We start from the raw sequence: 72,089 nt of genomic DNA, 5'->3' as shown, positions 1-72,089 counted from the left end.
TATTACTTGCATCTGACCAACAGTTGCTATTACAAGAAACAGCTGGAAGTCAGCCCATTTTTGCCTTTCCCTGCTGATCATCTTTCTATTCATCTTCTATTGTTCCACGGCAGACTGAAAAATACTTTGAAAAAATTATCAACTGATAACTACACATATACTTACACCCATGTCTCTGTCTGAAAAACACCATAGTCTTTCCCTGCATCTAGAATTGAAAATAATTGTCCTATGTGTAACATTACCATTTATTTTAGCAACATTTCTGCTAATTTGTTTTTATTTTACACAGTACCCTAAATGAAATTCTTGTGCTGGGAGTGTTATGAAAATCACATTTTTTTTACCTTTCACCTATACCTGTTGAGAATTCATCCTTCTGGATAAATGACCAAAAAAAGCCCACATCTTATCTTCCAAGATAGGAACAAACATGAATTTATGGGGCAAATAAGACCTTTTATCAGTGCCCAACAGTGTTGGGGACAGGTTTCTAGTCAGAAATCAGGAGGAGACACTGAAAGGATATTCATAGAGCTGGTCTTAGCCACAGCAGCAGCCAGTATCGTCTTAGTCCAGGGGCTGGCTGGACACATACCTGAGGTCATTACTTCCATTTCCTAACGTTTGTTAATGATGACATTAAATTAAATTACAACCAAATATGAAGTAGGGAGACTTGAAAATATTCCTCCCCAAATTGTTCTGCTTTAATGGAGCACTGGCTCATGGTTTTTTAGCCAGTTACACTTTCTGACAGCATTTTAAGGGCAGTGACTTTGATTCACTCCCATTCCCATGTCAACAGGAAGACTTTTAATATATTATTTTCATCAGATATTTTTGTAGCTTCCCTTCCTGTGTCAGCATCTGGAAGTGACACAAAGAAAGAAGATTTCCAGTACCCAGTTGTGCATCACAGAGCATGTCCACCTGGTTTAAGGTCTGGAAGTCAACAGTAAATAAAATTAAATAGTGTCTGTTCCTAAATGCAACTAAAATATGAACACAGAAACTTCTAGAGCACCTTGAAACAAATTTAAGGAACTGAAGGCTCTGTGATACAAAGTGTGACCATCAAAAGCTTTCATTGCACTCTAATTGGGGCATGTTCATTTCTGTTAATACCTTCTGATGTGCTCAACATATAAAGGACTGGACTTACCTGACTCGTGCAAGTGACTGGATGAATTAAATATGTTATTTGCTAGAAAAATGTGTTTCAAAGTCTTTGTGCAATAAAGATTAAAAATTCTTTTCTTTTTTTTTTTTAAATTTGAGAGCTTGAGAGCTGTGTAGGGTGAGGGTATTTTTTCTTTTTTTTTAATTTTATTAATCTTTCCTTAGAAGTGTGAAGAGACATGCTTATGTTCAAAAGATTTGCCATACTGAGAAGAAATGAACTGAATTATTACTGAGATAACACTGTTACAGTTTCATTGAACTCTTTAAAAACTTTTCCATGAGAATGATACCTGAAATTGCTTCTTTTAACACGGCCTTTATTTAAACTGTTTAGGCATTCGTTTGTTTTCTGGTTTATGAGTGTGTTTTCCTTTTGTTTTCTTCCTTAGGATCAGATTCATAGCTGGTTACAACATACGCCATTAGAATTGGGGAACTGAAAAGGTCAGTGTTAGATATAGCAAAACCTCATGGATGAGAACCATTTTTCAAAATAATCTGGAATATCGTCCCTCTCCCTGAGCTCTTTCACGTGAGGAGCTTTCCAGATCTATTAAAACAGATGTGCATACCAGGTTATTGCCTGTCATAGATCATCATTCACCATAGGTCACAGTGCAATCCCTTCTGCTTAGCCAGACTTGACCTAGAAACACCAAGCAGCTGAAAAACCTGACACGTAGCTGGACCAAGACACTGTCAATGTCTCAGGTACCACTGTGGGGCGCAGAGGTTTGGAGACAGTCTAGTATCTGGGTTGTTTCACCTCTTTAAAATGGTCATTTTACTTCCCATTTCCAACTAGGGACATAGCACCATGCCTGCTGTGAAGCAAAAGCAGCAGCTGGGCAGAAGAGGAAAGGGGGGAAGAAAAAAGTTTGTCTGCAAATCTTTTAAACATGAGCTTATTGAAATGTTGACATCTATGTGGAAACAGCCAAGAACAAACCAATCTTCTTCTTGAAGAAGCCAGCTGTGACCTTCCTGGTAAGCTGGAGCACGTCTTTGTGGGGACAAAAATGTTCATGAAAGATTGTATAAAATGTACACATAAATATACACACACACACACACACACACACACACACACATATATATATACACACACGTATATATTTCTATGTTAGCTTTCATTTGAATTTATAAGAGTAATTTTATTTCTATTTGCAACATTCCAGAGGGGGAGAGCAAAACCAAAGCCACAACATCTAAGTCACGGCCTAAGCCAAGGCTTAGAGTCGCAATCAGATCACAGTCATAGTCTGTCCCACATTACCTGGGTATGATAGCATCCCCAGCATCTGCCCTGCTTAGGATGTTTGGGTTGTTACAAAATACTCCTGCTAACCAAAATATGTGCCCCAGAACAGCCATCAGTTTTATCCTCATAGCTGGTGGATCATATATAACTTATGCTAATAATTTTCCATTTCTAAATCACAATACAGAGATCACTGTAAAAGATAAAATCAGACAGGAATCTTGAAGGTGAATAATTCTGTTTCTTTAAGCATCTTTTGTAGCATTTTCTAAGCATTAATTTAATTGGTTTAAGGTAATCCCAAGCAGTGAATGTGTTCTTTCGGTTCTACAGCAAATCTGATTAGAAAGCCAGTTAAAATTAAGAGGATGATATTTTGACATGTTAGTTTTTTTTTCAATCTCCCCTCCTGCAGTCTCAATCCCCTTGAACAGCTTAATCAGTTCAGGTTGGGTCTGCTCCTCCTTTCCACTCCACAGCTGCTATGGCCTAGTGGACATGCCATTGTTGAACAGCAAGGATACAACCTCTGCTGCCTCTCTCCCTCCTTTTCCTTAGGTAGGCTTCACACAGGTCCCTGCTGAACCCCAGAAAGGCAACACCTCTTCTCCTGAGGCTGCAACATCAAAGGCAGGTGAGTCCTGACTGAGCTTTCCTGCTTCCATACTGGCCTCTTTCCTGCTGCTGCCGCTCACCCTTATCCAGGCAGTCATCCTGCTGAGATCAGGCACTTGCCCTGGCCAAAGACCTGCCCTGCAGCAGGAGGGCAAGCAGGCTCAGCATCTGCTTTTGGCTGCAGCACAAACTAACCACCCCACTTCTCCAGACCTCACTTCTGCCTTTCATAAATAGTTGTGGTCTTTTCCCTGTGTTTTTGAGATTTGGGAAGGAATTTGAAGGAGTTATTGATGCCAACTATGGCACTGGCAAAACAGGTTATTGTGTATGCACAGACTTAATTCAGCTTTCAGATGATATGAAGGCAACCTGTAAACAGACCCAGCCACATCCTTATAGGCCTCTGCCAGGTTTGTTACTTTAGCTTCTGTAATGATACGTCTGCAGGAATGCAAGATGAAGCAGAGCTTATGACAGAGACATCCTATGAAAACATGGGCATGCCACATATAAAATTATTCGCCTGTTTGTATTTTGTAAGACTACCCATAGTACCATTGCACTATGTATATTTAAAAAACCCAAGGATGACCCATGATTAATGAACAGAGTTAACATCTGGAAACTCAAGGTCTGAATGATGGCTCTCTCAGGTTTTCCATGCAACGTATACCAAGCTCCTGCAGAAAAATATTTCAAAAACCAGTGGCCTGACTTTAGATACTCTAATGAAGTTGGTCTGTTTGCCAGAGCCACTGAGCTTAGTTGCTGCATATAAGCTATGCAAAATCTGTGGGTACTCAATAATTCTGATAATCAGGCTACCGTTTTTCTTTTAGGTTACTAAATTGAGATACATCTCAGCACAATTAGAAATTCATCTCTGTAAACCTTGTTCTCTGTTTGGATGAAATGTGCCCTTGAGAAATCTTATATAAGCATCTAAAGCCCAGATGAGTATCAAGTTTAGGACCAGGAATAGGATGTTTCTTGTCTGCAATAAATTGTAAAATGGAGCTATGGGTATTAACCTGATTTACCAAAGGCATTAATAAGCACATCCATTAAATTTGGATATTGCTAATCTTCTGTTTGTGGTTCTCCAAGATCAAGGACTTTTTGATCAATTGAAACTGTCCCCTGAGCCTATCCTTCACACCAATGATATATTCTCTTTTTCATGTTCCAAAGATTATCTTTCAGTCTTTGAAGTCAACCTGAACATTTTCTGTTGTGTTCTGAGTGTTATAATTCATGATTCTCAAAGGTAAACCAGACAGAAGACAGAGTTAAACAAGTTTGGAAGACTAAAGAGGCAGCAAAAAGAAAGACACTGATAACTGAATAAATATGAATGAGCAAAAATGCAAAAGGTTAATTTCAAATTTCATAAGAGCAACAAAATACCAAAGAAGAAAAGTTCAGAAATGAAAAATATCCAGAAAATCAAGGACAAATGTCCAGAACTAGTTTTGTTGTTTTGCTTTGATTTTTAATAGAAAATGTCACATAGCTGATTAAAATATTTAGGATTTAAATGGGAAAAAAAAATTGAGGTCATGAAATAGAAATATTAGTAAAGAAAGACAAAATAAAACAGAGAGAAGGGAAAAAGAGAATATTTGTGGTGACTTATATTGCTTTTTTAATGATAGAAATACAAAGACTGAGAAAGTTACAAAGAAAGACATCAGCCCTTATTTAAAAAGTCATGATTACTACACAATTTACCTGTAATGGCTTTGGGACTCCTCAGCTCTTTGTCAATAAAATCCTCACTGTTCAGTACCTATGAATGTTACAATATTATAAAGCAATTGCAGCAGATTCTGTGATTGCTGTGCAATGATAATCGAATAACTTTTAAACAAGTTCTTAAAAATACAGAAACTTGACATTAATAATTATTAATGCAATAATATTACTATATAGTTTTAATGTTAATATTTAATATAATATTAATTCAGAAACAGTATTTTTCTGAGATAATATTATCATTTTTCATCTTCTTCTGTTTCAAACAAATTTCTTCCCTGGGCATATTTATTTCTCTGGGCATTTCATTTCCCTGGGCATGTCCAGATGTCACTGTTTTCTTGTCTGACTTTGCTAGACCCAGCATGAGAGGCAGAGTTCATAACCAAGTGAAGAAGGCTTAAAATTGCCCATGAAAACAAAAAAATGGGGGTGGCTTCACAGCCAACAATATCTGTCCTGTTCTGGTGAGGAATCGCCCTTCCTATTCCTGGCTTTGATGCCATTTCACAGAGCTAGAACAGGGTAGCAGAATAGCAGGGCTCGAGCATCCCCATTGTTGGGCAAGGTCAGTGGAATTTACATTATTTTAACACCATGAACATAAGGCGCCTGTGTCTCCTATACTGCACCTACACTCAACTTTCACTGGTACTTGTTTCCTTAAAACTCAGCAATCACTGGCTAGAACAGAGGTTAGAAAACTTGCCCAGTTCATTGACAGCTATAGAATGGAGAACAACCTCAATTCACAAAGTAGCTGAGTCCTTGCTGAAATATATTCCTGCATCTAGTCATCTCTGCACAGGTTGTGGTGTTTAGGTTCACAAATATTTGCTTTCGATCAACATTTAAACATGGAGGTAGTGAACAGTTCCTGGTGCTTATGAGGTACTGAAAGGCCTGTGATGTTAAATACCAGCTCCCTGCCTATCTCTGTCCAGCTGGGAGCATGTTGTGATTCAGGCAAAGGGACAGTTCTGTATTACTTCAACATATCCCATTCTCTGTGCTGCCTCCATCTACCAGTACATCACTTGCCAATGGTTGTAATACATTTTTCCTCTGACTCACCATATTTTTTTCAAATGCTTTCAGTACTGAAGGTTTCTCATTTTTTTTTTCCCAGAGCAAATTCTGTAGAGCTAGTAAAGAAAGAAACAAGAGGAAGGGAATCAGTTCCTGCAGGCTTTTGAAAAGGAATTTATTTATTTCAACTTGCAAATCACAATTCAGGTAGTATTTTTAACACCATGCCCATGCCTAACTTCTCTGTTAATGCATGAGGGGCTTGGAACCTATGTGTTTTGGGAAATCTCCCTGTATACTTGCCTTCATCTTTAGATGTGAAAAACAGGATCCTAGAATTTCAGTGTCTCTTGCAGTTTCTTACAAAAATAGTACCTCTCTACAACATGGATGTACTTTGAAGAGAATTGCACAAAATTATCACTGAAAGATTCTTAGATTCTCTCTTGTCAGGATCTTATAAATTAAACAGCAATGTTAACATGCTTTTTTAGTTGCTGTGGTGTTCCTGCTGTTGGTTTATTCTGGTATGTTAATGGCTTCAATCAGACCAGCTGATTGCTTTCTGTTAGGCAATATTTCTGTAAATACTTTTGGTATTTTATCTGTATACTGCAGAAATTCAGACTGCACCTGCAACTAGCACTGTGTATTCAACTCCTTCACTGATCAGTTTTTCTCTGGCTCACACCCCTAAGAGAAATCAAGTCTTTTCAATCCATCATGAGCTGCTATAAAAACTTGCTTCATAGAATTTTGCACTTTCCACTAGCAATACTCAAAGCTGAAAAGGCACAACAGCTATATGGAGCACACTGCAACCAAGGACTATAGTCATGAAGTCATGGATGAATAATCTTGCTAAGTTTCTGTGCTTTTTTATAAAGCATCACATTTTCACTTGGAGCCATAATTGTTAGGCACCTTTATAAAGCTCGTTCAGTGCTGAATACCAACAGCAGGCATAGAAACTTAGATTTCCTCAGCACCTCTAAAAGTCAATCTATATGCAGTTTGGCTGCACAAATATGAGGCAATATACCTAACCCAGCTCTGAAGAGTTGCTCTATGCAACACAATATACTTCCAGCTTAAAAGTGGGACATTTCAAAACCCTCTGGCTATACTCAAATAGAAACTATGCCTGTAAAGATACTATTATTGAAAGGTTCCTTTCCTCCTCCTCCCCCTCAACCAATCCACTATCTTTGGAAGCACAGGCACCATCTATTCTGAGCACCACTGAGTTCCAATAGAGCAACACTGGTCCATTAATGACCTCTTTGATGAAAATATCCTAATAACCAGCACATGTGAGTAACAGAGAGGGTGGGAGCCCTGTTTCTTCACCATGTGCCCCCACACATATGCAGATTACTCACTGCCTAATGGCACACAGGGACTGTGCTTTGTGCTGGAGCCAGAGCTCAGCAGCTACCCATCTCTTGTATTTGCAGGGTTCCCAGACAAAGGAAGGAATGATGAATCTGACTCCATGTTCTCAGAAGGCTAATTTATTATTTTATGATACTATATTATATTAAAGAATACTAAACTAAACTATACTAAAGAATACAGAAAGAATACTTACACAAGGCTAAAAGATAATAATGAAAACTCGTGACTCCTTCTGGAGTCCCAAAACAGCTTGACTGTGATTGGTCACTAAGTCAAAACAATTCACATGAAACCAATGCAACAATCACCTGTTGGATAAACAATCTCCAAACACATTCCAAAGCAGCAAAACACAAGAGAAGCAAATGAGATAATATTGTTAAATATTAAAATGAGAAAATATCTCTTAAATGAGTTAATATTGTTTTCTCTTAGGCTTCTCAGCTTCCCAGGAGCAAAATGCTGGGCAAGGGGATTTTTCAGAAAATATGACAGTGACACCCATCATCTCCTCCCATTGCTGCATTTACAGCTTTTATTTCGCAAGAATTTAATGAGACTGATTGCTGATGCCTGGAATTTTGGACGGTAGAAATGTCAGGGACAGCAAACAAAAACAACAGCCACCATATGTCCTTGAAGAAGATCACACAAGCCTTCTGATCAGCCTCAGCAATGTGAAGCAGCCAGGACTCGAGCATCTCTAAGTAATTTGTAACGCTTTGTAAAAATGGCTACCCAAACTTAATAGGGTAGATCTGTAGAAGTCTGTAGCTCCTACCTTCAAGTAAATTCTCAAAGTCTTAACAAGAAGGAATGAGGCTGATATAAGACAGTTACAGTAATAATACTTTCATAGCGCTCCTTAAATCCATAAAAAATTGAGGGGTCATTACAAAATAGGAAACACTTGACTTTATATGATTTTTATAAGGAAGTTCGGTATTGGTTTTTAAAAAATACCCGATATATGAATCACTTTATTAGGTTAGGATAATTGTACTGTTTGTTTAATCAGAAGTAAAGTGAGAACAGATCACAGTTCTGAAGTAATGGAGGCTTTAATGATAGGGATTCAGTCACTTACTGAGGAAATAAAAATTTTTGGCTCACTAGAGATCAGTTTAACAAATACTAACTAACAGTTCTGCTAAGTGGTAGTTTCTGAATATTTTGAAAACCAGATCAATAACTAACTATACTTCAGTAAAATAAGGTGCAAGAACATAGATTCACACTTAAAAATCTCTGTGTGTACTTCCTTCATTTGGACAGTAATAGCTTTTCTGTAGATTTCTGTAATAAGGTGTAGTCTATTGGCAATGGTAGTCTTCTGCTACTGAAATAAATCTTGGTTTTCCAATATTAAGCTTTTCCAATATTAAGCTTTTCCAAAATTAAGCAATTGGTATTCAGGATGTTTCAAATTAAATGGAAAGTCGTTCACGTATATGTCAAAGAGGAGTGATATTTAACATCTCAAACATGTTTACACCAGCTGCCCTGCTTGAGTACATAGAAGCTTTGAGGTGGAGCTTGGCTGCAGTGATGCATCAGCTACTACCAGACATTGACCAACGACACTGATGTTAAATATTTGGCAAAACCAAAATTATTCACATGGAAAACTAAGTCACATTTAACATTTTATTCACTTATGTGTTCTAAAGCATGGTAAACAGAAAATGCATTGGACACATTTCTTGAACACAGAAACACAAAAAAAACCCCAAAACCCTGAGCAACACGCCCAGCACATATTGTCTACAGCATCTTGGTAATTATTAGTCCCAGCTTATCAAGTCAACATACACAGAATGGAAACAAAAGGAACAATCAGTATCGTATTTACTGGTAAGAACAGAAGAAAAATGTCTGCAGTCCAGCAGCTGGTCTGTGTTCGGCCTATAACTCTACAGCTGGTGAATTGTGTGTACTGTGAGGGTGCACAAAGCACCTGCATGATTTACTGACTTTGATGTCACTAGAATTATTTCCAAATGTTTTCATATGTTGTCCCCCAGGGATTAGTTGCCTTGGGAATCACTGGTATTATTTACCATTATTTTCCTTACAGACATAGCATGATCTTGACTGATAGCCTTAACTGGTGCAGAGGTGGGGGTGGTGTACTTTTTGACCACCAGCCTCACACTCTGATGTAACAAAATTGCCATGATTTTAAAGATAAGTAATCCTTCCCAAGTATATTGCCAAGCTTGTGTTAAAAGGTCAACATTTATGCTATCTTATTGCTATTATGCAGAAAAAATAAAGCTAACAGGAGTTCAAAACTGATCGGCATAGTGCCGAGAGGTTTGTGCAGTGGCATACTGCAACACTTACCCTGGATATGGCATCTGGGCCCAAACACTACATGTAGCTATTGAAAAAACATTTTGTTTTGTTGTCTTGCTATATTGTATAACTGAAGTCCATGAGACTCATAGAAACAGGTGCAGTCATAATAATAATAATCAGTAGTAGTATTATGTGAGAATACCTTGTTTTCAGAAACCAAAATACAAAAACAGAGGAAAATGAGCACATTTTCAGCTTTTGGGGCTATTTTTGTGTGTTTATTTCTAATGGAGGTAGATGTGTTTTGGTAATGTCTCTAAGTAGATGGTATTCTAAACTGCCCCAGATTTTAATACAGTTTAGTGCCATCACAATTTTTATGATAAATTACAAGGAGTGGAGGCATTGTTGCCTGTAATTATTGCTCAAGTGTACTTACAATGGCTTCTTGGAGCACTAGGTTTTCCCCATATTAATACTACTATTATTGATTTTATGTAGTCTTTTGTTTAGCAAAAAGATAAGAGCATTTATTATCCAGCAAAGTGGGCTAGTTTTGCAATGATATGCACAAAATCCTCTGTATATTGTTGAATTAAGAAAGCAAACATAATGACAAATAACTAAGAGCATCAGTCATAAACAACACAGGGTACTTGGTTTATTTTACAACAGCAATTTTAATTCCTTCATAATTGACTTGTAGTTTACCATTTTAAGAAAAAAATGTACATCATCTGTTACTGTCTGGGTTTTGTGTACTTCACTCTGAAAAAACACAAGAGAATTAGGGTAAAACTTATTACTTGCTGTACTGAGTTTAAGTCTACCACTTTTTTCTTGCAATGTTGTGAAGGTAGTTACTATGGGTCTCCAAGTTATAAAGATTCATCAGGTTTTTCTCAGACTTCTAAGATAGGCACATTTAAGGCATTTTGGCAGCTCTCATAAGGCAAATCACGAAAATCTGTCTGATCTAGACAAGAATCACAAACTATTTTTGGACATTTAGTGATTATACTACCTCAATAAAGCAAATTAATTCAAGGTTTTGACTTTACTGAACCTTTAAAGTCTAGAGACCAAGTCCCTGGGGTCAGGAGGCCATCCCTGTCCTTGGAGGCCACGCATTGTGTACAGCTGCAAGGCACCCCTGTAAATTCATCTAGACATTCAGACTATGTAAAGAAAGGAATTTATACCATGGGTATAAATGAGTTCTCACCAGGGCTTTACACAATCCATATCTTTCCTATGGAAAGGCTTAGAGCACTTCAGAAATCTCTTCTGCTTTGTTACAGAAGGGGTTTAGAATTCTTCTGGTGCTCATTAACATGAGTATATGTCTAGTTTGGGAGTTTAGCTGTTGTATTACTACAGCTGATCTCAAATGCAACACCTCACTGATTGCTGCTTAATTTCATGTTGTTGACAGATCACTAAAGCACTCAGACCCCAATTTGCCTTAAACCATGTGGACTGAACAGGTTTTCCCTGCAACACTCAAGGAAAACAACTAACCAACTCAGCTGTGTAGATCAGTTTAAAACACCTCCAATAAATATCACTGAAGGAAAGGGTCCTGTATAGAGGATAGAGATTGTGACTTTGAGAACATATCACCCCAGCAAGTTTGTTCACACCCTTGAAATGCATAAAGACTGTTGGTCTCTCCCCCATAAGGTTTATTTCTTGAGTGGTCTATGGGGAAAAAGGGAAAGCCACCCAGTGTGTCATTGGAGATGTTAGTGTAGGCTACCGAAGACGGATGGATTCCTATCTGAAATGAGGAAACACTTGTGTCTGTCTGAACAAACTGTTCTTTCAGGCAAAACACCATTATTCACATTGAAAACAGCAGCAGAAAATGCTACTGCCTCTACCCACTCCAGGTACAAAACAAGCATAATGATCTCTTAGAAGCAACCAGCAAGAAAAGAGGCAGGCACACAAGCACACATCTATACCTATGCCTGTATCTATCCCTCCAATGAGCTCCTGAGTTAGTGCAAACAAACCTCACACTCCAGCAGTACTGGTAAGGAGGGCCTGTGCTGAGGATCACTTAGAGACAACAGAGCTAAATCCAGGCAAAGCTGGAATAAGCTGAAGCAGCAGTGCTCTTGCAAGAGCTATACATAAGCAAAGGCAGGAAACAGAAGCCATGAAGGAGTAGCTGGTTTCCAATTCCTGAGAGGTCCTGAATTGGTACTGAAAGGAAAGGGTCAACCCTAGAAGTAAAGGCTCAGGAAATAACCTCCCTAGCTGGAAGAAGAGCCAGGCCATGGGGGAAAAGGGGCAAAGGACTGAAATCCCTGTGTTAGAGAAACACATTGCATGTTCAGTAAAGGGCAGCACTGCTAAGTTTTGCAGTGCCAGGTAAAGGACCGGTGTCCTCTGGCACTGGCTGACATGTCTGCTCATGAGCCTGACTGTCAGTCCCACAGCAAGGGTCTTTTCATGGAAAGAGCAATCTTCAAAGCCTGTACAACCCCAGGAGGTGCTGGAGCTCCTGTCACTGTCACAAGTACCCACAGACCCACAACACAAATATCAAAAGCAGGGACTTGCAGAGATTTCTGTGGCAAAGGCTACGTTTAAGACAGCTTTTCAGGTATCATCTGATTTCCCGACCACACAAACCACCTGTCTTCTTACCATTCCTGCCAACGTTCATCTTACATTGATGCCATGCACTGACATGGACAGATAACACATTAACTTACTACAAATCATTCTCTTAGGGATTGTTTCAGAATCACAATGTTAAGGGGTTGGAAAGAACCTTAAAGACATCTACTCCCAACCCCACTGCCATAGGCAGGGACACTTCCTACCAGATCAGGTTGACCCGGCCTTATCCAACCTGGCCTTGAACACTGCCAGGGTTGGGACATGCACAACCTCCCTAGACAACCCGCTCCTGTACCCCACCACCCTCACAGTAAAGAACTTTTTCCTAACACCTCACTCAAATTTCCCCTCTTGCAATTTGTACCCACATATTTAATATATTACAATTCATTAGGTTTACCTGTCAAGCTAGTGAGAAGTTAGCATACAAATATCTCCTCCACCTACTTTCTTACTAAAAACCTTTGCAAGACCTAAACCATAAGGTTTAAGCACATAAACCCTGAAGTATCACAGCACTGAAGGAAAAATCAGAAGCTTGTCAGTATTTAAATACACTACAAAAAATATCCTGCCATGCTCCTTACTAGACCTTCCTGCTTTTAGGAATTCTGTACACAGAGGTTAGACCCAGTGCTGATCAGAGAGAATCTAAATACCCTACAAGAAAATGTGTCCTGTGAAGCATCTCAGTGAGCTCAAACCAAGGATAGTGAGCCTTGGAAGGTCTGAAGCTTCAGCCTGAGGAAGAATGCAATAAGGATAAACTCTTGCTTTGAATATATGCTGAGTGTGAAAAGCCAAGTTGTGACTTGCTCCTGTGACACTGCTCTTCCTTGTTCTCCCTCTCTCAGGTAAAAATACAGTGAGAAACAAATTAAGCCCAAAGAGCAGTGTTCCTCTATGAAAAATGTTCATACAGAACATCAATTTCCTTCGTTACACATGCTGTGTCTGCGAACAGCTGCCTGCTCATCATCACAAAATATCAAATAACTACAGAAAACAAACAAAAGGAATATTAGCTTTACTAAAGATCAATGAAACACAGTTCTGCTACATTAGCAGCAGATTAGCTGCTACTCAAAATTTAAAAGAGAAAAAAAGAGAAGTGCAACCAAAGTTGTCTTTCAGTCTGTAAAAACTCCTACAAAGAAAGAGCTTTAACGAGTTAAACCAATGCCAAGTCTTGGATCTCAAGCCCAAGAGAAACCTTCAGCCCAATGAAGGACAAGATGGAAAAAGAAAAGGCAGTGGATCAGTGCATTATAGATAGCAGAGGCATTAATAGAAGGAGACCATTTTTGATTGAAAGCTTGTAGTCTAGAAATTATTGCAAAAAAAAAACCAAAACTAAACAGCAACAACAAAAACCTAACCAACCAACCAAAAAAACTACCACCATCCTTCTATTATGAATTCCCAGAGCACATGTGTGCCTTTAGATGTATGAACAAATACTCTCCATTTTGGAATTTAAATATCCTAAAGCTGAGAACAAGGTGAATATTTGCTCATCTTCTACCCAAAGAGACATTAATATTCTATGCTCTGGATGCGCAATGATGCTTCACTTCTTGTGATCCTATTCTGTACAATACCTCCACATCCCAATTTGGGGTCAGAATTGTTTGAAGTGATTAGGCCAAAGTGCTCATGGGAGCAAACTATGGTTGCAGCTCCCTTCTAACTCAACTTTTCTCTGTTCCTCTTCTCTGCTCTAATGCTGGAATTCAGACCTCTGCAAACCTCTAAAAAATTCAATCATCCAGGTGACAGACAACATGTCAGAGAAGAGAAAAAACCAGAAGGCTTGAGGAGAGCTGGTTGTGTACCCTCTATACACGCATCTGTATACATGGTGTATTGTTCCTGCTGGTGATACAGCCAGAGTGCTTGACAATAAAAACATTGACCTGTGCTTATAAAAGGAGCAGATTAACCAAAGGTTACTATGTTTGTGAATGCTCCTTGGCTGCCTTTTTATCCAATATAGGAGCCTGGCATTACCTGTCTGACACATGCAGGGACTGGCCTTTGTGAAGAATAATTTGATCTCTGCAAAATATTTTCCACCTTCCTGCAAAGGTTTACAGCACAAGAAGCAGCAGAGCAGTGGAATATTGTCTGTCATTCACAGATTCTTCTGGGCACCTTTGGATTTGGAAGCACAGAAGATATCTCTTCTCAGTTACTTTATACAAATGTGCATGACAGACTGAGCCCAAGACTGATTTACAAGCAATCATGGAAAATCCTGAAACTCAAATTTTCTACTCGACAAAAAAGCTGAAGAAATTGGTAGTATGCTCACATACTGAACAGAACTATATATCCCTTTCCCAAATATGTTGGGTTTTATTTCCTATATCTTAGCTTGCAACCCTCCCAAGAAGAAACAGTAAGAGGAAAAACATGCCTGCAGCCTCTCACTAGCTCAAAAACAGAGGCTCTCAGAGCTAGGGAGCACACTGGGCTCAACTCAAAAACCAGGAATAAAGCATTTAAATGGGGAACCACCACTTAGGAGCTTAGCCAAACATTCTTTACCAAAACACCAAGGAAAACAAATCTGCCAGAAAAAGCAAGATATGTTCAATACAGTCATGCAACCTTTACCAAATATGGTTGTCATCTACCCTCCCTCTACCAAGCCTGTCCTCCTGGCTGTATGGAAGGGGTGATGTAATTAATTACTGTTTTCAGACCATCACTGCACACGACAGCAGGGAAAGTATCCCTCCAAATTAGCCCAGACTCCTGACAGTAGTAATAAACTAGCAGTTGCTGCAACTCTGTGTCTTTGAATGACTCAGGCTTTTCTTCTTTGCTGAGGGAGCTACCTACTTAAACTGACAGCAAACATTGTCATGATAATTTTCTTGCTTAGTGTATGCTGATTCACTGCTGATGCAACAAGTGTGAGACCTGCAAATTATTTTGAAAACAGGCCCCTCTCAGCAGCACCACAAACTCTTTTCAGTAAAAAAAAAAAAGGAAGGATTTCTCTCATGAATCTGTCTTTGAAATTCTGGCTGCCTCAGTCTCTAGGGGAAGCTTCTCTCCTTTCATGCAAAGTACATAAACTCCATTGGACAATTTAAAATGCATGAGCCATCCTGCTATGAGTAATTTCCTAATAGGTATTTTGGCATTCAATTCCCTGCATTCAGTTCCCTTTTCTCTCTGTGATCACTTACCCTGCTGTTGGAATTCTTTCAATGGATGTATGAAGGAGCCATGTTACGCACCATGTCTGAATTGTCTAGTGAGGCTTTTTTAATGGCCTATCTTTTCAGAGTGTCAACTCAGGGTCCACTACCATGAATAAAATCAGAGAACTGTGCCATGCCTCTATAAAGTGAGCACAAATCATAATGCAGCCCTGGGGAAAAATATAAACAAATTTCGATATTCCAAATTGTCAAAACTCAGTTATTGCAGTTAATCACAAAAGCTAAAAAAAAAAATACAGTTTAGTGCAAGATGGTGCCAATTCAGGTCTTCCTTCTCACCTTAGTTTGTTCCGTTCCTGTCATTTCTCTTTCAGTTTTCTTGCTACCTACAGCTCTATCGTCTCCTCATTTTAGGCTTTAAAACAATGATGCCTTTACTTCTTGCAAAGACAATTGCTGTAAAATACAGCATCGAAACTTAAGACTGAAAAATACAGCACCTTTTCCAAGACTGAAAAATCAGTCCTTATTTTTTCATGATCAGACCACTCTCCTTTGGATTTCGTTCCTGTCCCCTAGACCATTTTGTTTGCCCTTACTGTCCCACTCTTTAACACACCATGCAGAACTAGCCACGTTGATGCCAACCCACACAAACTGTCCTCTACTACAACTCATGTATGTCAGCAAACCAGAAATTTAGTCATGCCCAGGAATGGTATTTGCAAAGTACACCTACATAGGCAGAATATAAGCGTCATGATGCCACCCAGCTGACTGAGACAGTGTCCCTGATACACATTAAACCAGTTCCTCAGACAGGGCTCCTTAGTCAGCACTGTCTCATTGGAAGAGCTTTGTCACTGACTTTGCTTGTGTCCACTTCAGGAGGCTGGGCCATGGGAAGGCATTATTATACATGGAAACAATTTTTCCAGTACCAACATGACTAAGGACCATTAGCTTTGAGAAGGCCCATTTTCAGAAAAGGTGAACAGCTGGTAGAACCAGAATGCAAGTGAAGCATTTTGCAAATAAAATAAATCTTCTGTTTCTTCCTATTGCTTCCCCATTTCTCTTTCCCTTCCCATGAAGCTACTGAATTTCATGTGTTTAACTCTTGATATTAGTATAAAGGATAAGTATTTTTATAGCATCTTTTACAAACCTTTGTTTTTTTCTTCACAACACTGCTCCAGCAATTCCAGTCTTCAGGAATAAGTAAGACAGAACTGACTCCAAAATACTACTTTTCTGACACCTGCCCTAATTTTGGTATGATTTTTTATCATCAATTTCATACTCTTAGAAAGAAAAAATAACTGCCCCACTACTAATCCACATATAAGTGATGCAAATTTGCTAGGAGTTTTATGTTTTATTATCCTGCATTAAAGTTATCTAAAGTAGGCAGCTTTGCTTTAATTTGTTTGCAGATTGCAAACAGGTTCATGTAACTCCGTATCCCTCAATAAGTCAGACCAAATACCGTCACACATCTTCCAAGCAGCTCACAGCTGAACAATGTCATTTCCTTTCTTTCAATTTCTACCCTCTTCTTCTCTCTGCAGTGTTGTTTCCAAGTTGACTTCTTACTACTCTGACACTCACAATTACAGGAAGATTTCTGTGCTCTTACAAAAGCCACACTTTAATCAAAGTTTTCAAGGCAATGTTCATGCACTTAGAGGAAATGATTCCTGATGTGAATAACTCAGAGGAGCTTCACAGTTTGGTTTAACACTCGCTTGACAAACACACACTGTTAACTCACACCTGTACCATCCATTTGGGCGCCCAGACTTGGTGTGGTGCCATTCACTGTATCCAGGACAGTTTAGAAACTTATGTTTCTCATAAACACAGAAGCAGTTGCTTAGCTATGGATGGGGAAAGTCTTATCATGTCTAATGATGTCATCCTGAAACACATGCAATCATAGAATGTTAAGGGTTTGGAATGGACCTTAAAGATTGTCTAGTCCCAGCACTCCCTGCCATGTGCAGGGACACTTCCCTGGCCTTAAACACTGCCAGGGTTGGGGCATCCACAACCTCCCTGGACAACTTACTCCCTTGCTCCAGCACCTCACCACCCTCACAGTAAAGAACTTCTTCCAAATATCTAACTTAAAATTCCCTTTGTTGAATTTGTACCCATTACTCTGCGTCTTATCACTACAGCTCCTGACAAAGAGCCCCTCTCCAGCTTCCCTCTAGGATTCTTCAGATACTATGAGGTCTCCACACAACCTTCTCTTTTCCAGCCTGAACAGCCTCAGCTTTCCCAGCCTGCGTTCATGGGGGAGGTGTCCCAGTTCTTTTATCAGCTTCGAGGCCTCCTTTTGACTTGCTCCAACAGCTGCATGTCCTTCTTGTGTTGGGGACACCAGAAGTGTACACCGCACTCCAGCTGGGATCTCACCAAAGAGCAGAGGGGCAGAATTACCTCCCTCGCCCTGCTGGCCCAATGCTGCTTTTGATGCAGCCCAAGTTCGATTGGCTTTTTGGCTTTCGAGAGCCCACTTGCCGGCTCATGTTGAGTTTTTCATCAACCATCATTTCCAAGTCTTTCAGCTCATCCTTCAGCTCTTCTGGCACTGGACTGGCTTGGGGAGGGGTCGGAGCAACGACCCCTCGGGCAGGGCAGGGCCTGGCAGCCAAGGAGATGGCGGTCGGCCGGCCTCTCCCGCCGAGCGGCTCATGCGGGCGGGCAGGCTCCGCCGGAGGCCGAGGCCGAGGCCCAGCCCCACCGGGCCCTGCCGGCGCAGGCAGCCGCAGCCCCGGTTCCCCGCCCGCCGTGAGCCGGGGCGGGGCGGCTGCGAGGGGCGGTGCCTCGGCGATCCCCGGGCCGCGCCGGGGGGAGGCGGCGGCGGCGGCGGATCCGGGCCCGGCGGAGGCGGAAGGGGCGGGCGGACGTGGCCCTGACTCTGCGGGACGCGCGATGCTGGTGAGTGCAGGGAGGCCGCGGCGTTGTGTCGCAGCGAGGCCTGGCCCAGCCTGGCCCGGCCCGGCAGGACGCGAAGGCGGTGGCGCGGGGCCCGGCACTGAGTCACGCCGCGGGGAACGGGGGAAGGGGCGGTCGGGCCCGGCCCGCCCGCCCGCCTTTCTTCTCCCGGGCGCGCTCCCTGCCCCGGAGCGCGGGGGCGGCGGCGGTGGCTGCCCGGCCCGCTCGTGGATCCGGTCCCGGAGCCGCGGGCCGGGCCGGAGCGGGGAGGCCGCGAGCTGCGCACTCAGAACGCATGGCCCCCGTCGGGGTGCGGGAGCGCCCCTCTGGCTGCCCCGGCCCCGCAGGATCTGCCCGGCCGTCGGGGGGCTGCCCGTTCCCTCCCTTCGTCCCCGTCCTTCACCCGTGACCGCGGCCCCCGCATGGCCAGGGCGCCTCGGTGGCTGCCCCAGCCTTTCCGTCCCGCCCCGGCGGCTCTCAGACCTCGGCCCCGTCCTCCCGCAGCCCTCGCTGTGCCCCCCTCGGCCCCGGACTGCCCACCCCAGCCATCCCAGGCCCTGCTCCTCCCACGCCTCTGCCCTTTTTTTTCTCTGTGAGCTTTTGTCACCGGGCACTGTTCTGGGGAGTTCACCTGCTCTCTGTCCTCCCTGTCCTTTCCTGTGCTGCTTCCTTTCACCCTGTTCATCCTAGCAATCTCCACAGCCCTAGTGATACTCCGGTCTGTCTAGGAGCTTTTTGGTTGTGCCTAGAGAAATTCCCTCAGTGCTGTCAGTACCATTGTGGCTGGCGAATTTTTGCCACAGTTCATCTTGGTCAACTTCTCTAGGTTTCCCTTGCTCTCAAGGAGTGTGTGCCAGGCTTCCCCTTGTTGCCACCTACTGTTGTGGCCTTAGCAGAGAAGGTGTCCCTGTAACCTTTTGTTTGTCTGTTTGTGTACTTATTGTCTCCATCCAGATGACTAGTCTTGCATTTTTTTGTTTCAAATAACCAGCTCATTTCTTTCCCAGTAACTTTGCCAATGCAAGCTAAGTGTGTCCTGATTGGGATACTTTCCCCATCCTTCTTGTTTCCTCTTGCAGTTATATTCCAGCACTGTCATTACCCCTCTGTTACTTTTCCCCTTCCAGTTTTCTTCTGCCCAATAACCATTTCCTTCTTCATGTTTTTTTGCCCTTCTGATCTTACTTTCCTGTCGTTAAAACCTTCCTTGTGATCTCACCTAATACTCTTTTCTTTGCACATACTCCTTTCCCCTGTAGATTTATATGCTGTCTCCCCCACTTTGTATTTAAATCCCTAGCTATGCCTTTGAGGAGAAAGGAATTTTACCCTAGGTTATCTGAATACTTGTGTTCTGGTTTCAGCTGGCATAAACACTGAAAGGGCAGAGATTAATTACTTGTTATACCTTATTTTGTTTTGATTTTTTACTGACTTCTTCAGCAACTTTTCCCTTGGTATATGTGTTCATATATAATCACGTATCTCAGCCCTAATACAGACACATGCCCTGATGTTACCCAGGGAAAAAAAATTATTGGAAATCCTTTTGGTAGGACTGTGAGGAATAGTCCATGGGGGCCAGAAATACCTGGTGGCTACATAGCTTGAATTAGGCCAAATAATGTTTATAATACCATATTGTGAATTGGTACTTAGTTGAAATGGGGTGTATTTGGGATGCCTCCTGTTTGGGGAAGTAGCAAGATACTGTACAGGTACCATGGCACATAGTTTTTACTCACAATGAACTGCTGTAATGTTGTGTTTTGATGATTATGTGTCTGTGTGGCATCAGCACTTTGTGTTTCTGATGGTGAGTTGACCAGAAAGAAGTCTTTTCCATCTTGTTTTCCGGTAGCTTCTTGTTTTCTGTATTCGTTGTCCAACTTCTTACTTTGTGTCTGTCTTAGTTGCCTTGGTTCTTAAGATTGGTTACATTTCACAGTCACCTCAGGACTACTTGTTAGAGGTGCAGTTTAAACACTGGACACACTTGCCCCATGGAGGCATGGTGAGCGCATTTGATCTCGGGAATAATTTGTACACCTAACTCTAGAATCCCAGTTCAGTGCCTTGCATTAACAATGTCTCTGGAGGAAACTTTCCATTGCTTATCCAGGGATCATGTAGAAAACAGTCTTAGTTTGGGCACCTAAATTGGGCATATGCGTTTTGCTCTTTGGCTGACAAAATAGTGGTGGTGGTTTAGTAAAATGATTCTTCTTCCACCTTGCTCCTTTATGCACTAGTCTGAACTGGCCTTAAAACTTGGGCCTGTTGCATGACCCATCAGCCTGAGAAAATCACATTGCTTTATTGCTTTATTAAATAACCTAAATTCATTTAAGATAAAGGGATGCACACCCTTATTTGGATACTGCTTTGGGGGTGCCTCTTTTTTGATTTAGCTTATTTGTAGTCTTGGTGCAAGCTCTTGGATTTTAGATGTATTATTATGAAAACAATACTGAGTCCTTAGAGAAAGTTCTCAGATACTCAGCTTAAGAAGTGTTATTCTCCAACTTGTGTGTTAACATCTTGGAGTATTGCTTTTTGTCTGTTGTGGTTCTTAGATAGTGCCTAGTTTTGTGTTACAATTATTTTAGTAGGGTCTAACTTAATGATGAGTCATATCCCAGGTGCCAGTGGTTGCATGTGTTGGAAATACCTCAGATCTTCTCTCTTGCCACTGAAGTTTGTTGTCTTTTGGTTTTTTTTAATTAATCAAAAACTCCACAAAATTTTAGTGAATTAAACAGTTTTAAAGATGCTCCACTTGCACTTACACCACTCTCAACATCAAAAATTTGTATTATGAGCATGAAGTGAGGAATTTCCTGGTAAGAAGTCAGTGTGTTTCCAACTCTGCTGTTGTACTTCCTGTGATGTCCAACAGGGTCTTTTTCTGTGCATCAGGAGGAGAACAGGGCAGATGTCCCACTTGGATGGGGTATCAGGAGTATGTGCACAGGCAGTCATAGCAGCCTGCACCTTGGTGTAGTCTTCCTGCTGCACAGACCTGGAGGAAAGAAGAGTATGGAAAACTTGGCCTTGGAAGTTCTGCATGTGCTTTGGGAATGCATGATCTCATTTTAAATACAATAATTAGGTGCTAGTGTGTTTTTTAGGTAAGAGTACACTAATAGGAAAATTTTAGTTAACTGTATTTTTCAATCTTATCTCCATGTAAGAAGTGGTTGTTGGAACCAACATTTAGAGGTCGGGTTACAAGTTATAATCTATTCAGCATGCAAACTTAAACAGCTAATTTTTTTTGTTTGTTATGGAGACCACTGAGTTTCCCTTGCTTGATAAAGGAGATTTTCAGTAAGAAAATATAATTATTAGAAAATTGCAGAGACATGTTGAGCTTGTCTACATGAGTAACTTACTGTTTTATTGTAAGAATTGTTGTTTTTTCAGTAGAAGAACTACTAGAACAAGAACAGATTGGCTGTTCATGTTTCTACAGCGCTGCAGTCCAGACCTGTTACAGACATGACTAAATGAGTTGGTAATAAAATTGCTCTGAGCTGATGTGCCCTGCTATAGTGCTGTAACTTGTAGCCTTTAATGTAACAACAGATTTAAACACTCCTTGCGTTATCCCAGCTTCTGGAAAGAGCACTGCTTTAGGAAATGATCTGTGTCCCAGTGGGTAGTTCTCTGTCAGTTTTCTCTTTACCCACAGAACCTCTGATGTCACAAGAGAGAACCTCTTCCTGTTGCTGCCTTACCTCTTCTTATAAATGATACAAGTCAAAATCAAATACATATTTTTTTAACTAAACCAAACATTGATTACATTCCACTTTATTTAATGTAGTGTTTTTCAACTCCTTCTTTATCTGTGAACCTTAGAAAGATGAATGAAGGCTACTGTGAAAATAGGAAAATAGTAATTTCATTTTGCTTCAGGGAATGGGTGTAGAATCATATGTAAACTTTTGCCAGAGTTGGTGTCTCTTTCTCTCCAAAATTTCACTACTTTCTTTGCTAGTAGTATCCTGAACTTGTAAAAAGAAGCACGTGATTCTCACTCTCTGTTCTGTTCTCTGACTCTTACCTTGCATCCAGCTCTGGCATCCAGTGCAAGAAAGACATGCACCTATTGGAGCAGATCCAGGGAGGGCCACAGAAGTGATCAGAGTGGTGGAATACCTCTCCCATAGCTGAGAGAGTTGAGGTTGTTCAGCCTGGAGAAGACAAGGTTCCAGGGTGACCTTATTGAGGTTTTCATTCAGAACATAAAGGGGGATTATGAGAAAGATGGAGAGAGACTTTTTACAAAGGCTTGTAGTGGCAGGACAAAGGACATAAATTTTAAATGGAAAGAGGGTAGATTTAAATTGGTTATAAGGAAGGAATTTTTTACTTTAGTGGGTGGTGAGGCATTGGAACAGGTTAACTAGAGAAGTTGTGGATGCCCCATTTCTGGTAGTGTTCAAGGTCAGGTTGGATAGGGCTTTGAGCATCCTGATCTAGTGCAAGATGTCTGTCTGTGGCAGAGGGTTGGTTACTAGGTGGTGTTTAAAAGTGTCCTTTAACCTAAACCGTTTCATGGTTCTTGAATAAACAGTGAACTTCAATGTGATGTTCTTCCAAAATCTCAGGGAAAAAAAATTATCTTCTTTTCTTCCCATTTGGAATGTTCTGGTTTTGGAATGAAAAGGTTCCCTGCTGTAGTTTGGTCTAGTGAATACAAGGCATTGCTTGACAGCAGGACTAAGAATAAAGGATTTATAAAATACCTTTTCTCTGACATCTTTGTAGTTATGCGCTAGATTTGAATATCAGTTCAATATCATTGACTTCTGTGTTTCTTTAAATTAGAAGTGCCTAAAGTTTGTATAAGATTTCCCTTGTCTTTGGATTTCATTATATTTGCTCTAGTTTATGTTGCCATATGTCTAAAGCTTGGTGTTACTGAGCAGAAGAAATGGATTTACATGTAGGATGGTGAGGATCATGGTGATGGAAAGTTTCTGGAGTACAGGGAGCTCCTCACTCTGCTCTGATAATCTACTTATCTTTTGAAGACATGCACATGCTTCTTCCATTTTATTGGAGACTGGTGGCTTTGCTGCTGGGACCCAGATATATTTGATTCATTCATATACAAAGTAGAAAAAAAGTGAAGTTTTTAAATTTGAAGTAGGGAGCTAGCTACAAAAATTTGGGTTATTAGTAAGGCAATTTCAGCCGTAACCAAAGTCAGAAACTTCTTGTATTTTTAATATGCATTTGATGTAACCTGGCTTTTTGTTCCTCTGTATTTCAGGTTGGACAATATCTTAATGTGGATTAGAGTTTAGAACTAAGGCTGGTGGAGTGACCTTAGTTCACCCTGTTTTGCTCTGTAATTTAAACTTAATTTCATATGTAAATTTGCAAGCTCCTCTAGTCTCACAGGTGGTGGAGACTGTCACTTCGAAGTTTTATCTAAAGTTTGGAGGACTGAATTAGGGGGAAGAAAGAGAATTTTAGGAAATAGTTCATCATTTGTTAGCTGTTAGTATTTTCATCTTCCTTTTCATGGTAACAATTTCATGGGCAAATGCTCTGCTTGCTTCTGGGTAGCCAAAGGATAAACCTTTCACTGTACAATTGAAAATGCTTTTTTAGAATGTTTGCTTTTTTTTAAGAAAACAGACTGTTCTCTTACTCTCTTTTTGTCAGAGATAACTTTGAAGAAGTTTTGTTATTTCTGAAAGTGTGCCTAAGCTAGGATGCTGTCACTAATAGGAGTTGTATAAAATCAAAGTTTATATCCTTAAGTAGTTAAATTGATTTTGTTAGATTCTAATGCAGGCTTAGCTTTAAAACTTAATGGTGCAAGCTTAATCAAAACGAAGGAGGATTTAAATGTGGGTGTTAGGGATGTGTGGCAATTTTAACTTTTACAAAATTAAGTTAAATTGTTTCACTTCCATATGACGGGTGCCTGTTGCAGTCATTAGAGATCAAAACTTATTAATAATTTGCTGAAAATTATACTGAATTTAAGCAGAACTAACTTTTTGTGAGGTATAAATTCTTTGCTGTACGTTAAGGCTGCTAGAATTCAGACTTGTTAGTTGAACCAGAAGAATTACATACAAATCCCTTTCTAGATATTAATGAGAAAGTTCTCGTTCTTTTTTGGGCTGACTGTATTTAGGCATGTGCAATGAAATATATGAGAGGTGTGCTGTTCATTGCCAGCAGTGTTTGCAGTATTACACCACAGTATTAATCAAGATCACTAGCACGTATATCCATGCACTTAATGTAAACACTATTTAAAAGGAAAATAAGAAAATAAGGAGGGAGTGGCTTTCACAGTTGTGATTTTGTAACATGCAGGAAGTGAATGTAAGTAACTGCAACAGTCCTTGATTTATCCATTATGTGTCACTTCAGAATGAAACATTAGTATGAAGGTGATTATTGGAGGAAACTCTTCGGTATTTAAGCTGTGCTCTTGTAGTACATTCAGATGTCTGAAAATATCAGACTATTTGCAAGATTAATCGGTGTGACCGTCATCTTTATTTATAAATTGAAGTGGCAAACTGGATTGCCTTGATCAATTGAGCTCTTGCACAAATAACTACAGGGAAGATTAGCAAGCTGTTGGGAAGAGATTCCAGCCAGAATTGGTTTTTGCTTGTTAGCAACATGTTAATGTTTTTTTAAAGTTATTGGTAAGAACTGCTGCCTTCCAAGAGCGTAGGAAAACTCTGTGGAAATAATATTGCAGGTGAAAATTCCTATTTGTGTCTTTAACAGGGCAGTGTGAAAATGTATGTTGTGGTGCATTGAGTGCTGTTATAATGTTGGGGGATTTGTGTGAGGGTTCAGAGACTTGCCCTGGATGTTCTGGTGGAGGACATGCTGTGTTTGAAGCAAAATGTAAGACAACACTGTTTTCTTGGTGGAGATAAGTAGGATTATGTTTTAGCTTATTAAGTTGGATTTAGTTGAAGTTTTGATGTCTGGTAGGGTCTTTTGGGAAAACAGTTATGAATTATGAGTAAGAGTTGTCCTTGCAGGATCATTAAGGTCTCTAAACTGGCCCAAGGTATTTCAGAGTTTCCAGTCCTTCTGTGTTTTTCCTCTCTGAATTGCATTGGGTTTAACTCCCAGCTGCTGTTGTTTTGTTTTTGTGGTTTCTTGGGGTGGTGTTTGGTTGGGGTTTTTTTGTGTGGTTTTTTGGGGTTTTTTTCCCTTTCTAAGGAAACAAGGTATATTACTCTTCTGCTTGGAATGTTGGGTATCTAGCAATTTTCATGGCTTGTCCTCCCTCTTTTTCCTTTTCTGCATCTTCCTCACTGATTCAAGTGCATCTTCATGTGCGTTGTCCTTCATTATTTGGATTTTTTTAGATTTCATTGGGCTTTGTTTAGTCTTTTGCTTTCTTGTTTGTTTTGTCTTTTGTTTGGGTTTATGCAGGTTGTATCGTATATATGATTTAAGCTAGAGAGAAAGTGGGAACACTCAAGGCTCTTTATCTTATTGTGGTGGTTTGACCCTGCTTGCATGCCAGGGATCCACCAAAGCCCCTCCATCACTCCCCTCAAGTTGACAAAGGAGGAAAAATACAATGAAAGGCTCGTGGCTTGGGATAAGGACAGGGATAGATCTCTCATTGGTTACTCTCATGGGTTGACATGGGCAAAACAGACTGGTCTTGGGCAATTTAATTGAATTTATTATTAATCAAAATCAGAGCAAGTTAATAAAATGTAAAACAAATTTTTAAAACACCTTCCCCCCACCTCTCCCTCCTTCTCGGACTCTACCTTCTCCCCACCCGCAGCACAGGGAGACAGGGGCTGAGGTGTGGTGAGTTCACCACAGGCTGTTTCTACCACTGCTCAGGGAGAAGAGTCCTTCCCCTGCTCTGACATGGGATCTTCCCATGGGGGACAGTTCTCCATAAACTTATCTTGCATCAGTCCTTCCCATGGGCTGCAGCTCGTCATGGACTGCTTTGATGTGGGTCTCTTTCCACAGGGTGCAGTCCTTCAGGCACAGCCTGCTCCAGCATGGGTTCCCCATGGGGTCATAAGTCCTGCTAGGAAACCTGCTCCAGCAGGGTTTGAGCTCGTCTCTCCATGGGTCTGCAGGGCCCTGCCAGGAGCCTGCTCCAGCACGGGATTCCCATGGGCTCACAGCCTCCTTTCAGGCATCCACCTGCTCTGACACAGGGCTCCTCCATGGGCTGCAGATGGAAATTTGCACCCCTGTGGACTTCCATGGTCTGCGAGTGGGTCTCTGCATCCCCATGGTCCTCCATGGGCTGCAGAGGCATGGCTGTTTCACCATGGTCTCCACAGGCTACCGGGGAATCTCCGCTCCAGTGCCTCATCTTCCACTCAACTTGGTGTCTGCAGGGTTTCTCTCACATATTCTCATTCCTCTCTTATCTGGGTGCAATTACATCTGTGCAATAATTTATTTTCCTTCTTAATATGTACCCACAGAGATATTACTGCCATCTCTGATTGGCACGGACTTGGCCAGTGGCAGATCCATCCTGGAGTTGGCTGGCATTGGCTCTCTTGGACTTTGGGGGAGCTCTAGCCAGTTTCTTACAGAAGTGACCCCTGTAGCCCCACCACCACCACCAAAACCTGCCGCACAAACCTACTACACTTCTATAAAACTTTCTCTCTTGTCTTCAGTACACCCATATATTGACTTGATTATTTTTGTTCTTTTCCTAATCTGCAGCATTCCTTTTTCCAAGGTGTAAAAGCTGAGTGTTTGAAGAAGCTATGAAGCACATTAACTGCAGGTTCAGTTAAAAAATACTGTAGGGTCTGTGTCCTGTTTTTGATACAGGAATATGCGAGACCTTAGGTTAGGAAACACATTCAGTTTAGGAGCAATCTACAAACTTTCTGCGTAAGGATTATTTCATCAACACCAAAGTGAACTCTCTCTGAAGATGGCCAAGTAGAACTTAAAATATTTTACCTATGTAGTACTTAAGGATGTAGTCCATTGCACTGTTTTCCAAACTGCTGTTGATGCAGTAAAACAACCATAAAATTATTCTTTGTGGGCTTCTAGATATTGACCAGAGTTTACTTTGGCTGGAGTTGCAAAAGGGAGAGTTTGCTTGTGTAGAATATGACAGCAAGCCTTGTTGCGTCTAGATATGGCCTTTGTTGACGAAGCAGCATGTATATGTTGGAGTATGGTGTGGATGTGGGTTGTTTGGGTTTTTTTGTATTAGCTGTGGCATTATTGTAGGGAGATGTCTGTCAAAAGCTGCTGGAATTGTTTGTTCAAGGAAGACAAAGATAAAGCTGTAAGGAAGAAATAAAGAATGCTAAAGAGGTAGTAAAAGGATAAGAGCTGGTAAAAGAATAGGCAAAGAGAAAAAGTGGCACACTCCAAGTTTCTTGGTTTTGTTCTGATGAATAGTTATTGATATTTTAGAAAAATCCTTGTATTCAGGCATACAGATAGACTACATGAGTTAAAACAACTTTTAGTGAATACAATAATGGATAATTTAAGTAAATAAGAAAAGTGTGAAAACTCAATTCCAAGTTACTTACATATATCGTTTTTAAATTTGAACGTTAAATTGAATTTTAGACTCTTTCTAGCTGTGAAGAACATGTCCAGGCTTTGTTTTATTTGTTCAGCTGGCAATTGTATCATTGGCACATGAAGTAATGTAGGAGTGTATTAATTACAGTGCTTTAGATATCATTGATCAGAGCTGTAAAACACAGAGGAGGGGGCGTGGAGAGAACATTGGAGCCCAAAATGAAGTCATTGTTAGGGAGGTACAGTATTAACCACCCAAAATTTACATCAAATTTACACAACTTGGTGTTAAATTACTGCCAAATTACACACACTTGCTGCTTCATTTTTTTTTAAATGCTGCATGGAATTTTTTACCACCTAAAGATAACTTTTGCAAGGGAGGAGTGCATGCATACATCTCTGCCTTTTCTCATAATGAACTGAATTTAACTCCCTTGAAAATAAGATGAGCTAAAGCTTTTCACACTACATGTAGCTCAGTGTTTTGTAATAATACAGAGGAACTGAACATTGTAATTTTTGTCATTTGTGTCTTAAATGTCTTTATTGAAAAGGGAGAAAAAATTTTAGTATTTCTCTTCTGGTATTGATTTCTAGAAGAACCATTTTTTACAATAGTTGTGTCATTTTGCTGGGGCACAGTGAAAATTTCTGCTCTAGGCGGATTCTCCAGATGTTGATTAATTACACATTTGTAGCATGTGAAGTGCTATGGACATTATGATTGTTCCTCATCTCGCTTTAAGAATTGTGTCATGTGAAGTGCATAAACTATCTACCTAGCTCATAGCCTTTGTATTTAGTGGCCTAAAATAATTCTGGACAGAAATGTGAGTGCTGTATAATGTTGCATGCAGGACCATGGCTCAGCTAAGCAATGTTACAGTGTAGAGCTCATAATGCTAACATGTCAGCTGAAGTCAAGATACTTTGGAAACTTCATAATGCTGAAGGTTTTTGAACTTATTTTTAGTGACATTTGTTCCACCATAGCTTATTAGTGAAACTTGCTTCTCTTCACAAATGGGTTTGGGTGTAGTATGATTAACTCCGGTCACTTAACTCATGCTGTTAGACATCACAAGAAATTTTCCTCATATATGAAGTTAGACAAGAGATAAAATAAGTCTAGAGGTTGTGCCTCTTTATTGCGTCTTTAAAACAGTGCTATCTGGGCTGTTGCATCAGCTGGGAAACCTTGCTCTGAACCTGTGAGTTCTTACTGTGCAAGAAGCTGACAAGTTCAAATTCTATCTGTAATTACTGAAGTAAACTATCTTCAAGTATGTAATTTAGAAATAAGGGGTTGTGGGAGAACAACAGGTGATGCACAGGCCTTGGAGCTGTAAAGCTGAAAGTTGTATTGTGTTAGGATGTAAAAATTGGGTATTTGCTCCAGCAGATGGCTTGAGATGCTGAAAATCTGCTGGGTCTATTATGTTTTTTAGATAAAAGCTGGGTTAACTTTCACATTTTCCTCAAGGACTCTTCCCACATGCACATCATTTTCCAAAGAAGTGGAATATCTAAAAAAGACTCTTTATTATTAGATTATCAATACAAACAAGCCCAGTGTTTTCTAATGCAATGTGTTTCTTTGCATATGGTGTTTATCTATCATGATGTGTGTCCCCAAGTAATAAAAAAGAGGCAGTAACATTTCTTTTAAGTCCTTCAAGGCTGTTCTGAAATTTTGGCAGTAGTGTTATCTCCTTTTGTTTGGACTGTTTTAATTGCAGTACTTGAGTGCAGGGTTGAAAGATAGGCTGGCATTGAACACTATCATCCTGCTGCATCAAATTGTGCATATATTGTCTGGAATCTGCAGGGGTGATATTTCTCATGCAAATATGGCTGCTTCTGAAGCTGTAATGAAGCTTGGGTTCCCTGGTCCAAAGCTGCAGGGTGGATGTTGCAACTCAGGCAGCTGATATTATCCTTGAAGCAGGTCAGCTGTAAGTCTGTTTGGGTGAGAAAGCACAGTGATGGTCAGTTCAAGACCAGCTTGTGCATAGTCCTGCCAAGAGCCCTATGCAAGGCTGAGATCTCAGTGATTTAAAGGTCATGACTTAATGGTGAGATTTTAATTCAGGCCGTTGCACACAGTCTGGGCACTGAGAAATCTGGCTTAGGAACTCTTTCTCCCTCTTATTAGCAGTTGGGATGTTGGGTGAAGAGATGCAGAGTAACTACTATGCACTCGATTTGACCTTCGAGAATTATTTGCCTAGGAAAGGTTTTTTTGTGTGTGTGAATCAGAATAATAGCACTTTTCACATGAAATAGAATATCATATATTTGTGTATAATAACAACTGTTCCAAGTAACAAAGCCTTGTGTTACCCCTGCTCTTTCTATAAAGTTAATACCATAGTTTAGTTTAACCACTAAGTATGAATAGTTCTTTTTATAAATATGCTTTTGTATTAAAGTATTCTTACATATTGGAATTTTATTCTTGTTAAAGTAATATATTAATAATTACCTTTCTGTTTTTCTGCACATGACTAAATCTGGAAGAAATTGATAGTAGCTTATAGAATCATTCATCTATTGCTCTATTTTCTGATTAATGTTAAGTAGTAAATAACTGGAAGAAGTAAATTGTTTGAGTCTAGGAAGTTAGCAAAATGGTACTGTCATTCTGTATTCATGTGTTTAATTGCAAAATTCAAATTGAATGCCAACCAAAGGATAGTGAGGTAGTGTTAATTGCAGTGGAATTATGACTTATAAATAATATTTTTATATAGTGGACTGCATGTGGAAAAACCCCCAAAATTAAGTTATTTTTCATAGCATTTTTAATAGCTACATCCTGACTTAAATACAGAGGTTTACTTTAGGGGAAAGGGAGGGTGAATGAGGAACACCTTGAGTTGAAAAGATTCTGGGAATAGGTAGTATTCATAGATGCACCAGGGTACATAAAAACTAGGAGATGTTTAATTAGAGAGGAGAGTTAAATATTTCCATCATCATAGAGGGGGAAAACTCAACATCTGCTTGTTATGCTTTCTGCTAGCTAGCAAGGGGTTGGTCTTTTGTTAGAAGCTCTTATACAGCAATTAAGTATTTTGTGTTAGGTACACCAAAACGTGTTTTACACAAATGCACTCAGGCTGCTTGCTATTGGCAGATTAATAAGCAAGTGACAGTCAGTTAATTCTTACACACATGGCAGTTTTTGTGGGGTTGCAGATTCAGAACCATGTCTCCTTTAATACCAGGTCTAAGAAATCAAAGTGCTTCTGCTCTCCTGGATTGTAGACACGGAATTAATTTTCTTGCTTTTGTTGCGATGCTGACTTAGGATCACAGTCCAAGACTGTGGGTGTGTAATGTGCACAGAGTATTTCCCGCAATGGAGGTGAATGGCCACTCATGGACCTTTGTTCTTCCTGGCTTTTGTTGCTCAGTCCTGAAAGTCCATTGTCAGTAGTACTGCAACAGGTTCAGTTTCCAGAAATTAAAGAAGTTAAATACAAGCAAGGTATGATTTAGATTGCACTTCAGCATTATGATGCATGATTGTCATGTATGTTTAATAACTAGCTTGCTGTGATTAGAGAAACAAAAATGGCAGGGTTGAATTTTAGGTGTGTGTTTTCTAAGATGTATATTGATTGAATTCTTGCTTTTCTGCCTAATCCTCTGAGTAACTGTTTCCCCTGTAAAAGAGAAAACTAGTTACATAATCAGTTGTATGTCAGATTAAAATGAGACAGTACTTGTTGCTGAGACTCATATAATGAAAATACTTCCTGGTGTTTTTACTTAGAGTTGGAGATTTAAATGTGTATGGGTAATGGGAAAGCAAAGGACTGTGAGGAGTGGTAATTGCTGTGTTACTGTAGTAAGACAGTCATTGACTGATAAAAATGAAAAAATGTCTCTATCTCAGCTGGTCTTTTTAGGGTTCAGGAGAAAAGGCAGAAGAGAGCTTCAGATAACTGGGTGGAAGTCAGGGTGGGTATAACAGAAATACTTCATTTTCAAAACTCTGCAAAGCCTGGAGTGGCACGTGGAATAGCCTAGAAGTGGCTGTGACAAAGCACCTATGACTTAACTGTAGGTCCTGAAAGAATATATTTTATTTTCTGCGCTCAGAGACCAAGAACAAATAATAGGGTTTATTTGATCTCAGTCTATACTATTTTTGAAATTACAGAGAGGTTCATATGAGCCTTGGATGACAGATTTGTCATAAAGCTATATTGTCTGTAGGAAAATGGAAAGCCATAGTGTTTCACTGTAGTTTGAGTATTCCAGTCAGTGAGCTCTAGAGTGCAGAATGACAGAGTGGTTTGGGCTGGAAGGAATCATCTAGTCGGGTCTCCTTGTCTTGGGCAGAGACACCATCCATTAGATCAGGTTGCTCAAAGCTCCTTTCAACATGGCCTTAAACACTGCCAGTGTCAGGCATCCACAACTTTCCTGGGCAACCTGTTCCAGTGTCTTCCCACCACCCTCACAGTAAAGAAATTCCTCCTTATGTCCACCTTGAATCTACCCTCTTTTAATTTAAAACCATTGACCCTTCTCCTGTAACTACAGTTACTAGTAAAAAATCTTTATCTTTCTGGTAGGCTCCCTGTATGAATGGAAAGACTCCAGTAAGATTAAGGTGGTCCTTAGTACAACTGTGTTATTTGTGGGCTAATTTTTTAGCTTGTCATTTTCTGATATGTTCTTAATGTTGTTGTTTTAGAGGATAAGACATGTTAAAATTGCAAATGTACTTTTATGGACTTGTGTAAAAATGGATCTTCTCTGCTTGATGTTTTCAGTAGACCTTTCCAGGTGAATGTGTTCCTTCACTATAATGTCATGAGGCTGATGAACTGGTAGCCATCTTTTCACAATGTCCCAAACTTTTTGCATTTAAAACTCATGGGAGTAGTGCATTTTCTTACTTTCTGATTGTTTCATTCACAAGTCATTAGATATTTATTCTGTGTACTCCTATTAGTAGTTCTTTCTTCCCACCATTATTGACTGTATGTTCTCTTGCTGGTAAAATGACATTGAAGGAAGTGGTGTTCTTCTGCATAGCAAAGAAATTAATGTAAGCATATGCTTGCCAGATAGAAAAATTCTCCGCTACCCAAATGCCTTAACCTTTCAGGTTGCCTGTAGTAGTACAAGTTTGGAAGAATTATTGATAACTGAAGAAAAAGTTATTTGTAGTATCTTCTGGTCAATCTTCGATACCCATGAGGATGTTTGTTAAACAATGAGCTACCACAGAACCCAGAGTTGCTCAGAAGTACTGGAGTTTTACTGTTCAATGGGAAGGAACTATTTACACTTGCTGGTAGATAGTGTCTGCTGCTTGGAAAGCTTTTTGCTGTTATGTTTTGTTGTTAGCATTAGAGTTTTGTTGTCAGCTGCACTGATCTAAGTGTCTACAGCCTTTGGATAACTCTGGGTACTAACGGTCTCATTTTGTGGTGACTTGCTAAATTATGTTCCTTGGTTTTGATATTTCACATCTTAAGATGGATTTCTCATCTGTGTAAATGACAGTATTTCAATGAAATAATAAATTTTGTATCTTTAGTGTGGATAAATTTAGACCGTCATATAATGTGTATGTTTTCTTTTCCTATTGCAGGTTATCCTCCTGGGAAACATCACTTTTTGTGTATAAAGAATATCTTGCTGAGTTGCTGCAACTGAGTTTAGAATGTTACTTGACTTGTGATTCTGATGGAGGAATAACAAGAGCTCAGGCTGCTGCACTGGAAGACTTTACTGGAAGTACAAAATGTCGTCGAATAGGAGTCAGAACCCGCATGGACTTAAACAGATTGGTCTTGACCAGATATGGGATGACCTAAGAGCTGGAATTCAACAGGTTTACACCAGACAAAGTATGGCGAAATCCAGATACATGGAACTCTACACGTATCCTATTGCCTATGATAGCTAGTGCTCTCGCTGCTGGTAGATTAGAGCTAGCTTTTTACTTTTTGAGACAGAAAATTGCTCCATAACTATTTCACTTAATGGCTTTTAAGAATGCATGGTTTTGTTTTGAAGATTGGCCTTTTCTATTTAGTATTACTGGCAAATAGCTGGAACATTCTGTTGACTGGAAAACTGGCTTCTATAATTATTAAGGCTACCTCTGTATTTCAGGTTTGATTGCTGTTATCTTTCATAGAGCACATGTTTAAGGAGATTTTATTAATAGGTTGAATTTGAGTCCACAATGCACACAAAGAAAACAGAAATTCCTTTTGTTTGTTTTTTTTCTGTTAGTCTCTGGCATTATGCTTCAGGTCTTACTGATAATCATGTCCAGTTACCTGGAAATTTTTCAATTGTCATTCTATATGTAATACTTTACTCTTGACATGATTGTGTAATTTTCCAGCTGGAGTGAGAATGTCTCCAGTGGATTTTGCTTTAATTCCTAGCTTGTATTGGAGAATTATTTTCTAGCATCTCTGGAAAATATATTCTGGGTGTTGTTATAAGATGCTGGAAGGGGGTTAACCTCCTTGTTCAAATGCACTGAGGTACTGTTTGGAAGATTGTAGGAAACTTGTTTCTATCAGGTAGTGTATAAGGCTTTTTTTTTAACTACTTTGTAGGAGAAGTGTGTCTCTTGTTGTATTATAGCTTCGGTGTTTGACTTTAGGACTTCATTTAGAAAGGAAATTCTTTTTCATTTTACCTATAAGGTGCCATGTAAATGGATTCGATGACCTTTGTTTTGCATTTTTTGTTCTGCCTTGACTCTTGTAACCTTGTATTGCTCAGTAAAGTCAGCACTGCTTAAAAAGATGGTGGTCTATCCACTTTGCTGTACATATGATAGAAATGATAACTGAATACATTTCGTATCATTGAGTAGTTGTGCTGCTTTTCTCTATCTCTCTATTGGTATTTAGAGTTGGGTTTTTCAATGAAATTATTATTCTGAACCTATGTCTATAGCTGTCGCTGGCACTGATTTGGTATTGCAGCATATAAAACTTAAGTCTGTATTAATTTTTTTGAAAGGACAGAGCTTTTATAAAAGAAAGAGGAGCTTGAAGGCTATAAACCAGTCAATTCTGTAGTTCCATGGACTTTCTAAGGAGGTAGAAAAGTTTCTCTGGACAAGTAATCTTAGCATAGCATGTAATCTTTTCTATCTGGGCCTGCAGAATCCATGCTCCAGGCTATGGTGGGAGAAGCCCTGAGCAGATTGCTGAGTGTTTCTAGGATACTTCTTTAATAGCAATGGGAAGATGAAATAACATTTGTTTAGGGTCAATACTCTTCCCAAGATTTAAAATTAGTGATTTCTTGCAGCACTAGGTTCAACGTTAGTTTTGACTCAGTGAAACAGCTCTGTAAAAGTTGAATGTCTGATAGAAATTTGACATGCAGTAGAAGCTCTGAGAGTTTTTTCTTTTGAGTGCCTTTAATATATTCTTGTTCATGAGGTCTGTTAAGCAGGGCAGCTGAAGACTAAGTACCGGTTGTAATGGTAATGGTTAAACATGGGCTTTTTCCCTCTCCTGATGTTCTCAAAGATGCTCAGAATGAAGCTGCAAAAGGGATATGCTGTCTATTAGTTACTCATTTCCACCTTGCTTCTCCTTGGAGGAGTTGTTGGTACAAAAATAAGGACTGTTTTTGTTAATTTCTTAAGTGCATTAATTTAGGGGATAATTTTGGTGGTCAGCTTGGATTTTTTGTCCAAGTTTTTGGACCTTATTATAATATAATAGTTAGCTCAGAATATTTGATACTGGTTAGGCTGAGTATTTAATCTCCTATGAAGATAGCAATGCATTTTGCATCCTATACCAAGTACATGTATTCAAAAGTTGTGCTTAAAAGATTACACCCCTTTCAAAGCAGTAACTGTGACATATTTGCCCAGTCTTGGTGTACAGCAAGTCTTGTAGTCTGGTAGATGTTTATTTCAGGAAGCTTTGCTTATCAACCAGCTTAGTTTGGAAAGCAGAACAGCTGCAGATGAGTTTCAGTTGCAGCTGTGATTGGTCTGAAGATCAGCTGTACTTACAAGAATGTCTTGACAATTGACAGTTTAGTCTTTCCTCATCCTCTTTTGTCCTCTTTCCTTCTTTCCCCATCCACCCCCTTTTTTTTCTTGTCAGGATATTGCTCCTGAAGTGGATTTCATTTCATCCCTCTAATTTATAAGAGGAGAACTGTGCATATAAGCAAACCTATCTTCAGTCCTATATGTGCTATCGATTTTTCAATCAAAATTGATCGGAGACGTAGAAGATTTTGTTGTGCCTTGGTCAAGTCCCTCTGGAAAAGAATTAGAATAGTTATGCAATTCAAGCAGTTCAGGCCTCTGTCACACCCGCATTTGTTTTCTTTGTTCAGAGGGTCTCTTTGTGAAACAGTAAATTCAGTCTCTTGAGTACAGGCTGGAGCCTGTGCTTAAGGTGGGTTTTTTCCCCTTCATTTCAGTGGGAGCAGAAACAGTATGATTATTCAAGGAGTTTTTTAGATCTGAGAATATTGAAGAGATGAACAAAAAATTTTGTTTCTGAATGGTGGTTACCAAGTTCCTCATCCATACTTCTTGTAATTTAGATTTATTTGTGTTTTTAACTGCAAGGTACCTTTTTTGTGAGATCAGATGATCACGTATTTCCTTCTCGTGTGGTTTGTTTTAGTGTTTCTTTTTTTTTTCCCCACATATGAGACTCTTGAAAATGAAATCTAGATGGTTTTTCTGTTCCTTAACCAGATATTATGTAATTTCTAGTACTGAAGAGCTTAGTCGTTCCTATAACAGTAATTAACATCATCTGACAACCAGTATTACAAGCTAACTCAGAATTACATGCCAAACATTGACTTTATGCCAAAAAGAGAAATAGCCAATAAAAGTAACAAGACTTCTAGGAACAATAGACCTAACAGCACTACTAATATCGGGAGGGAAGGGCCTGTTCACCCTGTTTTCCATTTAGTGATTATTAGTTTGGAGGCTGTGATCCACAAAACTCACTTGTAAAAGTCAGTGGTTAGGGGTATATGTATACAGAACATCTCCTGGTGGCATTTTGTCTGTTTGGAGGAAACTTCAATTAGTCTGTAAGAGACTGTAGAGAGAGAACTGTATTTGGTATAGCAAGTTTTGAGTTTCTGTTTTGAATTGTTGGTTGAAAACCTATTACTTGGTTTGCTAGAATTATTCCTACTCAATTTATTTATATTACTGTAGGTCACTTGTCTTTATAGCCACCTCTTCTTAACTCCATTTGGCAGTGATAAAATACTCCAACATCTTGTGCTATTTTCTTCTCTTTTGGCAGAAAGTGGTGTCCATTTTTCAAACTAATTGTATGGTGAGCCTGCAATTTATTTTCCTCCAGCCTCACGGTATGAGAGGATGAATTTGGGTTTGCTGGACATTTGTATTGAAACTCAGTGGAGAGAATGAGAGGGGTTTGTTACTTTTCTTAAGTATCTTAAGAAGATTCTCAGGCCAAGTACTAAAATGTCAGAAAACTTTGCTGCACTGTATCAAAGTAATGTAATTTTTCACAGTGACTTAGACAAAGAGCTGAGTAACTTTGCTAAAATACTTTTTTTAGAAGCACACATCAAGAATTTCAGATAGCATTGGTGAAATTGGTGAAAAATGAGTGGTGTGCTTCTCTGTTGTATGTGTGCACTCTTTGAAATGCCAAAATTTTGACATAAATTAATGCTTTCACTGCCCTGATTTACAAAACATAACCTGAGAAACATTTTTAGGGATTCTTTTAAACAATCTAGTTAATTTATGCCCATACAGAACAGATTAATATTTTTGTCCAATTTAATATTTCAAGAACATTTGAGAAAAAGAAGATGAGTTTAAAGAGTCCAGCTATTAATTTATAACAGATGAGATTTATATCTGCATGGGGAGATCTTAAGATGTTGTCATTGATAAGAACAGTTTATAATACTGTGGAAGGTATGATATGGCTGTTTAACTAAGATATGTAAGTTGCAGTGTCCAGATTGCAGTGTTCAGAGTGGCTTTCAAGATCTTTCAAACGTTATATACTTAAACACTATTGATTTCAACAGGCTTCTAGAATACCTTTGAGTAGTTGATTTGCTTCATTATCATATAGGTCTTATGTGGAAATTTGAAGAAAATGGCTGAATTTATTATGACTTAAATTAAAATTTGCTCAAGTCTTACACCAATAAACTGGATCTTAAAAATGTGTTTCTTACATTATTCCATAATTAGCCATCACTTGTAAATATTTTCAAAATAAATGCTTGAAATTTGTCAAGGATAGGTAAAGGCTATGCTGTTCTGTCCCATTTCATTATTTTATGAAAAATCCTTGCTTATTATGATTCAGTTTTGTTCATTTATTTTAACACAGTGGTGGCTACTGAATAACTATAGGATCAAATGAAAGTAATTGTATATCAGAAAAGGTTACTGTAATCATTTTATAAAATGGTATTTTTTTTCTCACATATTAGCAAGCGATACAGGAAAATACTGTGTTGAACATTAAATAAAGTGTAGTATGCTTGCACTTCAAAAATACCAGATGACTCAGGATAATCTGTCTGTCCATAAAATAGAAAGTGTAAATATATTTAACTTTTTTTTTTCCCCTGAGGGTAGATTCAGCACCAGTAGTATGTGTTGACCAAGCAAAACCATTAAGCCCTTTTCCTAGCATCTTTTGCCAAGATCTTTTGTAGTTGCTTCTATCGCAATCTTTTTTGCTTGTTGAATTCCTGTATTTTAGTAGGATTTTAGATCAGCAGATGCATATTAAAACTGTGAAAATATTTCATTTTCTAATCACATGAATCTGTTGTTACCAGGCAGCACGGTATGTTCTTGTTTTTTTTCTTTCTGCACAAGATCATTATGCTCTTTCTATGCACAAAATATACTGAGGTGTTAGGGCATGCACTTCTTATTTACATCTCAGACACGGTTACACTTTCTCTGAAGATTCTATCACTCTAAGCCATTCTTTCACTTCAATCTCAAATTGTTTAAGGTCACTTTGGATACATCAAGGCAGCCTCTTCTGTCTGCTAGTATTAGTCCTACATATATTCAATATCCTATTTCATAGGACTTCTCAAGTTCCAGTTAGTGCTTGTGTGAAACATGAAGGCAGAAGTAAATGTATTTGTTGACATGTTTAAAGGGTACGTAATAAACCTTCTCTTGTGTGGAAAGGTACATATAATTGTATGCATTTGTGTGTATTTACAATGATTGCATCTTCAGTTTGAAAGAAGGGCAGAATATGTTTATATTTGTGCAATCATTTCCTTTCTTTATGCACTCTTCCACGATGATTGCTTGGTGTTCTACTTGCTTTTTATAGTAACCCATAATACTGTGTTCAGGACTAACTTCTGTCAATGCAAAGAAAGAAATTTAAAAGCAGCCTCAGTTATGGGGGTTCATACACTCCCTGGCATAAAGACTGTACACTTTGTTTTTGCATTTGGGTTTCAAATTTTGTCTTTTCCTTGTAACTCAGTGCTTCCCTGTGATGCACTTGAGTTTATGCAGTAGAGAGAGAAACAAGAAGTTATCTGTTAGTCTTCAGATGGCTTTTGCTGAAAGTGTCTCTGATCTCAGACTTGTAGAAACGTGTTTGAGCTGAGTTATGCCTGGATTTTCATAGCAGCTGCATGGCTGATGCTGTAATAGCTTCTCAATCTCTTGCCTCAGTCCTTCCCTGACTAAAATGGTTTGTCAGAAATGGAGTGATTTAGCTGAGCAGTTGTATCAAATTTAAAGGCTTAAATGTATCAATGTATCAAAATGTATCTACTTGAAACTTAATTACACTTGGCGAATGTGTGGGGTTGTGTACAGGCTTTTGATTTTGTTTGTTTGCTTTCTCTGAATTGCTTTGTGGGGGTAACCCTTACTTACTGGATGATGAACTGAACATAGATGAAATCTCTTGCTGATATCTCCCTGAAAAGAATGGAGGTTTCTGGGGTGTTTGTTTTACTGCTGCTCCTCACAAAGCTAAAGTCAGTGTTCAAAGCACTTGTTCTGAAAAGTGATTGGTTTTTCACAGCCTTATAATTTCAGAAACTCATGCAAAATTCCTTCATCCGTTTGACTCACAAAACATTAACATCATGTAGGCATGTCCACTTCTCTTAGCTTCTCTTCTCTTATGTCTGGGGTAATCCAGCCTAATCTTCTGGATTTCAACAGGATTTGAATGGCATTAATTTTGAAGAAAATATGTAAAGCTGTTCTTTAGTAAATATAATAAGCTGTGTTGTTTGTATTAGAAGTGTTTCTACAATAATGCAAAGCTTCTGTAGCCTTCCATAGCAATTTTCCTGTCAGTGTTTGCAGTAATTCTCTATATGATGTTCTTGCATGCCTTTGGTGTAACCTAGGAAAATACAGATTTTTGACAAAAGTGAAATTAATCTCAATTTAGTCATGCAGGCCAGCTACTGAGCCTGAAGATAACTACTGCTTAAGATCTGTGAAATAACAAATTTATGCCTAAAACTGATTTTTATTATCAAAGAGACTGGAAATAATGAGAGAGAAATTGTGATTGGACAATTATTTGGCTTGTGTTATTGTGGGCATCTCTGTGCTATAGTTTTCTACTGTGTTCTGTTAATTCTGCTTCCCTTTCAGTTCCTTTAATTTTACATACCTGTTCCTCATGCAGACTTCTTCCAGTTATGTTAATTTTTCATAGCAAAATGAAAGAACTCTGGGGACCTGGCTGTGCTGGTGAAAGTTGAACCAGTTATTACCTCAGCAGAACTATTTTCTTCTAAAAATTTTAAGACTTATGCAAAACTGAATGATTTATACTCATCATTGTAGAGTCTGAGTGCTTTCTTGTTGTGTGTTGAATTACACTGATAGTTTTTCTTATATAATTTTGGTTTGCAGTTGCTTCCAGAGGAAAAGACCCATATGATTACTTTTTGGTACTTTTCGAGGGGAAAGTGTAGATTAGAGTTGACCATGGCATGCTCAAGCTTGTGTTTTGTTGGCATACTTGCTCAAAAAATGTATGCAATACTGCTGAAAGAGCCTGTTTCACTTCCCCAGTGTGGGCACGGAAGTTCAGATCTGCTCACCAAAGGGTCTGGGGCCAGGGACCACCACTGGTTGTAGCGTTGGTTACTTCCCCAGTCCTCATGACTGACTGCCTGCATGAGCTTCCAAGCTACTGGAAACCAGGTGGCAAGTAAGCTCTCCAGCTGGGTTGTGTGTCAGGACCATTTCCTCCAGTGGAAGTGATCTTGTACACGGCCTTAAATTCATTAGGGTGTGGCAGCATGGGATTTTTTTTTTTCTGTTGCCTATCTTTAGAAACTGAGCCAAGGCTGTCAAAAGTAGTATAAATTGTATTGGTGACAGAGGTGGTAAAATTAATTTGTCTTTGGCTATTTTTTTGTTTTGAAGACTTTTGGAGGAGAATAAAGTTCTGAAAAGGGTTTTTCATCTTGAACAGTACAATGCTGAATTATTTTATAAATTTTCTTGCAGTTTTCTACTTCAGATTTATTTTAGACCAGTAAATTAAATCTCTCCTTCGCTGTATGGAAAGTGTAGAGGTTAGAGGAGATTGATCTTGATCTCTTCCTCCTGTAGGTGATTTGTCTGCTGGGCCAAATCTGAAGTTCAGCAGCCCAGAGCTTGGGAATCAGCACAGCTTCACTCTGGTTCAAACTTTTCTATTGTTGAATTAACTTCTCTGCTTGTTATGGTGTGCAAGTTGCTATACAGAATTGTGCAAACACTCCCGAAAATGTTTCCTGGTAGCTGTTTGGGTATGTATATGGCTTCCAGCATACCATGCATTGAGGGATTTATTTTGCTTTCTGCAGCTAGGAATTCTTTTCATAGCATTCCCCTTGTGATTCTCAGATGGACTGTCATACACTCTGTTGTATGCAGTGCAGATCTGATTTTGTTTTGAATATGTCAGTCTTTCTGTCAGTTGCTGGCTCTGGCAGATGGGGGGACAGATTGTAAACAAAGTGTGAGAGAGCATGCTTTATGTAGAATATGTCAAAGAGTTACACTTGCAAACTTCAATTTGACTCGTATGGAACAATGAAACTAGAGCACTTCAAAAGTGCTGTCTTGGACCCTTTGGCTAGCCAAATCTCAAGCCAGAATAAAACGTAAAGATAAGCATTACTGGAATTACTTTTGTTGCAGCTCTGAGGTGATTACTGTCAGGCATGGACAAAAGGTCTGAGTCTCTGTGTTTACTTTACAATGAATCCTGGGTTTAATAGTAAAATGTATGGGGTAAGAAAAAGGCTTATGTCTTCTAATCTTTGCCTTTTATTTTTCTGAAGGTTGTTGTGATTGATTGTAGAGATGAATAGAATGTTTTTGTCAGGCAGTACTCTCAAAACTGCAAGAATTACCCTTCATCTGGACAGTCTTCCTATTTTCAGGCTTGCTCAAAGCCACTTGGGATAAGAGAGGGGAAGAAGGAGGCAAGATTGTCAAGGGTGTATCTATAAATCAGCCCTAATTTTCTAGTATCGTGATGGAGAGATTTTCCATAAACAATTTAGAGAAATTCATGTATTAGCTATTTTTAAATTAACCTGTTGGGTAAACCTGCTTTTCTTGTTTGTGGCAAGAAAGAAGATTGCAAATCTAGAGGAAAATGGTTGTGCTGTGTCTTGTTCTTCACTTGAGCAGAGAATTCTGAAATCAAAGTGTAGGTAGTAAAAGTAGCAACAGTGCCAGGGAATTTGAACAAACAAATGACTAGGAGGTGGAAGAAATCATTAATGTCCAGGAAATTAGTGGCTGATAGAGATAAGAGGCTAATTAAAAGTTCAATTGCTTCAATTCAATACAAATGAAGTCTTTATGTTGTTGGTTGACATCGTGGGAAATTTACTTACTTGGCATCTGGATGAGGTAACAGATAACAAATAAATGTATGCTGTGTATTTTCAAAAAGGGTTAATCTTAGGCAAAGAGTGTTACTTCTTTGCACAGAATGCAATGACTTTCTAAACAAGCATGTAAATATAGACTGTGAGTAGGCTTTCCATGCAGTTTGATGTGAAGACCTTGAGCCTTGTTCTTGCTGGCATGCAGGATACTCTGATCATTAAATTCAGTTCAAGAGTGTGTTTTGTCCGTGAAGTGCTTTATAAAATTAATTACAAGGAAGTTAACTGGATATTTGGAGACAATTCTCTTCTTGAGCTTTACTACTTGGAAGCAAATCTGTTTATAATGACTGTGATGCATCATATATTCCTGGTTTGTAATTTTCTTGGTATTTATTTGTGCTCTTGTCTTGCCATTTTATTGTGTTGGACTTTGTGCAGGGAAAGATAAAAATCAAGTCTCTGCAATATATTAATTTCCTAGTTTATGGTGTGCTGTGGAGGAAACATGTGTAGTGGTTAAAGCTGGCTCCACTTGTGTTGAGGGATAAAGTACTGGAATGGTCTGCTGGGGGAGGTGGTGGAGTCACCATTCCTGGATGTGTTTAAAAAAAAGACTGGATGTGGCACTTGGTGCCATGGTTTATTTGAGGTGTTAGGGCATGGGTAGGACTTGATCTTGAAGGTCTCTTCCAACCTAGTGATTCTGTGAAAACACAAAGCCAAATTAAACAGTCTGGATTGATTAATACAATGTTTTCTAACAAGGATGTGACTCAAAAGCCTGTCCTTGGACTGGCAGTAGGAGAGTGAGTGCTCAGTAGCTTCATTCTTTTTGGCTGATTGTTTGTGTGAGTCAATAGGGTGACTTTTATTGTGAGATGTGAGTTCTCATCGAGTTCAATTTAGGTGGTACCTAGCTAATTTATTTTTCTTGCTTGTGGAATGCAGCTTCTTTAAGGATGCCTTCTTATTTGAAGTGTTTGGGACAATGTGACTTCCACTTACTACTTTGGAAGAATTCTGGATATTTGAGTTTTTTAGATCAGAAAACAGAACGTGTTCTTGAAATGTTGCATTAAGTTACAGCAAGTCTGCCAGGCCGTAGTAGTATAAGAGGAAAAAATATTGCTGCCACTTGCTAGGGTCATCTTCTGTGTCTCTGATACCTGGCATAAAGATGTAAAGACCAGACTTCTTACCCTGGGACAATTCTCAGACTTCAGGTAGACAGCAGTGCAGTTGCAACAAGAACTGTAAAGGTAATCAAGAGACTTCAGGGACTTGGGATGACTGATTAAGAGATCAGAAGCTGAAGTAGTTTTCACACCTTTCTCTTTCCAGTTCCAAGGAACGATGAAGGAATAAACAGGAAGAGCTGGCAGATCAATACTTGGCTCTGAGCCTGGTGTCAGTGGCAGATTTATTTTTTTTTAATTAATGCTAGGTTTATATGACATCAGGCCTGCTGGTGACAGACATGGTACACCTGTCTCAAAAAGGGAAAAGTATCTTTGCAGATACCAGAGTTACCATGTCTTCTAGAGAGAGCTTTAAATGAGATTTGAAAAGGAAAAGGGATAAAACCAGGGGGCAGCATGCCAGTGTTTGAGTGATGGTGTGCTAGTGAGGTCCTCCAATCTGATATCTCAGTGGAGGTAGGTGATGGACATCCACATGGTGGCAAAGGAAAAAGGGTCACTGTGTTAGAAACCACAGAATTGCCTGGTCACATAGGAATTAGGGCCTCTAGCCAAAAAAAAAGATGGTGGGATCAACAGCCCAACCAAGTGCATTTGTATGAATGCATGTAGCAAGGCAGCAAGCAGGCAGCCAGTTGCAAGCCTTCTTCCCAAGGGCTCAATGCTGGAGCCAGTTCTGTTCAGCAGCGACTGAGACAAGGGGATCAAGTGCACCCTCAGTGATTTGTCAGAGCACGCCAAGTTGCCTGAGGGTGCTGATCTGCTGGAGTGTGGGTAGGCTCTGCAGAGGGGTCCAGAGAGGCAGGACCAGTGAGCTGAGGCCCATGGTACAAGGATCAGCAAGGCCAAGTGCTAGAAGTGCTGGGTCAACCACAACAACCCCTGGCAGTGCTGCAGGTTGGGGGAAGTGGCTGGAAAGCTGCCCCATGGAAAAGGACCTGGGGGTGCTGTTTGACAGCTGTCTGAACATGAGCCAGTGTATGCCCAGGTGGCCGAGAAGGCAAATGGCGTCCTGGCCTGTATCAGCAGTAGTGTGGCCAGCAGGACCAGGGCAGTGATGGTCCTGCTATACTTAGCACCTCGAATCCTGTGTCCATTTCTGGGCTTCTCACAGCAGGAAAGACATTGAGGGGCTGGAGTGTGTCCAGAGAAGAGCAACGGAACTGGGGAAGGGTCTGGAGCACAAGGCTGATGGAGCTGAGGTTGTTTAGCCTGGAGAAAAGGAGGCTCAGGGGGGACCTCATTGCTCTCTACAACTACCTGAAAGGAGGCTGCAGCAAGGTGAGGGTCATCCTCTTCTCCCATGTAATAAGTAGTAGGACAAGAGGAAATGGCCGTTAGGTGCATCAGAGGAGATGTAGGTTGGATATTAGGAAAACTTTCTTTACTGCAAGTGGTGTCCTGCTTCGGAATGATGTGCCCAGATAGGTGGTGGAATCAGTGTCTCTGGAGGTATTTAAAAGACCCTTAGGGTGATTAGGGAGATGGTTTAGTGGTGGACTTAGTGCTATATTAATGGTTGGACTCATCTTAGAAGTCTTTTCTGATCTAAACAATTCCGTGACTCTGTGATTTTACACTAAAATTTTGGTATTAACTGGTAGCCTAAAATTGGATTTTAATGGATCTCATCTTACGGTGTGCATTGAAATGTGTGTGTGTCTCTCTATTACTTCTTTCCAGGTTCATCCTGTGTGCCAATCTTAAGTGGCTAAATCTTTTATAGAGGATGATGTTTGAAAGAATGCAAAAGTAATTCTCTTGTGTTTTCAGCTACTGAATGTTGCTTGAGGCTAGTATTGAAATTTCTTTCAGTTCAAATGAAAGCGTACGTATTTATAGAAGATCAATAAAATAGATCACATAAATTCTATTTAAATAATCTTATCAACAAATTCCACTACTTTGTTTTCTTGGTGGTCTTGTTAAGTAAGCGTTAAATAAATTTAATGTTGGGGTCAGTACTTGCAGTGCCCTCAGCAGTCTGACACAATTTTGCTGCAGATAATTCTGCCGAAAATTAGTTAATTTTCTTAGCTCTGATTTGGTTTGATGTGGGCTAGTGCATCTTGTAATGAATTATGTTTTAGTCATTCACAGTTGTATAAATAAGAGCTTATTGAAATTAACATTTTTTTTCATTGTATTTTTGATGTCTTATGTTGGCAATATTCCTTAACTTTCCTGTCAGTCATGTTTATAACTACTGTACCAGTGTACACCAGTCAAATCAAGCACGGGGAGCTGGAGTACCTCCCTCTAAATCGAAAAAGGGCCAGACACCTGGAGGTGCTCAGTTTGTTGGCTTGGAATTGTACAAACGGCTAAAAGAATTTCTGAAGAACTACTTGACTAATCTCCTTAAGGTAAGGTGGGGTATGAGATCGATCTGCACTTGTACTAACATAAACTGGGGTGAGAAGAAAAGCTGTATCAATAAACTTAGAGGTGTATGCAGCCACTGGAAGTAAACTGAATGATCCAAAAGGTGCAATTGTCTCCATAGCCATTAGAATTGGCTTTACCTCAGACATAGATCAGTCCCTAAGCTCATACTTGTGAGCTGCTTTTCCTCTTCAAGCTGAAACAACATTCCTGTGTTTTAGAGAGGTAATGTTACATGGCATCTTAAGCTGTCCTGTACTTGAGCAAGAATAGCTAGACTTTCCAAGCAATTAACCAGCATATTAGGGATGCTGAAAAAATGGATGCCTGTCATGTTGAAAATGCCTGACGGTAGCCTTTATTTTAGTTTAATAAATAAACTACTAATAGAGCTGGATGTTGTCTTGCATCCAGAGGGACAGGGAGTCTTCTGGAGCTTTATCTGTGCTGTGCATTTTTTTTCCCAGCCTTTTAATTTCAAAATTTCATATTGGCTCTGTGCTTTACTGATGTAGAACTAAATGTATTAGCAGTGTGTTTCCTGTAAATACATTGAGTGGTGTAGGTTTATTACACAGTCACTTTGTATACCCTGATATGTCTTGGTTGTACCTTAAAATTGTGCAACAGTACTGGCAAACTTGTAATTTCAGGATGGTGAAGATTTGATGGATGAGAGTGTGCTGAAATTCTACACTCAACAGTGGGAAGATTATAGGTTTTCAAGCAAAGTATTGAATGGGATATGTGCCTACCTCAATCGACATTGGGTTCGTCGTGAGTGTGATGAAGGTCGTAAAGGAATATATGAAATTTATTCAGTAAGTAGCTTTTTGAAGTGAGTGATTTGTCCATTCCATCCGCCATGTTTGCATTATCATTCTATAGATCACTCCTTGAATCTTGTAGGAGGTTCATAGACATTTTGAAGAAGTGGGCAAAGTGGCATTCTCCCTCCTTTCCTTACTCCTACCTCAGTATATTTGTAAAAATTCCAAGGTCCTAGTCTGTGAGATGTTTAATCTGCCTTGTATGTATTGGGACTTTAGCAGTAGACTGTTGAGGGTTGTCTGAATATTTGCTGCTTAGTGTTATCTGTGTGCCTCAGCATGGCCTTGTCATCCCACTTAAAATTCAGCCAAACATTTCAAACACCAAATGAGGCAGTAAATAATTTTTTTTTCTGATTACTTCAATACATTTCTACAAATTTTAGCATCCAAGCTGCTGAGATTCAGACAACATTTGGTTTGTAGTGTAAGTTATTTTGTTGCAGTTCTGAAAGATTGATATGTGATCTTAATAATTTTTTTGTAATGTGAAGTAATATAAATAAGAACAGTACTTCTGTATCCCGGATAACTAAAAGTTGTTTTTTTTTAAATAAAGGGTAATCATTGTCCTTACTGGAGCATTAGGAAAGTGCTGTGCTATTTTCCTGCTTCACTAAAATAATTCTGCATATGGTAGAAAAACAGTTGGTATCCTTAGTTCCCTTCCTCTTGACTTGAGAAGCCTAATGCTAAGGGACTATGTCAGCTTGGAAACTGCCAACAAAAAAAGCTCCAAGTCACTCAAAGTGGGTTTTGTTAGTTTCAGAGTTGGCAGTGGATCCCCTGGTAGAAAAAGAAACAACTTCAAAAAAGGTAGTGGTAAACACGGTTGTAATTTTAATGTGAAACAATCTCATTGCTTGAGAAATGTGTGTGCCAAAATACAGTTTTAGAAGTTCTCATTAGTTTGCATACTACATCAGCTTTCCTTAAAGGGAGTTACCCTACATGTATATGTGTATATGTAAATATTTTCTTTATTCTATCTTTCTTCTCCCTTCTTTTACTTCTAGCTTGCCTTGGTGACCTGGAGAGACTGCTTATTCAGGCCATTAAATAAGCAGGTATATATATTAATATGTTACAACTATAGTGTTATTTTATGGGGTTAATTTCGTATATTGTAAGTAACTGCATCAAGGAGCCTTGGGGGGTGGGGTTGTGCACAGACCTGGAAAATAAAATGGAGCCTTCTGCTTCTCCTTTGTGATACTAAAAAAAAATAGATAATTGAAGGAATAAGCCTTTGTGTGTGTGATTGAACCTTGATACCAAGACTGTTCTGTTATCTCTCTGCTGAGAGGACTCTTGGCTATTTTTTTTAAAAGCTAAGGGGACTTGAAGTAGCAATTTCAGTGGTTACTAAGCTAGGCAGGAGTACAGGCTGATGACAGTAGTTTCTTAAGGTTTGGGAGTCAAGATTGGATGAGAACAGATTAGGGACAGGCTGGGATTTTACTGTGAGTTGTTAAATTTACACTGATGACTGGGAGACTCAGGTCAGCCAAATGTTTAAAATCAGTGAATCAGCACAATATAAAACAAGGCATTCCATCACAATTCTTAGGTACATGTGTAGGTTGATTTCACTTCTTACCAGTACTTCATGATGAAGTTGTTGCAGCAGATTATTTGTCCAAAGAACAGGTAGTTAGCTCAGGTCTTGCTACAGTGTTTTGTATTTCAGGTATTAAAAAAAAAGAAAAGTGGCTTTGAAGGTGGTTTTTTTTTTAATTACAGAAAAAAATACTAAGCGCTTTAATACCCATATGCACCTTACCACTTATCAGACTGTAATTATGTTGTATAACTTAAAGGAGTATCATTCTCTGTAGGAACTTGGTGTTCAGATCTCCTTAAATGTTGTTCTCAAGGTGCCTGACTTTTCTTTAAAATGGAAATACACTCCTAATTAAGTATGGTGCTTGATCTACCAGCTGCTTTCTCTGTGCTTGACTTAACTTTTAATCCCTGTTTTCTAAGGTAACAAATGCAGTGTTGAAATTGATTGAAAAGGAAAGAAATGGTGAAACTATCAATACAAGGCTGATCAGTGGAGTTGTACAATCCTATGGTAAATGTGATTTCTTTAAGATTCTGTTACTTTCTTAAAAATAAATTTATGTACCTTATCAGAGCCTAGAAGTAATGTCCCACCTCCTCATATGTCCAGTAAAGATTTTTTTACAGTAATGTAAATGCAGTTCTGTATTGTTTAACTTCATATTTTACTGATACTTTATACAATAACAGATGATTATACCATATTTGTGAAACTTGAGAGTGCAACTGATAGACAAGAGTGTTCATCATTTACAAATCAGTTATTAAGGAGCTAAATCTGGAAGTGGGGAAGGATGGTAGTTTGCATAGCAGAGTGGAGTTGTTTTTTCCCTTTTGTATAATATCGAGAGCATTGCCATCCAAATTACTGACTAGTTTCATTAATAAAAGCAAAAGCGTATAATCTGGAACTCTTAAGAGGGAAAAAAGAAAGGAGAATTTGAACTAGCATTTGAGATAGTGAAGTTTTCCAAACCCTATAATCCTACATTTAAGAAATGTATCTAAATGTGTAGTTGACATTAGTAATGTCTTGTGCTGATAGTTTTAAAATGCAAAATCAATGTTCTTTTTTAAAAGTGGTGCTGATGCAGTCCCAATTGATTGCTTTCATCTAAGTTAGAAGGAGTGTCCTTGTTTATTTGCAGGAGACCACTTCATAAAAAACAATTTTTTTATTTCTTGGTCGTTTTTATTTTATTGTGTTTTTTTCCTTTAGTGGAGCTGGGGCTGAATGAAGATGATGCATTTGCAAAAGGACCTACACTAACTGTCTATAAAGAATCCTTTGAATCTCAGTTTCTTGCTGACACAGAGAGATTTTATACACGAGAAAGTACTGAATTCTTGCAACAGAACCCAGTCACAGAGTACATGAAGAAGGTAAATTATTTAATCTGCTTTGTGATTTTTGTTTTTCTGGATACCGATTTTTTTTTTTGAGACAGAGGAATATAAATTCTAGGCTTTTATTATCAGTTTCTTAAAATGATGGTTATTTTACAGAAACAGCTGGTTTTCCCTGTAGTGATTTGCTTCTGTGTTTATCTGGTCAGAAGTTTGTCTCCTTACCACATTTCAGTGAGTACAGTGAAAGTATGGAACTTTCTGAACAGTCAAAACAGAAGATTAAGTTAAAATAAATTCAGATTTTTTTTGACTTCAAGACACCAAAACAATAATTTGGCTTTAATACCACAAGTTTACATTCCTGTACAAGGAACAGTGTGTTGACATTTTTATTGAAGTACCTTCCTGAGCAAGGTTCCTGGCTAAGGAAATACATCATTAATTAGCTTTAATTCTCTCAGAATATTTTAGTGTCATGAACCCCTACAAAGTACTTCTCATCAACAGAGGCCAGATTTAAATTCTTAACTTGTCTCTAGTTTTGGGGGTCCCAGACAGGGCAACTAAGGGCAAGAAGGATAAACACTGGCTATTTCTGGCCTGGTTATTAGGTCAGTCCTACTGACCCGGTAGTAGATAGGTCATCTTCCACCTTGGACAAGTGCTGCTTCATATATTTTTTTCTCAGTACTTTTCTTCACTTTCTGGATTTCTGCTTGTTTATTCCCTTTCAGCTTAGTTAAAAAATAAGATAAATAAGATAACTTTTCAAGTATGTAATGTGCAGATACACATCCATCCCTGCATTATTCTTTGTGTAATGCTTTTTACCACAGAACACATCCTTTCTTAACTCTTGGCGTTAAAGTCAATTAATTACCAAAAAAAAAAAAAAAAAAAAAAAAAAAAAACCAAAAAAGATTGGAGGAGAAGTCCTAGAAGTAGCACAGTAAAAGGAATTGTGCCTTTGGTAGTTTCCCAATAATTACCAGACCAACCTATGTTTACTTTTCTGTTGTTGAATTAATTATTTTTTGCTACTTCCCTTTCAAGTTATTGTTTTAACTTTCATTCTAATGTATGTATAAAGAGAAAGTAAGCAAATTTCAGTCATTCAGAACCTGAATGACTGGCTCATCCAGACTTCCTTGGTACAGGACAGTAAGAAGCTGTCTGAAGGTCATTGCTATTTCAAGAACTAGAGATTACAGGCAAGTAGAAATAACTGATTAGTACCCCAAACAATCCTCAAGGCTTCAGAAATCCACAAAACAGCAACTTGCTTGCTTGAAGCTGATGTTGAAGATGAAAGCACATACAAAGTTAGCCGGCAGCAGGGGAGATGTTCAGCAGAAAAGCGTGTAGCCTTATGTATCTGCTCAAATTAATATATTAGGGATGTATACAAGCCATTTTGGCACTCTTGGCATCTCCTTACACACTAGTGACTGTAAGATCTTACAAGTAATCTGATGGAAGCATAAACTGTGTAGGGACTAATCTGCTGTTAGTACACTTACTTGACATTCTCACTGGGGCACTGTACTTTGAGTTCTGTCTGGCGATAAATAGCATTGCAAAATAGAAAGAAACCTTGGAGTACCCTAGGGCACACCAGCATAGCATGACTGTTACCATGTTACAGTAGAATTGTGGTAATGTCTTGTAGAATAGTCAATGAAATCTTAACTAGAGCTAGGATTTGTGTATGTAGTTATATAGGCAGACTTACTGAGTTTAGAAGGATTGTGAATTTTTCTTCTCAGGCCAGAACTCATGAGTAAAGCTGTCATAGCCTGATGTGCTGTAGGGAAAAAGGTCAGTATTTTTTAAGACTGTTCCTTGAAATATAGTCTTCCACTGAACTTTTCATCTTTATAGTTGAAACAAGTGAAGATACTGTTGTGTGAACTAATTATTTTTCTCTTGTTTCTGAAATGTGACTTTAAAATGAAAATGGAGTTATAAGAATACCAAATAAAACAGAGTATAAGGAAACATGAAGTTAGAGTAAATATTTCTTTTCATAGAAGAGCTCACAATGAGAGTAGACTGTTAACATTAAAAGTGAAAGTTTAAGGATATTTTAAGAAGCAGCATCAGAAGTGGTGGAATTTCCTGAACTACAGAAATACAGAATTAAATCCAGGCTGAGTAGTTCCAATGTTCATAAGAAAGATTTGCTGCTGTTTGCTGTCAGTAAGGAAATTGATTGTTCTTCCTTACTGGTAAGAAACTGGCAAGTACTCTGGAGCTGGAGCTTATATCCCTTCTCAAGTTGCTGTTTTAATTTCCTATATTTTGGTCAGTACTTGTTTAGCTCTAGGAGACAGTAATCCAGGACCATTTCACAAGACCGAAGTGCAAAATCATTGCAGAATGAGTGAAGCTAACAGTGACTTAAATGATTTAAAGCTGTCAATGCATGGTGCAGTGCACTTGCAGTGTAGCCGTTCCTTTTTTATTGTCAGGAATATAGTCTTTCATGCATAGTTGTTACTCTAGCATACTAGGACAATGAATTAACCTAATTCTATTTTCTTAATGATGTTGTTAATTTAAATAATTTGGGCTGATAAGAGGGCGTACACCCTTCATTCCTAATAATGTGCTGCAGTTACAAATGGTATGTAATGCGAATCCTTAACATTTTTGCAAATGAAATAGAGGTAATTGTTATGTAAACAATTTCAGTTTTACATTTCAGCATAAGTTCTATTCCTTGAGTGACATTTAGAATTTTAGTTTGCCAGGAGGATACGCATATGTAGCATTTTATATGCCAAATTAAATGCTAGTATAATTTAAATGACTGTAGTTTATTAGGGAGCTCTTCTGTGTAAGAATGTAGATGAGAATATTCAAATAAATTTGTCATGGGCATAGTGTTAAATTGTAGTTTCCTGCCTTTTATTTTTGTGGAGTCATGAAATACATTCATGTTTGTCTTAAACAAAACTACCTCTGTAGCTGGAGGGCTTGCTGATCCTAAAACTGCCAGCATCTCATGTCAGCGGCTTTCTCTTTTTCTGACAGCAGATTTCCATCTGTAAACTCCTTATTCACTCCTTATTCACAAAACAGTTTTGCTGTGATTCTTCCCTGCCATTTAAACAGCACATTGTATTTTCATCAACATAAACATCAATTCCCCATGTACATTATGATTCCTGGAAAAATAACTGCTAAAGTAGGTGGTTCACAACACCAGACTAGAGAGAAGTTTGCTTCTTGTTGTTTTCTAGAAGAATTGACTGAACAGTCACCTGTTTTCTGCTGTTGGATTCGTGTTCTGCCTTCCCTGGGGGTTTCATGTTTATCTCTGTGTTTCTGTAGGCTGAAGCTCGCCTTCTTGAGGAGCAGCGTAGAGTTCAGGTATATCTCCATGAGAGCACACAAGATGAGTTAGCACGAAAGTGTGAGCAAGTACTTATCGAAAAACATCTGGAGATATTTCATACAGAGTTTCAGAACTTGTTGGATGCTGACAAAAATGAAGGTAAAGATTTTCAAACACTGGCTTTAGGCTTAGAGCTCTCCTCCCTGATGAATTGTGAATAATGTAAAATCTGGTGCTAGCTAAATGTCTTTTGTTCAGGAATTAGATTAAGAGACAAGATAGTCACTAAACTGATGGACAAGCAGGTTTTAATGAAATCGGGATGGCTGATGATACTGCTTCAAGGACCCTACCCCAATCCCAGATATTATGGCAAAACAGCACTAATTTGGTTTCTCTTAACATGGCTGGAAGAGTTTCAAGAACACTTGAGCCATTTTTCCAGCAGGAGCTGAAGCTTGTGTGGGAGAGATGGGAGGTGGTGAAAAACAGACCAGTACTCTTTCCAGCTCTTTCAGTTTAATCTGTTGGTCTACCTGAGTCAGCACTGAGAATTTTAAAATCCAAAGTGTTCAGAAATATGTATTGGAAATGTTAAAAGAGGAAGAGATGCAAATAAGTAGCTTTTAAAATAGAATATATAAAATACATAGTATTGCATATAGAGCACAAGGAAGGGGTGGAAATTATTAATTGATGAGTTAATTTTGGCTGTGAAAGTGATTCTTACGTGTTGTTAATGTATCAAATTTATATTGTCATAGAGAATACATAAAGACTTCTTCAACACTTCATCTGAAATAAGTGAAGATTATCAGAGTTTAGATATCTTTAAGGCATTGTCAATTGTGTTGGCTTGTATTAGTTTCTTAAGGAGTTCATAGAGAGCACAAAATAACAGCCAGAACTAATTCCTGTGGATGATACAGATGATAAGGATGAATCATGATTCTGATTTCCCAGTTGGGGAACTAATTAAATCTGTATTTCAAGTCTGAGTAGTATCGCTGTATGGCTGAAATACTGCTCTTATGAAAGGGGCAGAATGAAAGAGATGCTGTGGTTAAGTTACTAATGGTAAAATTGTTCATTTGAGAGTTTTAAATTGTAGCTATGACTCTGTCTCATTGTATATTGGTCTTAAAATAGCAACTGCAAATTATTACTATTTATAATAGTCATGTTGATAATGAAGAGATGCTTTGAAATCAAAAAGGGCAATTGAGCATGATTAGTAGGTCAGAAGTTAGCTGATTCAAATGTAAATAATCTGTACTAGTATTTGAGTCAGATATTGTTTGTGTTTGTAAATATATGCTCCATAATTGGAAGAGATTTTAATGGGTGTTGGTTTATGAAATGACTTCATAAATGATTAAATGACTTCTGACAATTGAAATAGCAATAGAACAAAAAAGTTTTTTCTGTACTCAGGACACCTTCACAGACTTTTATTTTTTTCTCCTGCTTTATCAAGCTCATGGGTTATCTGAGCCCTTAGTACAATCACTTACCATAGTGATGCAATTCCATAAGTTTGTCAGGGTAAAAAAGAAAAAAAGTATCTTGTGTCTTGGGCACTTTCTAGTTGTGTATCTTTGGATTTACTTTCATGTGGATTCTTTCTAAGATTAACTAGACTTTCTTTAAAATGCTTAATTTTTTTCTCCTTTTTCAAAATATTTTTTCTTCTGTTATCAGGCTTTGCTTATGGAAATTGTAGCAGTTCCCTTGCCCTTTTTAAGATTCATGAGGTTTCAAGATTACAAAATTTATTTTCAGTGACAGTCTGATAATTCACTCTTTAAACACAGTAATCAGTTCATTCTCCAATTTGTGATATACTAGCATAGCCTTTGGTAGACTATCCTAAACTTACAATAAAAGGTTGCTCTTGATTAAAATATTTTTTGCTTTGCTCTTGAAAATACACTGATTTTGAGGTCCTTCCATGCAAACTGTGTTTGAGAATATCGTATTACAGGCCACTCCTGTTGGTGTTCTGTAACTTTTTAATCCATTGTGCAACTAATGCATAAACTGGTTACAAAGGCTGTGGGACACATTCCTCATGTGTTACATACTCACATCAGTATAATACCTTAGGACATAATTGGGTTTATTGGGAGAAGGCTGTAATGATGTAGGTGGAGTTACCATGCAAATCTTCCATGAGACTTTGTAGCATCTCTTCCTTATTTCACCTACCACAGACATCCTGGTAAACCAACCTGTGAACACTCATTTGTGGGTAAATATAGCAGCAGCTTGTTGTATCTATGCATGGCATTATTTTCCTACCTTTTTTCTAAAATTTTCTAGGGTATTCATATGTTCTTATAAAAGTTAACATCAGGTTGCAATCATGGTTTTTCACAGAGAGAAAAAAAAAAGTTTCATTTTCAAATCTGCAAGTTGAAGTTTGACAAAGTTTTAAGGAAAGGAAGGTGTTATACAGAAACGTAACTGAACTGAAATTTCATCCCTTCAGTATTAGAAAGCATCAAATTCTGTGTTGTATTTCAGAGTTAGGTAGAACACCAGCTCATTGATTGCTCTGTTTTGTTTAATCTGATAATCTTCTGGTGGTAATAAGTTGCTCACAAGCCCTTCAGAAAAGTCCTTGCACCTCAGAAAAGCTAGATGCAGCTGTCAACCTTTACATGTGTTCCACAAGGTGAAATATCCTCCTTAGTTTACAGTAAATAATCTGATTCTTTACTGTTTCACTGGAGTGCCTGTTCAGTGAGGGCAGGATTGAAAGAGGTGACTGGCAGGTTTGTGGACATGGTTTATGGCCAATTCAATGTTTGCTTCTTTTTTTTTTTTTTTTAAGAGTTCTGCTCTCAGAAAATACAAAGCATCTATCCTGTTGAAACTAAATAATAAAAACCAAAACCCTTTTCAGTATTAGACTTTCCAGAATTGTTAATTGATTTGGAAAGTCTTGGCTGAAAACTGGTGAGATTTTAATATAAAGCCTTAACATATGTGAAATGACATGCAGTTTTACCTTCATTGGTTCTGTTGTAATGATTTTCAGAACCTCTTTTTTCTTTCAGATACAATTATTACTACTGGTAATCAGTCACTTTAAGTTGTTTTTTTTTTAAAGAGATGTCTTTAACTGACAATGCTTTATTGAAGGAAATCTGATTTATAATGTTTCAATTTACCTGCTAAGGTCGTATCAACATATAACATTTTGCCTTACATTTCCAACTGTTGCCACTGATGCTGCCCAAAGTAAAAGTGTTGATATGCAATGTAATGTTAGATCTCTGAGAACTGACCTGTTCAGAGTAAGATTTAAAGGACAGCGGTCAGCTGGAAAATGTTGTACTTGTAGCACAGTCAGCAGTAACATTAATAAGAATCTCAAATTCATGGCAGCACCTCAAAATGTTACTTAAATAAGAGAGGTTTAACACCATTTTTAACACCTGTGAAAACTAAAAATCAGAAGTAAATCTTATCTACCACTCAAATGGTGGGGTTTTGTTCTTGAGATTGTTGCATTGTGAAGGTAAAAAATAGATCCTAATATAACATATTGTTCTCTCTTTAACTAGTGTTAGCTTTCTAGGTGAGTGCAAAGGTTTGCTGTACTGGATAATCGTTTACTTTTTACAGGAGCAATTGCGTATGTGTTTTCGTTGACAATGGATGTTTAGCTCTATTGACAAGTTGTAAATGAGAATTTGAAGTAATAACCAGTACAGATGGGAGATGCTAGCTTTCCTTTTTTTGTCTCTTTTACAGACTTGGGTCGCATGTATAACCTTGTATCTCGAATCCAGGATGGCCTTGGAGAGCTGAAAAAACTTTTGGAAACTCACATTCACAATCAGGGTCTAGCTGCAATTGAGAAATGTGGAGAAGCTGCACTAAATGCAAGTATCCCATCAAAACAAGTGTGTCCTGCCACTTCTACATTAGAAGATAGTGAATGCCTCCAATAAAACTTCCAGTTTGTTTGTTTTCCCTCTCCCTAATTTAGTTTGTAAGGACTTGGCCATTCTCAAATGTTGGTAGAAGATTTAAAAGAAAATTTATATCACTCTGTTTCTGCTCTTTAAATTTTGGGGGGGTTTTAGGGTGGTTTTTTGTTTTCATTTGGTTTGGGTGGGTTGTGGGGGTTTTTGGTTTGGTTTTGAGGGGGAAGGGTGAGTTTCCTTCTGAGATTTTGCTCTCTGTCAGGATATCATGCTGCTTGGAAAGCTGGCTGTGCAAATACAACACGCAACACTTACAATATAAGTCCACTGTTTCAAGACTCATTATCTCCAGTTGACTGTATTTTATTTTGTCATCTTAAGGAATTCTGACTTGAATGGGCCTATCTAGAGAAAGTTTCGGTTCGTTTGAGGTTTTTGATAATGTCTTCATTCTGTTTGGAAAAGCATGAGCAATAGGAGAAGAAGGAGGAACTGAAATAGTTGGAAAGCTCACAATATAAGGAGGAGATCAGGTCTTTGGAAAGGCTGCTTTTTCAATTTTTATCCCATAATTGTAATTTCAAACTTGGTTTTGTATTGATTAGGGCTGTATCTTGGCAACATGAAGTTTTTTAAACCCTTTGCCAACCTTCTTCTCTATGGACAAGATGATGTTTTCCAGGAGAAAATGAATGAAACACTGCACAAAGCAAGATCAGGATAGAATATAGATCCTGCTAAATTTTATTTAAAGTGGAATTCTAGAGGCACTTGGAAAATGCTCTCAGGCAATGTCACTGACAATACCATCATTAGTGTGATTCTCAGGGTGGTCCTGTGCAGAGTCAGGGGTTGGACTTTGATGATCCTTGTAGGTCCGTATACATTATGATTCTATTATTAACTTTGATTTTTGACAAAGTTTATTTTAACTTGTTGCTTTCCTGAGAAATTCTTGAAATAGCTTCATATTGAAGCAGTAATCTGTATTGAAGGATGTAGTGTCTGTTGTTCATTTCTGTAGTTTTAAGTGCATAGTTTTTTAGCAGTGTTGGTCTTTTATGAATCATAAAGTAATCATGAAGCAAATTCAGGAATCTTCAGTTTCATTTGTGGACGTCTCAGTGAATTTTGGAATCAGATCTGCTCTATGCTTCACACATCCCCTAGTGGTCATCGCTCTTGAGGTTTTTTCCTGCTTAGGCCTTGAAGAATTAGGCCACAAAAAAAAATGAAAGCCCTTTCTCTAGGAATTATTTCATCTTTCAGACAGAGGAGGTCCAAGATTTGTATTAGTTGACTCCAGCCATTTACAAAACGCTTCCTGCCTCTGACACTTTCTTGTTTTCACATCTTTCTCTTTTGTTCCTTATTTCACACATTTGTTCTTCATTATCATAGCAGTATCTCTGGCTGTTACCCTTGGGAACCATCTTGCCTTTTCTTGCAATATTCCATACACCACTGTATTGCTGTTCATCATTGCCTTGTTAGTCCTCTATCACACTTAGGATTGATTTTTTCCCAATTTCATTTACCTGTACTGTGTCTACACAGATAATCAAGTGAACAAATGCTTCTCACTTTCTCTGTAGTCAGTGCAGAGAAATAGTCATACCAGCCTGATTCATTTCACTATTTTAGACTTTAATGCAGAAGGAGTTGTGCTCTAGTCTCTGTTAACTGTATTAACAAGACTGCTTTTCAGTCAGAAGATTGTTTGCTTTTTGTGCCTTTTGTTTGGTTTTTTTAGTCCTTGTAATCAGTAATTTTCTGAATGTCCTTCAAATCCACTTGCATTCCTTATCTCGGAAGTTCTCAATAATCTCGGTTCTTTGTCTCAAGCATGGCATTAGATTGGTGGTCCATGGTAGTCTGTGTCTGTCTTCAGTGGCAGCAGGAAATGTTTTTCAGGATCCTGATAAAACCCTGCCCATATTCTGCCACTTCTCACCAAGAAGACCTCCTGATCTCCAAAGCGAAGACTTCCAGCCTTTTTTAGTCTGTTGTATAGTAGCTGTCCTGTGTGCCTGATGATTTGCTTGCCCATCATTGCCCATATCCTTGACTCCACTCCATCTTTATTGAGAAGCAAAGATCAGTAACTGCACAAAGATCTCAGTCTACAGTAAGCTTGATGTTTATTGGCATTTGGCTGCCACTGGGTGCTGAGTACATAATTTTTAAGAACTGCTAATGACTGAGGTGTCTATACTAAGTTGTACCTACTGGATATACACCAGTCACATTCTTACTACAGAGATTTTCCTCTGTAGCAGCTGCCATTTTAAGATTGTCCAGCTCTCTCAAGTGTGACTTGAAATGAGTTTAAGTCTTTGAAAATGTTTGCAGGGTTGAGTAAATACTTTGTTGTCTTTTGTGTGATGTGGTACACTCTGCACTCTGGTTGCTGTAAATGAAAGTTTGCAGTAACATGAGTCAGTCCTGGACACAGGACCTGAACTAGTCTGGGTACTTGTTTACCTTTAAAATGTTTCTAATACTTCGTAGACTTTCTCCACACAAGTTTTCTTGGGCCAGGGAATAGCTCCATTTTGGAGGAAGTAGAAAGCAGAAAGTCAGCAGGTTGCAAAATCCAGTCTCTCCTTATTGCAGGATCCAAAAATGTATGTACAGACAGTGTTGGATGTCCATAAGAAATACAACGCTTTAGTCATGTCTGCATTCAACAATGATGCTGGCTTCGTGGCTGCACTAGACAAAGTAAGTGCATGTAGTGGCAGATGCTGGACTTGTTTTGGTTTTTTTCTGTGCAAAATAAAAAATATTGTCTCCCAAAATTTCACTGTCTTTTGTGATTTATAGGCTTGTGGTCGATTTATAAATAATAATGCAGTAACAAAAATGGCTCAATCATCCAGTAAATCCCCAGAGCTACTGGCACGATACTGTGACTCTTTACTAAAGAAAAGGTATGTCCTCAAAGACAAATTATTATTTCATGTTTGCTTTTATTATAAAAGGTTTTAGCCTATGAAGTTTTATACTGTCTTCAGAAACAGAACTACACTTTGCAAGAAATAAATTTTACCAAATTCTGGATACAAAAATTTCAGTAGGACCATTCCTAGAGGTTGTGTTGTTTGGTATTCTTTTTAAGGAAAAGTGGGGGAAATAAGCAAACCTTTCTTGCCTTAGAAGAAACTTAAGTTTTTGTTTTTCAGTAAAACTGAGGGAGGGGTTTTAGGTAGGGTTTTTCACACTGAAAAACTTAAATTGGCTTGTGTGTTGTAAAGAGATGCACATTCCCTTTTTCCATTAAAACTGTTGTTTTCCTCCTTTTGTTTTTTCTATACCTTCTTCTATCTGGGCAGAAATTGAGGAGGAGAAAAACTGCTTTCTAACTATAGTTCATATTTTAATTCAAGGTATTTGGCTTTAAATGATTCAGCAGCTCATACACTGAGTTGGTATCAGTTCAGTTCATACTGGATTGGTGTCAGTTTTGTCCCTGGCAACATTTCTAGTTGTTTTGGCAGAGGAAAAAAAGCCACCACCAAACAACCCAAAAATGGCAGAACTTGCTCACTTTTCTCTTTCCCATCTCCTCCTTCATTCAGCAAAGGGTTTATTTTCTCCTTTACAAATACTGACTCTGTGCAGGTTAGATTTGTGGTTTGCCTGGTGGACAAATATGAGATGGAGGAAGACAAGGTGGTGTCACCTGAGCTTTTACTCAGTGGAGTCTCAGCTCTGTGAGCTGGTTTCTTCTCACTGTGCTATCTAAGATAAGAAATAAAGATAGCATTTCGCAGTAGGAAAAGAGAGGTCCATGTTTAAGCTCATAAATGCTGAGAAGTTCCAGGCTACTAGCAAGTCCCAATCAAGTCATGGTCCAGGACTCAGCCTGTGACATTTAGGAGCTTCAGAATTGCTGACAGGAGGAGCAGTGAACTGTTCACTTCATTACATTGTTTTCTCTTTAAAGAGCCTTTGATCCCAGAACTGTTCAAATTCAAATGAAGCTTCCATATGCATCCATATGTTGGTTTAATTCTGCTGGTTTGGACTCATTAAAATGCACTTCTTTAATTGCAGTTCAAAGAATCCAGAAGAAGCAGAATTGGAAGATACACTCAATCAAGTGGTAAGATGTCTATAAATTCATATAAAATATAAAAATTATTTTATTTTACTTATTAAAAAACCCTTTACAGCAGATTTCAAGTGGCTATATTGAAGCTATGCTTTTGCTTAATCTGTATATGCATATAAAACATATCATTTCCATGACACCTTTTTATATCATTATATGTCCACATATGTATTATATGCTCTACATGTGGAATATACAGGTCTTGCTTTAAAATAGTATCCATATTTAAAGCAAACACACCACCAGTCCCTCCACCCTCCCCAAAAAATGCCAAACAAAACCCCCAATCTTTAAATTTAGGTGTAAATTAAGTAGTTCCTTCTACATCTTTTTCAAGACAAACGTTTAAATATTTCCCCTTACAAATTATCTTGGCTTTTCCAGATGGTTGTCTTCAAGTACATTGAGGATAAAGATGTGTTTCAAAAATTCTATGCTAAAATGCTGGCAAAGAGACTTGTGCATCAAAACAGTGCTAGTGATGATGCTGAGGCAAGCATGATCTCCAAACTAAAAGTGAGTATTCCATGACTGTCCCATGATCTACTGCCTTGCAGGTCTTCACACTGTTTTGGAAAGCATTGACGTACACTCTTTCATTTGTTTATTTTATGCACAGAGAAATACACAACCTGGGTCTTTTTTTTTCTTTTTTTTTTTTAATCATAGGAGCTTCTAGTGCATGTCTGCCTGATGGAGCTAAGCCTAATTATTCTTAACCAAATGAATGACATGGATTTAATTATTCAAGGGAATTAGTACTGAAAAGTAGCTTGATTTTGTTAACCCATATTTATGCAGAGTTAAGCAAAATACAATTGACTACCCTTTGAGTAGTCTGTTTCATTGTGTTTTGCTTACTTTTTAAACAAAACTTTCCTCAGTTTTCAACAGCAGTTAAAGCTCATATTCCAGGGGGAATCGGCACTTTAAGTAAGGGAAATACGGAACTTTGTGCATCTTCTGTTAAGGAAATAAGTTCCAACACTTTGTTCTTCTCATTAGCCAATGTCCAAAATGTGTCTTGCTGATGTATCTGTGCTTTTAAATACAGCAAGCTTGTGGTTTTGAGTATACCTCCAAGCTGCAGCGGATGTTCCAAGACATTGGTGTAAGCAAGGATTTGAATGAGCAATTTAAAAAGCACCTGACCAATTCAGAACCATTAGATTGTAAGTAACACCTTTACCTTTGTTACTGTTGCATAGTATAGCTTCCTCTTACTTCTGCAGAACTAAGTGTGTGAGGGAAATACTTAACTTACTCATACTGCCACAAATTAGAGTTAGTGTTCTTCTGGCCATGATATCTGGAATGTTTAAATTAGGTCTTTAAATTCTAGGTCTGTTCTTTGTCTTCTAGTAGCTCTTTATATATTTTCTGAGTAGCCTCCTCCTGATTTTAGAGTTCATGTTTAGGTACATAACTAATAAGTTGAATACTGTATCTTCTTTTTGTTTATTTTCTTTTTTTCTTCTTTTCTTATGTTTGATTGGAGAGATGTTCTTCTTTAAACTGTTTTGATTTTTAGCTGTTTAATACTAGACTTATGTGAAAGTATTAAAGATAAAAGTATATTGTGTTCCAGGTTGTTAGAGGTCCCTATCACCTTTTTATGCTTTTCTTTTTAATTGAAGCATGTTGAACCAAATTCTGTCGAGAATTGATGATTATTTCTTGGATTACAATTAGAGTTGTGTATCATCAGGTTTAAATTTTACTTAGTTTTTGTATTGTTCATACTTAACTTCACCAAAATACCTTACAAGTATAGGTGTGAAGGTCTGTTCTTGCAGTTGTGTATTGTGGAGTGATGATGAACACTTACAATTTTCACACTTCTGTGTTAAAAAGAGAAGCTCGTTGTAGGGATAGAAACAGAGTAATAACTTCTCCAAGTAAGAGAAGATTGAGTGCCTGTAACAGTAAATCTAAAGCTCTCCAACTGCAGTGACATCTCTCATTAATAGCTTTGGTTATGCTTTGACAAAAATAAAATAGTGCGTAATGATTTTTATCATGTTAGTTTGACCATGAGGCCAGAACCATTTCTGTGTTAGAACTGGGGCTGTGTGTGAAGAGGGAGTTAGGAGAAAGTGGGATAATGCAGCTCATCCTGTTCACCTCTCTTTCAGTGGATTTCAGCATCCAGGTGCTGAGTTCTGGATCGTGGCCGTTCCAGCAGTCCTGCACGTTTGCTCTGCCATCTGAGGTGAGGCACTTGCACTTGGTTCATCTGAGCATGGAATGATCATGAGAGAAATTTGGTTTACAAGGCTGGTGTCTCCTTCCATTTTGTTGTGTATCAGAGAGGACTGTAAGTGTCTCTGCTATTTGGCTGTGTGGCCTGAGGATATTTGGAAAAAGATAATTGAGTAAGGTAGTAGGAGGGAACTATGTGAAATCAGTGGTTTTGTATCTTTCCCTTGCAAACTCCCTGGTTAATGAATCTTTCTTCACAATATTCAACAGCAACTAAAGCAAGTCTTTGTTAGTGCATTTTTCTGGATTTACTTAATTAAAAAAACCTTTACATACCATTGCTTCAGCTTTGCCCAGTAGAATCTTAGGTATTATAATCAGTTTTCTGCTGAGTCCAGAAAAAAGACATGAATATTTAACATGAGAAATAAATTTAATGCTGTTACCTGGAGGATGAAGGTGGTTAGAACAAATTGCTTTTCTAGCCATGCTTAATGTATCATTAAAGGAAGAATGAACCTTAAATGCCTGTTTTCATTTGTAATGTTAATGATATTCTAAAGGGGAAACTTAGAGGGAAATTTTTCATCCAGTCTGCCAAATTTGAATACTTTGAGTTTCTGTTTGGGGTATTTAGACAACATGGTGGTTGAGGGTGATCAGATTTGATGATCCCCTGTTGCTTCCATAACATGTTCTAGTAATGGTAAATGAAGGTAAATAATATTTATTTATTTAGTTATTTATTACTGATGTTTTTATACAGTTAGAACGGAGCTATCAGAGATTTACTGCATTTTATGCCAGTCGTCATAGTGGAAGAAAATTAACATGGTTGTATCAGCTGTCCAAAGGGGAATTGGTTACCAACTGTTTCAAAAACAGATACACATTACAGGTAAGGACAAGTCATACCAATAGAAACACTTGGTGATGGTTGTTTTCAGAGGACTGAATGCAGCCAGTAGAACCTTTATTGTGTGTTTATTTTATTTACTATCCTGATACTAAAGATCAGTGTTTAAAAACTGACTTAGGAAACAGAACACATTGCCTGTGGTTTAAACAGGTGTTGAAATGCATTTTGTGAGATAAATACAACCTCTTTGCCTAGGATCTCATCCTGCTTATACCTTCTTGTCTGCTTTCTCTCAAGAAGTAGATAGGTGGGGAGTTCACAACATTGAGAAGAAACATGATAATGTCAGACTTTAACCTTGTCATCAGCATAGGTTAACCCTGTGATGATGGAGATGGATAAGCTACTGATAGCTGCTTGGTGGATGAATTTGGTTTCATTATTCTGCTGGAGTTGGGAGGGTTGTAAGGATGAATTCAACAGTCTGTATTGGGTATAATGCAGATTAAATGGGCAAGAGTTGGAGTGACAGAGGAAAACAACTTAAAACTGTATTGGCAAATAGAAGTATAATGCTTTGATGCCATAATAGACGATTTGATGGAGTGTCTGAAGCAAGCTAAATTATTCTGATCCTGGGGTTTATGTTTAGATAATGCTGGAAGGGGGAGTTCTGGTTGTAAAAGCAATATTTGATTTTTTTTTTTTTTTTAATTAGCAGCACTTGGGTATTCTTTGTTGTCCAGATATTCCAGTGTATGTGTTTAACTGGTGTATTTCAGGCTGTTCAAATTCAGAAAGTGTTTGTAAGTTCTCATTTTTTGATTTCTCCCCTCTGTTCTCTTTTTTTGGATTTGTCAGGCATCCACATTCCAGATGGCGATTTTACTGCAGTACAACACAGAAGATGCCTACACCGTGCAGCAGCTGACAGACAGTACTCAAATAAAAATGGTAGTGACTTTGCATGTTTTACCACACTCTTGTGAGCAAGTGTTTTGGTCTTCAGGGCTCTTCCTGCTATCATAAGAAACTTGAATTACACATGCTTGGAGCCAGAACCAGTTTCTGTCCCAAAGGAGACGGATGTGCTCTATTCTTGGTCAATTCACTTTCCTGGTTTACTTTCCTGTAATCATAACTGCCTGGTCTTCTGATGAGTCTTAGTGCATGTACATTCCTGTTCATGACTGGAGTGAATTTTCTAGCTTCCTGCTGAGCTCTGGGTGGAAGTTTTCAGTGTTTCAATGCATACATTTTAATGTTAAAAGACAACATTCTAGTAAAACCAGCATTTTCCCTAAATGATTGATCTATGCATCTGTCATTCCTTTATATCTCAAGGCTTTTATACATGAACATAGTAAATCTGCAGTTCATTGGTTAACTCTCTCCTGTGGAAAAGGTTCCCTCCTTTTCTTTCCAAGCAGGCTTTATGGTCTACAATTTGACATTTATTTGACCTTTAGCAGTAGGTTTGAATCAAGTCTGCTCTGACTTCTGGAAAGTTATGTATTCCTATTTAGTAGGATCTTTATTTATAGAAATGTGTACCTAGAAATTATTGTAATGGATTACAGCAAACCCAGAAGTCTTAGGGGGTTGCCATTTATTACAGACTGTGGTAAAAGGCAGCTTTGCAGGCCTGCAGAGAATATTGCCAGTAGCCTTCTGGGTGAGCAACCAGCAACAGCAACCTTTTAAAACAAAAAGATGTTAATCAGAAAGCAGAGAGTGCTTGCTTTCTGAAGTTTAAGCTTGCCATGGTATATGTATTTGCATGGTTTGGGAAAATTATTTCTTGGGCATATAAATCTGCTTTCAAAGTTGTTCCTAAAGCAGCAACTGGAAAGATCTTTTGTTTGAAATCAGTATTTCTTGAAAATTGTATGATATTTGACCAACCACAAGGGGGATACGTCATAACACCCAAAATGGACATTGTTTTATTTCTGTGAACTAAGTTTTTAGTGCTTTTTTTTTTGTCCCTCATTTTGCAGTGTTCTGCACTCATTAGTTCTTTGTCTAAATATGTTCATTCTTGTTCAAGTTTTTAAGTTAGACAAAGGTGCTGTCTATCTGCACTGATAATGTTTTCTACAATTTTGTAGGATATCTTGGCACAAGTTCTACAGATACTGTTGAAATCAAAATTGCTTGTAAGTACTCTTGCTTTGTTATAACCTGCTTAACATACAGTTAAATATGTTAGACGATTTATTTATTTCTTTGTTTGTTTATATATTGCAGGTTTTGGAAGATGAAAATGCAAATGTTGATGAAGTGGAGTTAAAACCAGATACTTTAATAAAACTGTATCTTGGTTACAAAAAGTAAGCAGCATGCATCACTTAGATGTAATGGGTAGCATCCTCCTCTGCTTTCAAAATCTGGGTGAAATCCAATATACTTGGGATAAAAGGTTCAGGGTTCAAGTGCCAATTCAAATGTAGATCCAATATGTACCAGCATTAAGAGGAAGGGCTGGCAAGTGGTTGTGGGATGGATGTGATTTCAGCTCTTAGGCTCTGACTTAGTCATAAAATCATAAAATAAAGTCAAGGCCTGATGTATTTTCGTATGTCCTTTTTGTTCCTTGATTCTTGTCTAATTCTTGAATAATTGATTCAAGTGCTGCCGTTTTGCCAAGGTGTTACTCAAATGCACTCAGCAAATCCATGATATTTTATAAGGTTACAGTAGTGTCCAGTGACAGCAAAGGTCAAAGACATAAATGTTCATCCACTACTGCTAACATGAGAACGATCAGGCTCATTTTATAACCACAGAGTATACAGTGATTTGAAGACTTAATACACACAATTTTCAGTAGATTTTATTACTTTAAACAGTTGTGTATTATAAGCTGTTTACAGCACTGTGGTACTTTTTATCATGCTTACCAGAGCATAGATATAAACACACATAAATTCAGTGAGGAGTTCAGTGCTTCCTGAAGATAAGATCTCAGGTGAAAGAAACATTTTAAAACCTTTCCTTGTACCTCACCCTTTATCTGCTTTCTATCCCCCTTTAATAAATTAAAGGTTAGAGAATTCATGGTCTGTTGCATTAATGCAATGATGGAAACAGCTCAGTGTTGCTGCATTGTGCAGCAGCTGGTTCCCAGTTTATGATGGAGAGCACTGTGCTAAATAAATAACAGTGCAGCTAACAGGCTGAGCAGAGCCCTGTGCTCCCTGGTGCTCTGATGCTGAGGTTTGCTCCCCACTTGTGACACAGGACCTTGTCTTGAGTGGCCACATGTGGCAGTGGGCTCACCTCAAGACAGCTGTCAGTGCCAGGGAGCGTGTGAAAGAAAGGCAGCGCTGAGTTCCACAGAACAAACAGATTTCTCCACGTTATGGTCAGAATCCAGTCTGTAAATCAGAAGGGTGATTCTGTTTCCATTGACTTCCTTTGTCCCCTTCACTGACTCCAAGCTTCTTACTACACACAGAAATATTTTGAATACAGTGTAACTGTATAGTGATGTTACACAGATCACTAGGATGGATTCAGTAAACTGTGGGATACACAGACACCCACCAGAAATGTATTTTGTTTTCTTGATTGGTTACGGGCATTCTTCATTTTTATTTTAATTTTTTTTTAACTTGAGTAAGAGCATCTCAAGTTTTCAGAAGAGCCAAAGTCCTATATTGTTGTAAAGTAATTATGGTGCTGTGGCTTTTATTTTGGAGTTGGATTTTGTTTGGAGTTTTTTCTGTGTTTCTTAGGTTTTTAAACAGTCTAATTGTTCATTAACTTCTGCTTTTCTTTACAGCAAAAAGTTAAGGGTAAACATCAATGTGCCAATGAAGACTGAACAGAAGCAGGAGCAAGAAACTACACATAAAAATATAGAGGAAGACAGGAAACTACTGATTCAGGTGAATTTTATTGCAGAATGCTGTCATGAACCCAGAATCACATCTTTGTAATCATTTTATGAAGCTTACTGTAGGGTTTTCCTAATTTTTACTAGAAGATAACATGCTGCAACTACATTAGAGTTCTAAAAATTATTTAGAACTGGTGTTGATGAGTGTTTGGGTTTCTTGGATACACGTTCACCAGACCTTGTCTTGGGTGAAAACTGAATAATTAAAAAAGAATAATACCCACGTAGTATGAAATCAAGAGTGGTTTTATATCAGTTCATTTGGAATCCACTTGAGAGGCAGGGGAAGGAAATACAGATGTACCACTAAGACAGTCTCACAGTAAGGTTAAGTATATAAAGAAGGCTTTTTGCTACACAGGTAGTTTTGTGTGGCTCTTGTTACCAGTTGGTGCTATTATTATTATTATTATGACTGACTGTAAGCACAGTTCTAAAAATTCATGTGTCAAAACCACTTTTGATGACTGTGTGCTATGGAGACTCTGAGTTCTTGAAGTCTGTGTGAGTAGCTGACACTCGTGGGCAAGCTTCTCCCTGTCTGGTGCTCACGTTGGTTGTGGTGGTGCTTCTGCGTGGGCAGACGTGATCTAGGTGAGTTAAATGGCTTTACACAGAGGGACAAATACTTTGCTCCTAAACACACCTTCCCAACTTTGCTGTGCAGGCTGCTATTGTGAGAATCATGAAAATGAGGAAAGTTCTAAAACACCAGCAACTGCTTGGAGAAGTGCTAACACAGCTGTCCTCAAGGTTCAAGCCACGAGTTCCTGTAATTAAGGTATGTGAGACCCATATCTCTGAACCTGGATTCCAGGAGGTGAGGTGGATATCTACGCAGACAAAACACATGCTTCTGAATTAAAAAGGAAAGCTAAGGAGATGGGATGGACAAGGGTAGATTTTTTTGAGTTGCAAGTAGGGAATATTTTAACCAGAAATACTGCATTTCTCTTAGGGTACTATCCATGTTTCACACTGTTGGCAGTGATGGTAAAATAGTAGCTGGATTGCATCTTTTCACATCAGTCAGCTTACCATTGCCCTTGATCCAGGCTTACCTTTTGTTCCTGCTCTCCCAGTTGTGGGACAATAGTCAGCCTTGGGGTTACTCGATGTAACAGTTTCCTGCTTTCCTTTACAGTAAAAATGTTAGGGAAGGGGGCATTGGATTTAATTATTTACTCATAATTATACTGGTTATATTAATTACTCATTTATGTATATTAATTTTTTCATCTGTTTGTTTAAGTGAGCTCACTAGCAGTTTTTATATCCCCAACCAAGGGGTAGGTGGGGCAAAGGACAGGCAGTGAGAGAGAGCAGTTGCATGAACTGGCACCAAGGCAGTTACACAGAGAGCCCCTCACTGCTGCTGTCTTTCGTGACCTTACATAAGCTCTCTGCATCTTGGTGTAATTCTTTATTTGCTGTCTTACTATGAAGTTGCTCAGCGTACTGATGATCTCCCAGTCACACCCCTGGAATGGCATCCAGTAAGTGCAATTCAGTTTAGTGGATTTACAAAGCCTTCTGCTTGGATGTGGTCAGAAAGAGGAGAGTGAACTGCTGTGGTTTGTGTCCTTTACCTATTCCTGTCCTCTATTTGGCAGGAAACTCCCTTGGGGGTCAAAATCAAAGTTTGGAGCAACCCCAGAGAGGGCTTTTATGCCTGTGTCTCACAGCTCACCTCTGTTCTGTTCCCCACACAGAAATGCATCGACATCCTCATTGAGAAGGAGTACTTGGAACGTGTAGATGGTGAGAAGGACACCTACAGTTACTTGGCTTAGCATTTTTATTAGCAATTACCTGACTGTGTGACACTCGGCAAGTAGGTATGTGATGGAAAGAATGAAAGCGACAGAACTTCATAGCAGCCACCCTGCTGCCATTTGGACCTCCCTTTTTAATGACTGAGACCAGGACTCCATCAGCCAGTCTCAGATTTACATCAGAACTGCTCAGGATTGATACATTTCAAGTATGTAAATATGGACACCAATGCCATTTAACCTAATTTAAGAACAGAAAGGAATCAGACCCTTCTCGTTTAAGGGTTGCATGCTACTGCATTTAAATCAATACATTGGCTATATGATAAACAGCTGCCATCACAGGCAGCACTTATACATGTTGGCAGCACTTGGAGAGCGAGTCTGAATGGACCCATGTGTAATCTGCTATGAAAAACCATTTGTATAGTGTGTTTCATTTTTTAATGTGTGATAAATAATAAAAAAAATTTAAAAGATTTCTGTACAAGTTGCATTTGGTTTTATTGTTTTAAGTTTCATGACTTATCTTTCTAAATGTAAATAAAAGGTATAATGGTTATGAAAGCTATTAGAAATTCGTTTTGCTTTTCCTCCCCATTTTCTGGTGCTTTAAGAACATTTTGTTCTCTGAAGACATTGTCATCTGTCATTATCTGTGCATGTTACTTCTTTTTGAAGAGGAAATGTCTGCGCTTTGAAAATAAAAGAAATTTGTGATGATTTCACAAGATATGCAGAACAGAAAATGCTCAAAATATATGTGGCAATGCTTGGTCATCTGAATGTGGAGCTGGTTTAAATATTGCTCATTGTGCTATAAAGTACATCACACTTGCATAAATGCTGCCTAGAATAAAGGAGGTTTAGGCTGCCCATTTCTTTGACTATAGCAGAAAATTGAGTGTGTTCCTGAAGAACAATTCCCATTAAATGCAACCAGTGATGGGAATTAAAATACTTTAAAGTGTTATTACACATACCTTGATTGACCAGGCCTCATTCCATTCTTCTCACAACATTTTATGAAATGAGTATTGGCGTTCCATATGCTACAAGCAAAATGCTGCCATCCTCACAGGTCTCACTATTGGTAATCTATATTTTTTAATCTTGATAGTGAAAAGAACTTCTGTAGCCATTTTACCCTTTATGCAAACTGTGATTTTGTTCAGTGTTTCTTCTTGCAGGAAAGGAGCCAGGTTTTGTGTTGCTAATGTTTCTCTTTTGAGGGAAATGGTTACAGTTGAACTCTGGGTTAAAAAAAATCTGAGCAGTACTAGAAGGAAGGGGTGCCATCTGTACTTGAGATTTTGTACGCTTGCTCTTTCTGTTCTGAAAGAGCTTAAGACTGCCATTAGGGGCAATAGAAGCATCTTGCTGCTCAAAGTTGCTTTTAGAAATTTAGAAGAGTGGAGTTGTGATCCCTCTTATTTTTTTTTTTCCTAAGATGCTGTTTTGTTTTTGTAAACCCTTCTTGCAGAAAGTTCAAGGCTAATAGAGTTCTTTAGCAGGATGTGTGTGCTATGATGACAAAGAAGCAGCCTGAACTACTTTCTTAGTTGGAAGGCCAGAAATCACCTGCTCTGAGCTGCCTTTCAAAGCCCTTGCCTGGATAAAGCAAGTGCTTTGTGTACTGCGCATCCTTCAGACCATGAGCTGTGCTCTACCTGAGGAGGGAGAAAATCAGGTTTTTACTTTTGGACTGTTCTTTTCCACATGAACTCTTAGTTCTTTCTTGGGCTACCACCAAGGTGGAGGGCATGTGGCAGCTGCCTGCTGTACATGGAGTGTGGAAGCAGAAGAGCTGAACTCAGCCCCAGGCTTGGAGCCCCCTCAGTGCAGCAGGTAACTGCTCACCATGG

The 72,089-nt window shown here is 38.6% G+C and overlaps 1 protein-coding gene across 2 annotated transcripts; it reads left to right on the top strand.

Annotated features, from left to right (window-relative positions):
* Positions 1-18,169: 18,169 nt before the first annotated feature.
* On the top strand, positions 18,170-70,791 carry CUL1 (cullin 1). 2 transcript variants are annotated; one of them, XM_038164471.1, is made up of 22 exons: positions 18,171-18,306; positions 33,476-33,768; positions 46,150-46,324; positions 46,997-47,164; positions 48,190-48,240; positions 49,160-49,250; positions 49,959-50,122; positions 53,426-53,588; positions 57,192-57,322; positions 59,984-60,091; positions 60,194-60,300; positions 61,427-61,475; positions 61,869-62,000; positions 62,539-62,656; positions 63,620-63,696; positions 64,453-64,584; positions 65,407-65,499; positions 66,657-66,704; positions 66,796-66,878; positions 68,333-68,438; positions 69,117-69,230; positions 70,162-70,791. In XM_038164471.1, exons 2-22 carry the CDS (start codon positions 33,629-33,631, stop codon positions 70,240-70,242), a joined length of 2,331 nt encoding a protein of 776 aa, XP_038020399.1. In that variant the 5' UTR covers positions 18,171-18,306; positions 33,476-33,628; the 3' UTR covers positions 70,243-70,791. The 2 variants fall into 2 exon arrangements, with proteins under 2 accessions (XP_038020388.1, XP_038020399.1); XM_038164460.1 differs by lacking the exon at positions 70,162-70,791 and having other exon boundaries at positions 18,170-18,306; positions 69,117-70,152.
* Positions 70,792-72,089: the final 1,298 nt, after the last annotated feature.

The sequence above is a fragment of the Motacilla alba genome, chromosome 2 (genome assembly GCF_015832195.1).
Source record: "Motacilla alba alba isolate MOTALB_02 chromosome 2, Motacilla_alba_V1.0_pri, whole genome shotgun sequence".
Lineage (NCBI taxonomy): Eukaryota > Metazoa > Chordata > Aves > Passeriformes > Motacillidae > Motacilla > Motacilla alba.
Note: the sequence above shows the minus strand (reverse complement) of the source record. Positions and strands in the feature narration are given on the sequence as shown.

Coding starts and splice junctions, on each gene's coding strand:
- CUL1 (XM_038164460.1), top strand. CDS start 33,629: ATGTCGTCGAATAGGAGTCAGAACCCGCATGGACTTAAACAGATTGGT. Junction 61,476..61,868: donor AAGATACACTCAATCAAGTG/GTAAGATGTCTA, acceptor TGGCTTTTCCAG/ATGGTTGTCTTCAAGTACAT. Junction 63,697..64,452: donor CGTTTGCTCTGCCATCTGAG/GTGAGGCACTTG, acceptor GTTTTTATACAG/TTAGAACGGAGCTATCAGAG.